The sequence below is a fragment of the Silene latifolia genome, chromosome 1 (genome assembly GCF_048544455.1).
Source record: "Silene latifolia isolate original U9 population chromosome 1, ASM4854445v1, whole genome shotgun sequence".
NCBI classification, from domain to species: Eukaryota; Viridiplantae; Streptophyta; class Magnoliopsida; order Caryophyllales; family Caryophyllaceae; genus Silene; species Silene latifolia.
The window spans coordinates 200,176,777-200,237,724 of NC_133526.1; the positions used below are offsets into that span (position 1 = coordinate 200,176,777).

Below are 60,948 nucleotides of genomic sequence, written 5' to 3' on the forward strand. Positions count from 1 at the left end.
TCTAGCTGTGAAACCGTCTCAAAATTCGCTCAAGGGCTCAAAACTTGATGAAAATTCGAAGTAAATACATGGTTATGTTCCTAACATTGCCTACTACTCATTTCTAGTATCAATTTGGCACGACAAATCCATTTGGGGGAAAAGCCCCAAATTTTCGATCATTTGGGTCGAAAACCCTAATGTTCGCGGCTCAAAATTCGACAAAAATGAATGATTAATGCAAGATTAAAGCACATACCTCGATTAGTCATATTCCAAGCAAGCTTTTGAATCCAACCTTGATAGAAATGGTGAAGATTTGAGAGAGAAATTGAAGGATTTATGTTTCGAAATAATGAAATGAAAACCTTCTGATTTCGCGTTTTTACGCGGAATTGCTGAATTGGGGAACAGACGCAGCGGGCGCTGCGCCTCTTCCAAGAGACGCAGCTCTTGCTGCGCCTCTTCCTTTGTTTCCCTCCTGTTGGATTTTCAAAAATCCGTTATGAGTTCGTTATTCGTGGGCCCATCTTTGGTGCGCCTCTTCTTTGATGACATTTTATCACTTTGGTCCGTTTCGATGATTTCCTCTCGTTTTGGTCCGCATTTTATCCAGTGCGACAATATTTCGCAGTATTGTCCAAATTCGTTTTATCCCGCGCAGCAGTATTTCGCAGTATTGCTCAACCATTCTGGCGCAGTAGTATTTTGCAGTACTGCTCACTCGAGACTTTCTTTCGTGACGATTCAGATGTTCCTAGTCGTCAAATCATTTTATCCAGCGCAGTAGTATTTTGCAGTACTGCTCGCTCAAGACTTTCCCCCGACGATCAAGATGTTCCTAGTCGTCGACATATTCCCCAACAAGAGTTCGCTTGAGACCGACGCAAGCAGATTCAACTTCCAAATTTCACCAGAATTCGCTCGAGACCGACGCAAGCGGATTCCCCCAGCAGTTTCTACCAACGTCCTGCTGCTTTCAATGTTTCTTGTTTCCCCGCGGAGTTCGACAGGGTGTCGTTCTCCAGAAGTTCCTATACCCAAACCTTAGTTACCTTTAGGTCAGAACTCATATTTGGCCTCCTTCCTGTCAATGCTTTCCTTTAGGGTCCCACACCCTAGCACGTTCATATATTACCTTTAGGTCTTAACCTTAGCTCCTATGCACCTCCGAAAGCATCTCGAGGAAGAAGTCTCAGGTATGGTTCTTTCTTATGGCTGGCGAGCCTCCTTACGTAGTCTAATGGACTTTAAACGACCCTCCCCGATAGTCGACAGACTCTAAAATGTTCCCGACGACAGGTCCTTGGCTCAGACCCCTTGAGCCGCCTCGCGTCGCCATAGTCGTCAGGTTGTAATCTTCGATTGACCTGATGGCTATACTTTGACTTTCGCCTTGTCCAAGCCTCAGTCAAAGTGGGGGCTCTGAGACACCTCGTTCGCACCCCTCGCAAACCACCCGGTGATGATTGGGCCGCATGTTTGATTCGCGGAACGATTAGTGACAGTTCGTAAGATTATCGTCAAGTGATTGCTCAAATATAAATGTCAACCTCTTAGTTGTCATCTACGTGCCGATACGGTCGTTTTGGCAGTAATTAGAGTACATTCGGAGTCCGGGTCAAAAACCGTCTCCATTTTCTCGATAGTTAAATCCCGAGTCGAATGTTGGAATGTTCCGGATATTTCTATTCCATATTTTATCAAATTTTATCTTTTGGCAAATAATATCCCGTAATATTCAAAAGATAATCAAATTAAATCCGTCCTACCATAACTAAAACGCGGAAATCTTTCTTAGCGGAGGAAACCTCCCGGGAACAGCGGCTGCACTGCGCCTCTTCCAAGAGACGATGGCTGCTGCGCCTCTTCCCAGGCCCTTCTTCTTTGCATGATTTACGTATCTTTTTTATATCTTTCCGAGATTCACTTCCAAAGAGTCTCCGAAACCCTATTCCTTCACGTGATTAGTATAAATAGGAGCTTTCGTTCCTCATATTTCTCACGCGAGTGTCCGCCCTTCTCTTCTCCCTTTGCATTCTAGACTTTGTTCTTACTAATTGGCGCCTACGTGCTTGGACTTCCGACCACGTAAGCTCGGATCTTTCCGGGTACCAGCCTCTCCGTTGCATGACCGACCAATTTGACCACTACACTCAATCAATCTAATTAATCAACTTGTTAAATCGTTTTCCTCTTAAGAGGGCACTCTTTCCTTGCATTCGCGTCGAGCATCACTAATCGATCTTCTTAGTTCTTCTCGTTCCGTCAACATGTAAGTCTGAGGGTGTATAATCCTTATTTATTTATTGTATTTTATTTATCGTATCACAATTGTAAGGTTTGTGTCGAAAGTATCTCATTAAAACCGATTTCTAAAACCGTCTTTAAAACCTGTTTTGCGGATTTCCATGAGAGACAGACGATCGAGAAAAGACGCAGAATCGCGCGCCTCTTCAAAGGAGCGCAGCACTGCTGCGCCTCTTTGTGAGGCCGCCGATTCTCGCTTCTTTTCTTCTTCCTCCGTCCTCTGTAATTCGTACCAAAAATTGTTCCTTTCGTTTTGTTCTTTAATTCTTCATCACGGTAATTTATAATTCATATGTATAACGTATATAATTCATCATTCATGCTTAATCAGTCGTCAAGTCCGGCTTAAATCCCTTATAATTCATATTTGCGGGTTTTCGTCATTAATTCAATTCGGGTTTTAGAGATTCAATCTGTTCATATTGAATTTCTGGAATTCGTTATTGATAAATTTGCATCTGTTTATTTATTGTTCATCACTAATTCGTCATCGTTCATCGTGTTTAATCTAATTCGTTTGTTAGTTTAATCATTCGTTCATTAACATCGACCCTTCACATGTTTAATCCGTCTTATTTCCGTCTCATCCATGTTTTACTGTTTTATGACATCAATCATATGTAAATAACATGCTAATCACTTTCATCCGAGTAAGTAATTGAATCGATTCATTAAATTCATCAACTGACATTAACAATTGCAGTTCCGGCTTCACAGCCAGAATTCGTCCTTGGAACAGACGCAAAGAATCGCCGCGCCTCTTCCAAAGGGCGCGATGTCTTGCTGCTGTTCGGGGACGACTTCTGTCCCTGAACTCCTTTTCTGCCTTGACCTAGTTTAATTAGTTCGTATTAATTAACTAATATTCGTAATATCGCTAATTCCTGTTCGTTAACTTGTTGTTTTATTCTTTTGTTCCTTTTTTATCAAATTATCCGTTTTAAAGGTATTTTCGACATAAATCGTCTAATCCAATGTAATTAATGTAATTTCCATTATTGTAATTTATTTAATTTATTTCATTGTTTTGTATGCTTCCACATGTAATTGAACATTAAATCCTACTTTGACCCAATTGTTTGCCTAATTAATTGTTCACCGACTTAATCTAATTCTCACATGTTAGGATTAATCTATTGGATGTTGCATTCATGCATATAGCCGACGATATATCAAGTACGAATAACTCCCTAATCATTAGTAGAGGCCGCTATCGAGGCGGGCGGGATTAGGTGTTCGATCAAAAGAGCTTCCTAATACGTACCCTCACCCCTTACTCCAGATCTCCGTGAGCACCCGTGTTCATTGGCATCCACGAGAGTCATTCTAGACATAGAATGCTAAGGGTAACGATTGCTTAGTGTTCATGTCACTACTTTGTGTCTTGACATGACACGAGGTATTCGAACGGTTCCAATTTCCCATAAAAATTGGTGGCGACTCCATACAAAATGCAAACGCTTGTTTTCGAGCCCCTTCACTCCCAAGCGCCCCCGTGGGCGGCCCGCTGTCCACATTAAGCAAGCCTTCCCTTCCAATCTTTCGATCCAGGTCGGGGGTAACTAATTAATCGGTCTCCTGCACGCATTCATTCAACCTAATCACAATTATATTGCTTAATACAATTCTTGTCGCAAAACTAATCTAATCATGTCGATCCTAACATATTGCTACCACGGTTTCCCTAGTCCTAACATATTAAAGGAATTAGCTACGCATGGCTCGGGATACTACACTAGCAATGGCTAATCTAATAACATAAGACATGATAACTAAATAGAGAAATAATAAAAGCAATAAAGGAACAAGAATAAATTAAAAGGGAAAGAGGGAGAAGAAGAGTTACAGTAATAAATCCGGGAATAAGAGAGAAACAAAGTAACAGAAACAGTGTATTGGAATAATAAGAGAGGAGAAGCCCCCTTAACCTAATTATGAAAGCTTAAATAGGAAAACAAAAGTCTATCCCGAAATTAAGCCCAACACGGATTAATTAATCCCGCGTAACATCAAAACCACTCGATCGAGTAAAATTAAGCTTAAACCACTCGATCGAGTAGAAAATATACTCGATCGAGTAAACCTTAAATTGAATCTACTCGATCGAGTAGAAAAAGGACTCGATCGAACATAAATCTACTCGATCGAGTACTTTCCCGCGCACAATTTCCTGCTTTGCGCACTGAACTTCAAACGGCTGCCATTTCTTCGTTTCTTGGGCAAACAGGGCGATTCCGGTGGCGTTGGAAAGCTAAGAGGACAAGATTTCATCTCCAATTGGAATCACCTGAATATCAGTTGTAGAACTTGATATATGGCTCTTAAAATTAGGCACTAGCAATTTGAAGTTCTTCCTTTGCTCGCCTAGCTATCTTTCTTCTTTGCGCATCTCAAAATAGCTACATTACCGCTCCAAATTCACTCTTCCTCCAAATGCATGCTAAAAGAACGGTAAAAGGCTTGATTTCACTACTTTCTGGTTCATTCCTGCAAATAAGACAAAACAAACCAAAGTAGCATATTCGGAGCATTTCGTAGCATAAACTACGATAATAGCATAGAAATACGTGCATAAAAAGGCCTAAAAAGACTATATAAAATGCACGTATCAGACGCGTGATTGAAAAACAGGGAGAAAAAGAAACAGGGTCCGGTACGATCTCCCGAACGTCTCAAATTGAAGTGTATTATAATACACGGTTTTTCGGGATTCCAGGGTCCCGGAACAAAATTTTCCGGAAGTTACATAGAAAGTTCTTGGGTCAGATAAAGTAGCCACGCAAAATTTGAGTACCATAGGAAGACATTTGGGGGTACCGGTATGCCATAAACCAGCATTCGTGGAACATCGGATAATCGTGAAAACTCTATTAATACTCATTATTTGAGGCTGAAATCGAATAGGTTAACTCATGAAATGAGTTCGGACGCGTGATTGAATCACAGGGAGAAAAAGAAGCAGGGTCCGGTACGACCTCCCGAACGGCTCAAATTGAAGTGTATTATAATACACGGTTTTTCGAGATTGCAGGGTCCCGGAACAAAATTTTCCGGAAATCACATAGAAAGTTCATCAGGTCAGATAAAGTGGCCACGGAAAATTTAAGTACCAAAGGAAGACATTTGGGGGTGCCGGTATGCCATAAACCAGCATTCGTCGAACCTCGGATAATCGTGAAAAATCTATTAATGCTCGTTATTTGAGGCTGCAATCGAATAGGTTAACTCCTGAAATGAGCTCGAACGCGTGATTGAAAAACAGGGAGAAAAAGAAATAGGGTCGAAGACGACCTCCGAACGGCTCAAATGAAGTGTATAATACATGGTTTTCGGGATTACGTGGTCCCGGAACAAAATTTTCCGGAAATCACATAGAAATTTCCTCGAGTCAGATAAATCAGGCACGCTTTGAGTTCCAAAGGAAGAGATTTGGGGGTGCCGGTATGCCATAAACCAAAGATTCGTCGAACCTCGGATGATCGTGAAAAATCTATTAATGCTCGCTATTTGAGGCTGAAATCGAATAGGTTAACTCATGAAATGAGCCCGGGAGCGTGATTGAAAAACAGGGAGAAAAAGAAACAAGGTCCGTTACGAACTCCCGAACGGCTCAAATTGAAGTGTATAATACACGGTTTTCGGGATTACGGTGTCCCGGAACAAAAATTTTCGGTAATCACATAGAAAGTTCCTCGAGTCAGATAAAGCGGCCATGCAAAATTTGAGTACCAAAGGAAGACATTTGGGGATGCCGGTATGCCATAAACCAAAGATTCGTCGAATCTCGGATAATCGTGAAAAATCTATTAATGCTCGTTATTTCAAATTTGAAATCGAATAGGTTAACTCATGAAATGAGCTCGGGACGTGATTGAAAAACGGGGAGAAAAAGAAACAGTGGTCCGGTACGACCCCGAACGGCTCAAATTGAAGTGTATAATAATACACGGTTTTCGAGATTACAGGTCCGGAACAAAATTTTCCGGAAAACACATAGAAAGTTCCTTGGGTCAGATAAAGTGGCCACACAAAATTTTAGTACCAACGGAAGACATTTGGGGGTGCCGATATGCCATAAACCAACAAATCGCCGAACCTCGAATAATTGTGAAAAATATATTCATGCTCGTTATTTGAGGCCGAAATCGAATAGGTTAACTCATGTTATGAGCACGAACGCGTGATTGAAAAACAAGGAGAAAAAGAAACAGTGGTCCCAGACGACCTCCCGAACGGCTCAAATTGAAGTGTATAACACACGGTTTTTCGGGATTACGGGGTCCCGGAACAAAATTTTCCGGAAATCACATAGAAAGTTCCTCGGGTCGGATAAAGCGGCCACGCAAAATTTGAGTACCAAAGGAAGACATTTTGGGGTGCCGGTATGCCATAAACCAGCATTCGTAGAACCTCGGATAATCGTGAAAAATCTATTAATGCTCGTTATTTGAGGCCGAAATCGAATAGGTTAACTCATGAAATGAGCTCGGACGCGTGATTGAATCACAGGGAGAAAAAGAAGCGTGGTCCGCACGACCTCCCGAACGGCTCAAATTGAAGTGTATTATAATACACGGTTTTCGGGATTGCGGTCCCGGAACAAAATTTTCCGGAAATCACATAGAAAGTTCATCGGTCGATAAAGTGGCCACGCAAAATTTAAGTACCAAAGGAAGACATTTGGGGGTGCCGGTATGCCATAAACCAGCATTCGTCGAACCTCGGATAATCATGAAAAATCTATTAATGCTCGTTATTTGAGGCTGAAATCGAATAGGTTAACTCCTGAAATGAGCTCGGACGCGTGATTGAAAAACAGGGAGAAAAAGAAATAGGGTCTTAAGACGACCTCCGAACGGCTCAAATTGAAGTGTATAATACATGGTTTTCCGGGATTATCGGGTCCGGAACAAAATTTTCCGGAAATCACATAGAAAGTTCCTCGAGTCGATAAATCGGCCACACTTTGAGTACCAAAGGAAGACATTTGGGGGTGCCGGTATGCCATAAACCAGCATTCGTCGAACCTCGGATAATCGTGAAAAATCTATTAATGCTCGTTATTTGAGGCTGAAATCGAATAGGTTAACTCCTGAAATGAGCTCGAACGCGTGATTGAAAAACAGGGAGAAAAAGAAATAGGGTCCAGTACGACCTCCTGAACGGCTCAAATTGAAGTGTATAATACATGGTTTTCCGGGATTACAGGGTCCCGGAACAAAATTTTCCGGAAATCACATAGAAATTTCCTCGAGTCAGATAAATCGGGCACGCTTTGAGTTCCAAAGGAAGAGATTTGGGGGTGCTTAGGTATGCCATAAACCAAACATTCGTCGAACCTCGGATGATCGTGAAAAATCTATTAATGCTCGCTATTTGAGGCTGAAATCGAATAGGTTAACTCATGAAATGAGCCCGGGAGCGTGATTGAAAAACAGGGAGAAAAAGAAACAAGGTCCGTTACGAACTCCCGAACGGCTCAAATTGAAGTGTATAATACACGGTTTTTCGGGATTACAGGGTCCCGGAACAAAAATTTTCGGTAATCACATAGAAAGTTCCTCGAGTCAGATAAAGCGGCCATGCAAAATTTGAGTACCAAAGGAAGACATTTGGGGATGCCGGTATGCCATAAACCAGCATTCGTCGAATCTCGGATAATCGTGAAAAATCTATTAATGCTCGTTATTTCAGGCTGAAATCGAATAGGTTAACTCATGAAATGAGCTCGGGGACGTGATTGAAAAACAGGGAGAAAAAGAAACAGGGTCCGGTACGACCCCCCGAACGGCTCAAATTGAAGTGTATAATAATACACGGTTTTTCGAGATTACAGGGTCCCGGAACAAAATTTTCCGGAAAACACATAGAAAGTTCCTTGGGTCAGATAAAGTGGCCACACAAAATTTTAGTACCAACGGAAGACATTTGGGGGTGCCGATATGCCATAAACCAACAGTCGCCGAACCTCGAATAATTGTGAAAAATATATTCATGCTCGTTATTTGAGGCCGAAATCGAATAGGTTAACTCATGTTATGAGCACGAACGCGTGATTGAAAAACAAGGAGAAAAAGAAACAGGGTCCGGTACGACCTCCCGAACGGCTCAAATTGAAGTGTATAACACACGGTTTTTCGGGATTACAGGGTCCCGGAACAAAATTTTTCGGATATCACATAGAAAGTTCCTCGGGTCAGATAAAGCGGCTACGCAAAATTTGAGTACCAAAGGAAGACATTTTGGGGTGCCGGTATGCCATAAACCAGCATTCGTAGAACCTCGGATAATCGTGAAAAATCTATTAATGCTCGTTATTTGAGGCCGAAATCGAATAGGTTAACTCATGAAATGAGCTCGGACGCGTGATTGAATCACAGGGAGAAAAAGAAGCAGGGTCCGGTACGACTTCCCGAACGGCTCAAATTGAAGTGTATTATAATACACGGTTTTTCGGGATTGCAGGGTCCCGGAACAAAATTTTCCGGAAATCACATAGAAAGTTCATCGGGTCAGATAAAGTGGCCACGCAAAATTTGAGTACCAACGGAAGACATTTGGGGGTGCCGGTATGCCATAAACCAAAATTCGTCGAACCTCGGATAATCATGAAAAATCTATTAATGCTCGTTATTTGAGGCTGAAATCGAATAGGTTAACTCCTGAAATGAGCTCGGACGCGTGATTGAAAAACAGGGAGAAAAAGAAATAGGGTCCGGTACGACGTCCTGAACGGCTCAAATTGAAGTGTATAATACATGGTTTTCCGGGATTACTGGGTCCCGGAACAAAATTTTCCGGAAATCACATAGAAAGTTCCTCGAGTCAGATAAATCGGCCACACTTTGAGTACCAAAGGAAGACATTTGGGGGTGCCGGTATGCCATAAACCAGCATTCGTCGAACCTCGGATAATCGTGAAAAATCTATTAATGCTCGTTATTTGAGGCTGAAATCGAATAGGTTAACTCCTGAAATGAGCTCGAACGCGTGATTGAAAAACAGGGAGAAAAAGAAATAGGGTCCAGTACGACCTCCTGAACGGCTCAAATTGAAGTGTATAATACATGGTTTTCCGGGATTACAGGGTCCCGGAACAAAATTTTCCGGAAATCACATAGAAATTTCCTCGAGTCAGATAAATCGGGCACGCTTTGAGTTCCAAAGGAAGAGATTTGGGGGTGCCGGTATGCCATAAACCAGCATTCGTCGAACCTCGGATGATCGTGAAAAATCTATTAATGCTCGCTATTTGAGGCTGAAATCGAATAGGTTAACTCATGAAATGAGCCCGGGAGCGTGATTGAAAAACAGGGAGAAAAAGAAACAAGGTCCGTTACGAACTCCCGAACGGCTCAAATTGAAGTGTATAATACACGGTTTTCCGCCCGGAACAAAAATTTTCGGTAATCACATAGAAAGTTCCTCGAGTCAGATAAAGCGGCCATGCAAAATTTGAGTACCAAAGGAAGACATTTGGGGATGCCGGTATGCCATAAACCAGCATTCGTCGAATCTCGGATAATCGTGAAAAATCTATTAATGCTCGTTATTTCAGGCTGAAATCGAATAGGTTAACTCATGAAATGAGCTCGGGGACGTGATTGAAAAACAGGGAGAAAAAGAAACAGGGTCCGGTACGACCCCCCGAACGGCTCAAATTGAAGTGTATAATAATACACGGTTTTTCGAGATTACAGGGTCCCGGAACAAAATTTTCCGGAAAACACATAGAAAGTTCCTTGGGTCAGATAAAGTGGCCACACAAAATTTTAGTACCAACGGAAGACATTTGGGGGTGCCGATATGCCATAAACCAACAGTCGCCGAACCTCGAATAATTGTGAAAAATATATTCATGCTCGTTATTTGAGGCCGAAATCGAATAGGTTAACTCATGTTATGAGCACGAACGCGTGATTGAAAAACAAGGAGAAAAAGAAACAGGGTCCGGTACGACCTCCCGAACGGCTCAAATTGAAGTGTATAACACACGGTTTTTCGGGATTACAGGGTCCCGGAACAAAATTTTTCGGATATCACATAGAAAGTTCCTCGGGTCAGATAAAGCGGCTACGCAAAATTTGAGTACCAAAGGAAGACATTTTGGGGTGCCGGTATGCCATAAACCAGCATTCGTAGAACCTCGGATAATCGTGAAAAATCTATTAATGCTCGTTATTTGAGGCCGAAATCGAATAGGTTAACTCATGAAATGAGCTCGGACGCGTGATTGAATCACAGGGAGAAAAAGAAGCAGGGTCCGGTACGACCTCCCGAACGGCTCAAATTGAAGTGTATTATAATACACGGTTTTTCGGGGATTGCGAGGTCCCGGAACAAAATTTTCCGGAAATCACATAGAAAGTTCATCAGGTCAGATAAAGTGGCCACGCAAAATTTAAGTACCAAAGGAAGACATTTGGGGGTGCCGGTATGCCATAAACCAGCATTCGTCGAACCTCGGATAATCATGAAAAATCTATTAATGCTCGTTATTTGAGGCTGAAATCGAATAGGTTAACTCCTGAAATGAGCTCGGACGCGTGATTGAAAAACAGGGAGAAAAAGAAATAGGGTCCGGTACGACCTCCTGAACGGCTCAAATTGAAGTGTATAATACATGGTTTTCCGGGATTACTGGGTCCCGGAACAAAATTTTCCGGAAATCACATAGAAAGTTCCTCGAGTCAGATAAATCGGCCACACTTTGAGTACCAAAGGAAGACATTTGGGGGTGCCGGTATGCCATAAACCAGCATTCGTCGAACCTCGGATAATCGTGAAAAATCTATTAATGCTCGTTATTTGAGGCTGAAATCGAATAGGTTAACTCCTGAAATGAGCTCGAACGCGTGATTGAAAAACAGGGAGAAAAAGAAATAGGGTCCAGACGACCTCCGAACGGCTCAAATGAAGTGTATAATACATGGTTTTCGGGATTACAGGGTCCCGGAACAAAATTTTCCGGAAATCACATAGAAATTTCCTCGAGTCAGATAAATCGGGCACGCTTTGAGTTCCAAAGGAAGAGATTTGGGGGTGCCGGTATGCCATAAACCAGCATTCGTCGAATCTCGGATGATCGTGAAAAATCTATTAATGCTCGCTATTTGAGGCTGAAATCGAATAGGTTAACTCATGAAATGAGCCCGGGAGCGTGATTGAAAAACAGGGAGAAAAAGAAACAAGGTCCGTTACGAACTCCCGAACGGCTCAAATTGAAGTGTATAATACACGGTTTTTCGGGATTACAGGGTCCCGGAACAAAAATTTTCGGTAATCACATAGAAAGTTCCTCGAGTCAGATAAAGCGGCCATGCAAAATTTGAGTACCAAAGGAAGACATTTGGGGATGCCGGTATGCCATAAACCAGCATTCGTCGAATCTCGGATAATCGTGAAAAATCTATTAATGCTCGTTATTTCAAATTTGAAATCGAATAGGTTAACTCATGAAATGAGCTCGGGGACGTGATTGAAAAACAGGGAGAAAAAGAAACAGGGTCCGGTACGACCCCCCGAACGGCTCAAATTGAAGTGTATAATAATACACGGTTTTCGAGATTACAGGTCCGGAACAAAATTTTCCGGAAAACACATAGAAAGTTCCTTGGGTCAGATAAAGTGGCCACACAAAATTTTAGTACCAACGGAAGACATTTGGGGGTGCCGATATGCCATAAACCAACAAATAGAACCTCGAATAATTGTGAAAAATATATTCATGCTCGTTATTTGAGGCCGAAATCGAATAGGTTAACTCATGTTATGAGCACGAACGCGTGATTGAAAAACAAGGAGAAAAAGAAACAGGGTCCGGTACGACCTCCCGAACGGCTCAAATTGAAGTGTATAACACACGGTTTTTCGGGATTACAGGGTCCCGGAACAAAATTTTTCGGATATCACATAGAAAGTTCCTCGGGTCAGATAAAGCGGCTACGCAAAATTTGAGTACCAAAGGAAGACATTTTGGGGTGCCGGTATGCCATAAACCAGCATTCGTAGAACCTCGGATAATCGTGAAAAATCTATTAATGCTCGTTATTTGAGGCCGAAATCGAATAGGTTAACTCATGAAATGAGCTCGGACGCGTGATTGAATCACAGGGAGAAAAAGAAGCAGGGTCCGGTACGACTTCCCGAACGGCTCAAATTGAAGTGTATTATAATACACGGTTTTTCGGGATTGCAGGGTCCCGGAACAAAATTTTCCGGAAATCACATAGAAAGTTCATCAGGTCAGATAAAGTGGCCACGCAAAATTTGAGTACCAAAGGAAGACATTTGGGGGTGCCGGTATGCCATAAACCAGCATTCGTCGAACCTCGGATAATCATGAAAAATCTATTAATGCTCGTTATTTGAGGCTGAAATCGAATAGGTTAACTCCTGAAATGAGCTCGGACGCGTGATTGAAAAACAGGGAGAAAAAGAAATAGGGTCCGGTACGACGTCCTGAACGGCTCAAATTGAAGTGTATAATACATGGTTTTCCGGGATTACTGGGTCCCGGAACAAAATTTTCCGGAAATCACATAGAAAGTTCCTCGAGTCAGATAAATCGGCCACACTTTGAGTACCAAAGGAAGACATTTGGGGGTGCCGGTATGCCATAAACCAGCATTCGTCGAACCTCGGATAATCGTGAAAAATCTATTAATGCTCGTTATTTGAGGCTGAAATCGAATAGGTTAACTCCTGAAATGAGCTCGGACGCGTGATTGAAAAACAGGGAGAAAAAGAAATAGGGTCCGAGTACGACCTCTGAACGGCTCAAATTGAAGTGTATAATACATGGTTTTCCGGGATTACAGGGTCCCGGAACAAAATTTTCCGGAAATCACATAGAAATTTCCTCGAGTCAGATAAATCGGGCACGCTTTGAGTTCCAAAGGAAGAGATTTGGGGGTGCCGGTATGCCATAAACCAGCATTCGTCGAACCTCGGATGATCGTGAAAAATCTATTAATGCTCGCTATTTGAGGCTGAAATCGAATAGGTTAACTCATGAAATGAGCCCGGGAGCGTGATTGAAAAACAGGGAGAAAAAGAAACAAGGTCCGTTACGAACTCCCGAACGGCTCAAATTGAAGTGTATAATACACGGTTTTTCGGGATTACAGGGTCCCGGAACAAAAATTTTCGGTAATCACATTCAAAGTTCCTCGGGTCAGATAAAGCGGCCACGGAAAGTTTGAGTACCAAAGGAAGACATTTGGGGATGCCGGTATGCCATAAACCAGCATTCGTCGAATCTCGGATAATCGTGAAAAATCTATTAATGCTCGTTATTTCAGGCTGAAATCGAATAGGTTAACTCATGAAATGAGCACGGGGACGTGATTGAAAAACAGGGAGAAAAAGAAACAGGGTCCGGTACGACCCCCCGAACGGCTCAAATTGAAGTGTATAATAATACACGGTTTTTGAAATTACGGTGGTCCGGAACAAAATTTTCCGGAAAACACATAGAAAGTTCCTTGGGTCAGATAAAGTGGCCACACAAAATTTTAGTACCAACGGAAGACATTTGGGGGTGCCGATATGCCATAAACCAACAGTCGCCGAACCTCGAATAATTGTGAAAAATATATTCATGCTCGTTATTTGAGGCCGAAATCGAATAGGTTAACTCATGTTATTAGCACGAACGCGTGATTGAAAAACAAGGAGAAAAAGAAACAGGGTCCGGTACGACCTCCCGAACGGCTCAAATTGAAGTGTATAACACACGGTTTTTCGGGATTACAGGGTCCCGGAACAAAATTTTTCGGATATCACATAGAAAGTTCCTCGGGTCAGATAAAGCGGCTACGCAAAATTTGAGTACCAAAGGAAGACATTTTGGGGTGCCGGTATGCCATAAACCAGCATTCGTAGAACCTCGGATAATCGTGAAAAATCTATTAATGCTCGTTATTTGAGGCCGAAATCGAATAGGTTAACTCATGAAATGAGCTCGGACGCGTGATTGAATCACAGGGAGAAAAAGAAGCAGGGTCCGGTACGACCTCCCGAACGGCTCAAATTGAAGTGTATTATAATACACGGTTTTTCGGGATTGCAGGGTCCCGGAACAAAATTTTCCGGAAATCACATAGAAAGTTCATCAGGTCAGATAAAGTGGCCACGCAAAATTTGAGTACCAAAGGAAGACATTTGGGGGTGCCGGTATGCCATATACCAGCATTCGTCGAACCTCGGATAATCATGAAAAATCTATTAATGCTCGTTATTTGAGGCTGAAATCGAATAGGTTAACTCCTGAAATGAGCTCGGACGCGTGATTGAAAAACAGGGAGAAAAAGAAATAGGGTCCGGTACGACCTCCTGAACGGCTCAAATTGAAGTGTATAATACATGGTTTTCCGGGATTACTGGGTCCCGGAACAAAATTTTCCGGAAATCACATAGAAAGTTCCTCGAGTCAGATAAATCGGCCACACTTTGAGTACCAAAGGAAGACATTTAGGGGTGCCGGTATGCCATAAACCAGCATTCGTCGAACCTCGGATAATCGTGAAAAATCAATTAATGCTCGTTATTTGAGGCTGAAATCGAATAGGTTAACTCATGAAATGAGCCAGGGAGCGTGATTGAAAAACAGGGAGAAAAAGAAACAAGGTCCGTTACGAACTCCCGAACGGCTCAAATTGAAGTGTATAATACACGGTTTTTCGGGATTACAGGGTCCCGGAACAAAAATTTTCGGTAATCACATAGAAAGTTCCTCGAGTCAGATAAAGCGGCCACGCAAAATTTGAGTACCAAAAGAAGACATTTGGGGATGCCGGTATGCCATAAACCAGCATTCGTCGAATCTCGGATAATCGTGAAAAATCTATTAATGCTCGTTATTTCAGGCTGAAATCGAATAGGTTAACTCATGATATGAGCTCGGGGGCGTGATTGAAAAACAGGGAGAAAAAGAAACAGGGTTCGGTACGACCCCCCGAACGGCTCAAATTGAAGTGTATAATATAATACACGGTTTTTCGAGATTACAGGGTCCCGGAACAAAATTTTCCGGAAATCACATAGAAAGTTCCTTGGGTCAGATAAAGTGGCCACAAAAAATTTTAGTACCAACGAAAGACATTTGGGGGTGCCGATATGCCATACACCAACAGTCGCCGAACCTCGATTAATCGTGAAAAATATATTCATGCTCGTTATTTGAGGCTCAAATCGAATAGGTTAACTCATGTTATGAGCTCAAACGCGTGATTGAAAAACAGGGAGAAAAAGAAACAGGGTCCGGTACGACCTCCCGAACGGCTCAAATTGAAGGGTATAATATAATACACGGTTTTTCGGGATTCCAGGGTCCCGGAAAAAAATTCTCTGAAAATCACATAGAAAGTTCCACGGGTCAGATAAAGCGGCCACGCAAAATTTGAATACCAACGGAAGACATTTGGGGGTGGGGCAGCGGCCGAGCAAGCAACGGCAGCAGGTCCTGTATGGCATAAACCAGCATTCGTCGAAACTCGAATAATCGTGAAAAAACTAATAATGCTCGTTATTTGAGGCTGAAATCGAATAGGTTAACTTCTGAAATGAGCTCGGACGCGTGATTGAAAAACAGGGAGAAAACGAAACAGGGTCCGGTACGACCTCCCGAACGGCTAAAATTGAAGTGTATAATACACGGTTTTTCGGGATTACAGGGTCCCGGAACAAAATTTTCCGGAAATCACATAGGAAGTTCCTCGGGTCAGATAAAGCGGCCACGGAAAATTTGAGTGCCAAAGGAAGACATTTGGGGATGCCGGTATGCCATAAACCAGCATTCGTCGAACCTCGGATAATCGTGAAAAATCTATCAATGCTCGTTATTTGAGGCTGAAATCGAATAGCTTAACTCATGAAATGAGCTCGGGAGCGTGATTACAAAACAGGGAGAAAAAGAAGCAGGGTCCGGTACGACCTCCCGAACGACTCAAATTGAAGTGTATAATACACGGTTTTTCGGGATTACAGGGTCCCGGAACAAAAGTTTCCGGAAATCACATAGAAAGTTCCTCGGGTCAGATAAAGCGGCCACGGAAAATTTCAGTACCAAAGGAAGACATTTGGGGATGCCGGTATGCCATAAACCAGCATTCGTCGAACCTCGGATAATCGTGAAATATCTATTAATGCTCGTTATTTTAGGCTGAAATCGAATAGGTTAACTCATAAAATGAGCTCGGGAGCGTGTTTGAAAAATAGGGAGAAAAAGTAACAGGGTCCGGTACGACCCCCGAACGGCTCAAATTGAAGTGTATAATAATACACGGTTTTTCGGGATTACAGGGTCCCGGAACAAAATTTTTCGGAAATCACATAGAAAGTTCCTTGGGTCAGATAAAGTGGCCACACAAAATTTGAGAACCAACGGAAGACATTTGGGGGTGCCGGTATGCCGTAAACCAGCAGTCGTCGAAACTCGGATAATCGTGAAAAATCTATTAATGCTCGTTATTTGAGGCTGAAATCGAATAGGTTAACTTCTGTTATGAGCTCAAACGAGTAATTGAAAAATAGGGAGAAAAAGAAACAGGGTCCGGTACGACCTCCCGAACGGCTCAAATTGAATTGTATAATATAATACACGGTTTTTCGGGATTCCAGGGTCCCGGAACAAAATTCTCTGGAAATCACATAGAAAGTTCCACGGGTCAGATAAAGCGGCCACGCAAAATTTGGGAACCAACGGAAGACATTTGGGGGTGGGGCACCGCGCCAGCGGCCGAGCAAGCAATGGCAGCAGGTCCGGTATGCCATAAACCAGCATTCGTCGAACCTCGGATAATCGTGAAAAATCTATTAATGCTTGTTATTTGAAGCTGAAATCGAATAGGTTAACTCCTGAAATGAGCTCGGACGCGTGATTGAAAAACAGGGAGAAATAGAAACAGGGTCCGGTACGACCTCCCGAACGGCTCAAATTGAAGTGTATAATACACGGTTTTTCGGGTTACAGGGTCCCGGAATTTTTTTTTCCGGATATCACATTGAAAGTTCCTTGGGTCTGATAAAGCGGCCACGCAAAATTTGAGTACCAAAGGAAGACATTTGGGGGTGGGGCAGCGGCCGAGCAAGCAACGGCAGCAGGTCCTGTATGCCATAAACCAGCATTCGTCGAAACTCGGATAATCGTGAAAAAACTATTAATGCTCGTTATTTGAGTCTGAAATCGAATAGGTTAACTCCTGAAATGAGCTCGGACGCGTGATTGAAAAACAGGGAGAAAACGAAACAGGTTCCTGTACGACCTCCCGAACGGCTCAAATTGAAGTGTATAATACACGGTTTTTCGGGATTACAGGGTCCCGGAACAAAATTTTCCGGAAATCACATAGGAAGTTCCTCAGGTCAGATAAAGCGGCCACGGAAAATTTGAGTGCCAAAGGAAGACATTTGGGGATGCCGGTATGCCATAAACCAGCATTCGTCGAACCTCGGATAATCGTGAAAAATCTATCAATGCTCGTTATTTGAGGCTGAAATCGAATAGGTTAACTCATGAAATGAGCTCGGGAGCGTGATTGCAAAACAGGGAGAAAAAGAAGCAGGGTCCGGTACGACATCCCGAACGGCTCAAATTGAAGTGTATAATACACGGTTTTTCGGGATTACAGGGTCCCGGAACAAAATTTTCCGGAAATCACATAGAAAGTTCCTCGGGTCAGATAAAGCGGCCACGGAAAATTTGAGTACCAAAGGAAGACATTTGGGGATGCCGGTATGCCATAAATTAGCATTCGTCGAACCTCGGATAATCGTGAAAAATCTATTAATGCTCGTTATTTTAGGCTGAAATCGAATAGGTTAACTCATGAAATGAGCTTGGGAGCGTGTTTGAAAAACAGGGAGAAAAAGAAACAGGGTCCGGTACGACCCCCGAACGACTCAAATTGAAGTGTGTAATAATACACGGTTTTTCGGGATTACAGGGTCCCGGAACAAAATTTTCCGGAAATCACATAGAAAGTTCCTTGGGTCAGATAAAGTGGCCACACAAAATTTGAGAACCAACGGAAGACATTTGGGGGTGTCGGTATGCCGTAAACCAGCAGTCGTCGAAACTCGGATAAACGTGAAAAATCTATTAATGCTCGTTATTTGAGGCTGAAATCGAATAGGTTAACTTCTGTTATGAGCTCAAACGAGTGATTGAAAAATAGGGAGAAAAAGAAACAGGGTCCGGTACGACCTCCCGAACGGCTCAAATTGAAGTGTATAATATAATACACGGTTTTTCGGGATTCCAGGGTCCCGGAACAAAATTCTCTGGAAATCACATAGAAAGTTCCACGGGTCAGATAAAGCGGCCACGCAAAATTTGGGAACCAACGGAAGACATTTGGGGGTGGGGCAGCGGGCCAGCGGCCGAGCAAGCAACGGCAGCAGGTCCTGTATGCCATAAACCAGCATTCGTCGAAACTCGGATAATCGTGAAAAAACTATTAATGCTCGTTATTTGAGGCTGAAATCGAATAGGTTAACTCCTGAAATGAGCTCGGACGCGTGATTGAAAAACAGGGAGAAAACGAAACAGGGTCCTGTACGACCTCCCGAACGGCTCAATATGAAGTGTATAATACACGGTTTTTCGGGATTACAGGGTCCCGGAACAAAATTTTCCGGAAATCACATAGGAAGTTCCTCATGTCAGATAAAGCGGCCACGGAAAATTTGAGTGCCAAAGGAAGACATTTGGGGATGCCGGTATGCCATAAACCAGCATTCGTCGAACCTCGGATAATCGTGAAAAATCTATCAATGCTCGTTATTTGAGGCTGAAATCGAATAGGTTAACTCATGAAATGAGCTCGGGAGCGTGATTGCAAAACAGGGAGAAAAAGAAACAGGGTCCGGTATGACCTCCCGAACGGCTCAAATTGAAGTGTATAATACACGGTTTTTCGGGATTACAGGGTCCCGGAACAAAATTTTCCGGAAATCACATAGAAAGTTCCTCGGGTCAGATAAAGCGGCCACGGAAAATTTGAGTACCGAAGGAAGACATTTGGGGATGCCGGTATACCATAAACCAGCATTCGTCGAACCTCGGATAATAGTGAAAAATCTATTAATGCTCGTTATTTCATGCTGAAATCGAATAGGTTAACTCATGAAATGAGCTCGGGAGCGTGTTAAAAAACAGGGAGAAAAAGAAACAGGGTCCGGTACGACCCCCGAACGGCTCAAATTGAAGTGTATAATAATACACGGTTTTTCGGGATTACAGGGTCCCGGAACAAAATTTTCCGTAAATCACATAGAAAGTTCCTTGGGTCAGATTAAGTGGCCACACAAAATTTGAGAACCAACGGAAGACATTTGGGGTGCCGGTATGCCGTAAACCAGCAGTCGTCGAAACTCGGATAATCGTGAAAAATCTATTAATGCTCGTTATTTGAGGCTGAAATCGAATAGGTTAACTTCTGTTATGAGCTCAAACGAGTGATTGAAAAATAGGGAGAAAAAGAAACAGGGTCCGGTACGACCTCCCGAACGGCTCAAATTGAAGTGTATAATATAATACACGGTTTTTCGGGATTCCAGGGTCCCGGAACAAAATTCTCTGGAAATCACATAGAAAGTTCCATGGGTCAGATAAAGCGGCCACGCAAAATTTGGGTACCAACGGAAGACATTTGGGGGTGGGGCAGCGGCCGAGCAAGCAACGGCAGCAGGTCCGGTATGCCATAAACCAGCATTCGTCGAACCTCGGATAATCGTGAAAAATTTATTAATGCTTGTTATTTGAAGCTGAAATCGAATAGGTTAACTCCTGAAATGAGCTCGGATGCGTGATTGAAAAACAGGGAGAAATAGAAACAGGGTCCGGTACGACCTCCCGAACGGCTAAAATTGAAGTGTATAATACACGGTTTTTCGGGTTACAGGGTCCCGGAAATTTTTTTTCCGAAAATCACATTGAAAGTTCCTTGGGTCCGATAAAGCGGCCACGCAAAAATTGAGTACCAAAGGAAGACATTTGGGGGTGCCGGTATGCCATAAACCAGCATTCGTCGAACCTCGGATAATCGTGAAAAATCTATCAATGCTCGTTATTTGAGACTGAAATCGAATAGGTTAACTCATGAAATGAGCTCGGGAGCGTGATTGCAAAACGGGGAGAAAAAGAAACAAGATCCGGTACGACCTCCCGAACGACTCAAATTGAAGTGTATAATACACTGTTTTTCGGGATTACAGGGTCCCGGAACAAAATTTTCCGGAAATCACATACAAAGTTCCTCGGGTTAGATAAGGCGACCACGAAAAATTTGAGTACCAAAGGAAGACATTTGGGGATGCCGGTATGCCATAAACCAGCATTCGTCGAACCTCGGATAATCGTGAAAAATCTATTAATGCACGTTATTTGAGGCTGAAATCGAATAGGTTAACTCATGAAATGAGCTCGGGAGCGTGATTGCAAAACAGGGAGAAAAAGAAACAGGGTCCGGTACGACCTCCCGAACGGCTCAAATTGAAGTGTATAATACACGGTTTTTCGGGATTACAGGGTCCCGGAACAAAATTTTCCGGAAATCACATTCAAAGTTCCTCGGGTCAGATAAAGCGGCCACGGAAAGTTTGAGTACCAAAGGAAGACATTTGGGGATGCCGGTATGCCATAAACCAGCATTCGTCGAACCTCGGATAATCGTGAAAAATCTGTTAATGCTCGTTATTTCAGGCTGAAATCGAATAGGTTAACTCATGAAATGAGCTTGGGAGCGTGATTGAAAAATAGGGAGAAAAAGAAACAGGGTCCGGTACGACCTCCCGAACGGCTCAAATTGAAGTGTATTATAATACACGGTTTTTCGGGATTACAGGGTCACGGAACAAATATTTCCGGAAATCACATAGAAAGTTCCTCGGGTCAGATAATGTGGCCACGCAAAATTTAAGTACCAAAGGAAGACATTTGGGAGTGCCGGTATGCCATAAACCAGCATTCGTCGAACCTCGGATAATCGTGAAAAATCTATTAATGCTCGTTATTTGAGGCTGAAATCGAATAGGTTAACTCATGAAATGAGCTAGGGAGCGTGATTGAAAAATAGGAAAAAAAAGAAACAGGGTCCGGTACGACCTCCCGAACGGCTCAAATTTAAGTGTATTATAATACACGGTTTTTCGAGATTACAGGGTCCCGGAACAAATTTCTCTGGAAATTACATAGAAAGTTCCTCGGGTCAGATACACCAGCCACGTAAAATTTGAGTACCAACGGAATACATTTGGGGGTGCCGGTATGCCATAAACCAGCATTCGTCGAACCTCGGATAATCGTGAAAAATCTATTAATGCTCGTTATTTGAGGCGAAAGTCGAATAGGTTAACTCCTGAACTGAGCTCGGATGCGTGATTGAAAATCGGGAGAAAAAAAACAGGTCCGATACGACCTCCCGAACGGCTCAAATTGAAGTGTATAATACATGGTTTTCCGGGATTACAGGGTCCCGGAACAAAATTTTCCGGAAATCACATAGAAAGTTCCTCGGGTCAATAAAGCGGCCACGCAAAATTTGAGTACCAAAGGAAGACATTTGGGGGTGCCGGTATGCCATAAACCAGCATTCGTCGAACCTCGGATAATCGTGAAAAATCTATTAATGCTCGTTATTTGAGGGTGAACTCGAATAGGTTAACTCAGAAATGAGCTAGGGAGCGTGATTGAAAAACAGGGAGAAAAAGAAACAGGGTCCGGGACGACCTCCCGAACGGCTCAAATTGAAGTGTATTATAATACACGGTTTATCGGGATTACAGGGTCCCGGAACAAAATTCTCCGGAAATTACATAGAAAGTTCCTCGGGTCAGATACAGCAGCCACGCAAAATTTGAGTACCAACGGAAGACATTTTGGGGTGCCGGTATGCCATAAACCAGCATTCGTCGAACCTCGGATAATCGTGAAAAATCTATTAATGCTCGTTATTTGAGGCTGAAATCGAATAGGTTAACTCCTGAAATGAGCTCGGGCGCGTGATTGAAAAACAGGGAGAAAAAGAAACATGGTCCGGTACGACCTCCCGAACGGCTCAAATTGAAGAGTATAATACATGGTTTTCCGAGATTACAGGGTCCCGGAACAAAATTTTCCGGAAATCACATAGAAAGTTTCTCGGGTCAATAAAGCGGCCACGCAAAATTTGAGTACCAAAGGAAGACATTTGGGGGTGCCGATATACCATAAACCAGCATTCGTTGAACCTCGGATAATCGTGAAAAATCTATTAATGCTCGTTATTTGAGGCTGAAATCGAATAGGTTAACTCATGAAATGAGCTAGGGAGCGTGATTGAAAAACAAGGAGAAAAAGAAACAAGGTCTGGTACGACCTCCCGAACGGCTCAAATTGAAGTGTTATAATACACGGTTTTTCGGGATTACAGGGTCCCGGAACAAAATTCTCCGGAAATTACATAGAAAGTTCCTCGGGTCAGATACAGCAGCCACGCAAAATTTGAGTACCAACGGAATACATTTGGGGGTGCCGGTATGCCATAAACCAGCATTCGTCGAACCTCGGATAATCGTGAAAAATCTATTAATGCTCGTTATTTGAGGCAGAAATCGAATAGGTTAACTCCTGAAATGAGCTCGGACGCGTGATTGAAAATCAGGGAGAAAAAGAAACAGGGTCCGATACGACCTCCCGAACGGCTCAAATTGAAGTGTATAATACATGGTTTTCCGGGATTACAGGGTCCCGGAACAAAATTTTCCGGAAATCACATAGAAAGTTCCTCGGGTCAGATAAAGCGGCCACGCAAAATTTGAGTACCAAAGGAAGACATTTGGGGGTGCCGATATACCATAAACCAGCATTCGTTGAACCTCGGATAATCGTGAAAAATCTATTAATGCTCGTTATTTGAGGCTGAAATCGAATAGGTTAACTCATGAAATGAGCTAGGGAGCGTGATTGAAAAACAAGGAGAAAAAGAAACAAGGTCCGGTACGACCTCCCGAACGGCTCAAATTGAAGTGTATTATAATACACGGTTTTTCGGGATTACAGGGTCCCGGAACAAAATTCTCCGGAAATTACATAGAAAGTTCCTCGGGTCAGATACAGCAGCCACGCAAAATTTGAGTACCAACGGAATACATTTGGGGGTGCCGGTATGCCATAAACCAGCATTCGTCGAACCTCGGATAATCGTGAAAAATCTATTACTACTCGTTATTTGAGGCTGAAATCAAATAGGTTAACTCCTGAAATGAGCTCGAACGCGTGATTGAAAAACAGGGAGAAAAAGAAACATTGTCCGTTACGACCACCCGAACGGCTCAAATTGAATTGTATAATAAATACACGGTTTTTCGGAATTCCAGGGTCACGGAACAAAATTTTCCGGAAATCACATAGAAGTCAGATAAAGCGGCCACACAAAATTTGAGTACCAACGGAAGACATTTGGCGGTACCGGTATGCCATAAACCAGCATTCGTCGAACCTCGGATAATCGTGAAAAATCTATTAATGCTTGTTTTTTGAGGCTGAAATCGAATAGGTTAACTCATGAAATGAGCTCTAACGCGTGATTGAAAAACTGGGAGAAAAAAAACAGGGTCTGATACGACCTCCCGAACTCCTCAAATTAAAGTGTATAATACACGGTTTTCGGGATTACAGGTTCCCGGAAAAAATTCTCCGGAAATGACATAGAAAGTTCCTCGGGTCAGATAAAGCGGCCACGCAAAATTTGAGTACCAACGGAAGAAATTTGGGGGTGCCGGTATGCCATAAACTAACATTCGTCGAACCTCGGATAATCGTGAAAAATTTATTAATACTCGTTATTTAAGGCTGAAATCGAATAGGTTAACTCAGCTCGGACGAGTGATTGAAAAACAGGGAGAAAAAGAAACAGGGTCCGGTACGACCTCACGAACGGCTCAAATTGAAGTGTATAATACACGGTTTTTCTGGATTCCAGAGTCCCGGAACAAAATTCTCCGGAAATCACATAGAAAGTTCCTCGGGTCAGATAAAGCGACCACGCAAAATTTGAGTACCAACGGAAGACATTTGGGGATTCCGGTATGCCATAAACCAGCATTCGTCGAACCTCGGATAATCGTAAAAAATCTATTAGTGCTCGTTATTTGAGGCTGAAATCGAATAGGTTAACTCCTGAAATGAGCTCGGACGTGTGATTGAAAAACAGGGAGAAAAAACAAAAGGGTCCGGTACGACCGCCCGAACGGCTCAAATTGAAATACACGATTTTTCGGGATTACAGGGTCTCGGAAAAAAATTCTCCGGAAATCACATAGAAAGTTCCTCGGGTCAGATAAAGCGGCCACGCAAAATTTGAGTACCAACAGAAGACATTTGGTGGTGTCGGTATGCCATAAACCAACATTTGTCGAACCTCGGATAATCGTGAAAAATCTATTAATGCTCGTTATTTGAGGCTGAAATCGAATAGGTTAACTCCGAAATGAGCTCGAACGCGTGATTGAAAAACAGGGAGAAAAAGAATCAGGGTCCGGTACGACCTCCCGAACGGCTCAAATTGAAGTGTTTAATAATACACGGCTTTTCGGGATTCTAGGGTCCCGGAAGAAATTTTTCCGGAAATCGCATAGAAAGTTTCTCGGGTCAGATTAAGCGGCAACGCAAAATTTGAGTACCAACAGAAGACTTTTGGGGGTACCGGTATCCCATAAACCAGCATTCGTCAAACCTCGGATAATCGTGAAAAATCTATTAATGCTCGCTATTTCAGGCTGAAATCGAATAGGTTAATTCCTTAAATGATCTCGGACGCGTGATTGAAAAATAGGGAGAAAAAGAAACAGGGTCCGGTACGACCTCCCGAACGGCTCAAATTGAAGTGTATAATACACAGTTTTTCGGGATTCCAGGGTCCCGGAACAAAATTCTCCGGAAATCACATAGGAAGTTCCTCGGGTCAGATAAAGCGGTCACGCAAAATTTGAGTACCAACGGAAGACATTTGGGGGTGCCGGTATGTGATAAACCAGCATTCGTCGAACCTCGGATTATCGTGAAAAATCTATTAATGCTCGTTATTTGAGGCAGAAATCGAATAGGTTAACTCCTGAAATGAGCTCGGACGCGTGATTGAAAAACAGGGAGAAAAAGAAACAGGGTCCGGTACGTCCTCCTGAACGGCTCAAATTGAAGTGTATAATACACGGTTTTTCGGGATTCCAGGGTCCCGGAACAAAATTTTCTGGAAATCACATAGAAAGTTCCTCGGGTCAGATAAAGCGGCCACGCAAAATTTGAGTACCAACGGAAGACATTTGGGAGTGTCGGTATGCCATAAACCAGAATTCGTCGAATCTCGGATAATCGTGAAAAATCTATTAATGCTCGCTATTTGAGGCTGAAATCGAATAGGTTAACTCCTGAAATGAGCTCGAACGCGTGATTGAAAAACAGGGTGAAAAAGAAACAGGATCCGGTACGACCTCCCGAACGGCTCAAATTGAAGTGTAATACACGGGTTTTCGGGATTCCAGGGTCCCGGAACAAAATTCTCCGAAAATCACATAGAAAGATTCTCGGGGCAGATAAAGCGGCTACGCAAAATTTGAGTACCAACGGAAGACATTTCTGGGTGTCGGTATGCCATAAACCAGCATTCGTCGAACCTCGGATAATCGTGAAAAATCTATTACTACTCGTTATTTGAGACTGAAATCAAATAGGTTAACTCCTGAAATGATCTCGAACGCGTGATTGAAGAAGAGGGAGAAAAAGAAACATGGTCCGGTACGACCTCTCGAACGGCTCAAATTGAAGTGTATAATAATACACGGTTTTTCGGAATTCCAGGGTCCCGGAACAAAATTTTCCGGAAATCACATAGAAAGTTCCTCGGGTAAGATAAAGCGGTCACACAAAATTTGAGTACCAACGGAAGACATTTGGCGGTACCGGTATGCCATAAACCAGCATTCGTCGAACCTCGGATAATCGTGAAAAATCTATTAATGCTCGTTATTTGAGGCTGAAATCGAATAGGTTAACTCCTGAAATGAGCTCGGACGCGTGATTGAAAAACAGGGAGAAAAAAAAAACAGGGTCCGGTACGTCCTCCTGAACGGCTCAAATTGAAGTGTATAATAATACACGGTTTTTCGGGATTACAGGGTCCCGGAACAAAATTCTCCGGAAATCACATAGAAAGTTCCTCGGGTCAGATAAAGCGGTCACGCAAAATTTGAGTACCAACGAAAGAAATTTTGGGGTGCCGGTATGCCATAAACCAGCATTCGTCGAACCTCGGATAATCGTGAAAAATCTATTAATGTTCGTTATTTGAGGCTGAAATTGAATAGGTTAACTTCTGAAATGAGCTCGGAGCGTGATTGAAAAACAGCGAGAAAGAGAAATAGGGTCCGGTACGACCTCCCGAACAGCTCAAATTGAAGTGTATAATACACTATTACTATAGACGGATATATCCGTCTAAAGTGAAAGACGGGTCAAATATGCTTAAAGTGGTGATATTTTTGGGCCTTACTATGCAACTTGTTGCTTATCTTATTTTTAAAGTGGGTGGATATTTAGTCCGTCTATAACTATAGACGGATATCACCTGTCTATAATGAGAATTTGTGTAAGGGGAGTATCTTAAGCTTGCAAGACATTCATACGATATATAACTGTCGAGTAAGTCTTGCTTAAAACGGGTTGGATTTTAAGACGGGTCGTTGTGTGAGAGGAAATGGGTAGAGGGGACAAAGGTGGGACCTCCCATGTGCTCTCCACTCACCCTAAATGGGTATTTTGTGAGAGAATATGGTATCCGTCTTATTAATAAGACGGATACCTTGGTCTGAAATAAGAATTGGTGATAACTGTCTCATAAGACCTTCTACACATCATCTAATTATAAGGTTGTTTGCAACTAGGTAGCACGGAGACGGACACGTGATATGACATTCCCTGAAATTTAGGACACGGGACACGCTATTTAAATTTAATAAAATATATATTTTATGGTTATAAATAACGTATTTTTTTATATTTACTTGTATTTGATATTAAATTTAAATAAGTGAAGGTAAAATTTGACTTGACTATAACTAATTTTCATTTCCCACCCAAACCAATCTTCTAATCAATCTCTTTTGATATTTTATTTTTCGTTTAAACTATGACATATTTAGTCGTGTGTCCGACGAGTGTCTGGTATCCGACACGGCGTCGGACACGGGACGACTAATTAGAAAAAGTGTGTGTGCTACCCAAGTTTGTCATATTTCTGTCAGAAGAATCAACATTCGGCACGGCTACAGCTGCTTCATCTCTAGTTCAATATCTGGGATCGGTTCTCTGCTTACACTTAGAGCTCCATCGTTTTGGGCGGCATCTTTTCGAACACTTTTAATGGCTATGCATACCGCCCGCTCCATGGCATACAACTTAGTTTGCCAGAACGGAAGATATTTTACAACAAAGAACCAAGAAAGAAACCGAGTTGTATCCCAATACCGATGCGAAAATTCGTTCGGGAAATTCGTAACTTGTTCTTTTTTCTCACTGGTCTATTAGCTTGGCTACAGGCTAGGACCCTTATGTAACTGTTTACTTTGTTAGTTTAATATAATCGATTTATTGTTGTAATAAAAAAAAAATAAAAAAAAATAAAAAAAAAAAAAAAGCTGCTAATCGTATTTATACTTGGTGTAACAATAAACAAATTAAAATAGGAGTATATGGTTTTAGTAGAGTCGAGTTGCCGACTGGCTAACATCACACGATTAATGATGGATTCTTTGGACATTTTTCCATTTACAATTTTCTATCACCTTCCCATGTTGCCCATTTTCTTTTGCTAATAGTAGCAACTTAAATCTAGCAACCTATATAGTCTACCAACTTTTCTTTGTTTATTTTCTTCCTGACTGAATATTTGTCAACAAACAATTCATTTCTTCCCTCTTTGAATTTGTTGCCATGTATCTCATTCTATCCCAACTAAATCAAATGATCAAACCACAAATACTATCCTACAACGCCTCCAAGTTGTTGAGCTATTACACAAAGTTGTTGAGCTATTTTACAAGTTATTAAGCTATTTTATGAAGTTATTGAGCTTAATAATTATTCTGTTAAGCTCAATAACTTTGTATCGTAACTCGATAATTTTGTTAGTAGAGATCGATAACTTTATAACAAAGCTCAACTACATTAAATAAGTTGTATATACAACCAGTTGTATAATACATTTACAGCTCTAGTTCATCATCATCGTCTCTCGTAAACATAAATATAACACCTATACACAGTTATAGTTACCGTCTCGCATAACATTCACTTCTTATCCTATATAAGGAGTAGAAGATTTAACAACACTTACAAGTGTTAACTAATTGCATTATTTTATAAATTGACTTAATAGTGGCGGTAACTAAATTAACTTCTAAATTCGTTAGGGGCAAACTTTCCATTTTGGTGCCCTGAGGCTTAAACTAATTCCACTTTAGTGTTCTTAACTGGTAAGATTATCCAATTGAAATACTCATATATTTCTACGGACTTCTTAAAATGTACGGAGTATATTTGTTTTCACTAAAATTTACAACAAATGACGGAAAGAGCATACGCAGGCGCGGATTTCTTATATCTTATCTTATAAAAAAAGAGGATAGGGGTGTGACATGCTTTTCTGCGTGCTTCTACCCTTTGCTTATGTCACAATTTACTGAGTTGCCATTTAAGTGTTGCTTCCATCTTCTATATTCACCGCTTACTCATTTTTCCACGTTTTTACTGCTCCCTCTCTCTTGCGCCATTACCAACCAACATACTTGATTAGTCCTTTCCTTTAATCATTAGTGGATTCCTTCGACAATCTCGCCCTGATTTTCAGTGGTATCATCATTATGTCGCTAACTTTTGTCACCGCCAACCATTGTAGGTACCAACTTATACTACCGATTCTCTTTATTATTAATTAATGGTAATATTTACTCTGCCTTCCGATCTATTTCTCTCCACATTTCTCTATTATTATGTATTTTCAAGTTTACTGAAATTTTTCCCCATATTACGATATTAACATAATGAATCAGTTAATTTATCTACTTACGCCAAACGATTTTCCCTTCGATGAGATTTGGTTTTGTTTGCTTGCTGTCACTACATAGATTGCGTGAAAGATCATGAAATTATGGTGAAGTTAATTACTAAGCAAAATTGTTGTCACAACTCACAAGTCACAACTATTGACTACCAGGTGTTTGATGAATTACCCCAACTAAAACTCTACTCCTTTCCTTTCGTATATGTCAATCGTGTTTTGATTTTTTAAAGCTTGTCTGTAATGAGCCCGTCTTCTGCTTACAAAGGTGGTAGTATGGTACTACGTATCACTGTACACTAAATATGCAACTATTATTTTATTAATGCTATGTGTGACGAGAGTGATACAAAGTTTTTATATTGATCACTTAGCATGTTTTTGATATAATCTTTAAGAAGGAAAGTATACAAGTTCGTGTTACTGGATTAGGTATTGGTGAAGACGGTCTTTCAGAGAGTCTGACAAGTACTATGGTATTATATTAGCATCAACAATATTTGGTAGTGTACACACACCACCTTTGTTCTTTAAATTTGGTCACTCAATCATTTTACGAACCAGAAAATAAAAGTTACGGAGTACATGTGAAGATAAATGTCTCGTACATGATCAATACAAGTTGAGAGTAATTTGTTGTGTATTGGTGTTATATAAGTGACTTGGAATTTACAAGTATACATACATGAGAAGTTATTGATATTTAGAGTAGGTACTCAATTTTTTTTTTTTTATTACAGTAGATAATTGTGGAGGTTCATTGTTAAAAGTTTGACAAACATGGACGGAGAAGAAGAAATGGCCTTAGAGAATGATTAGCTCTCGTACTAAATCTTACTGGTTTTTTTTTTTCTTTTTCTTTTTTTCATATTATAGGGTATGTACTGGTTTGACGTTTCATCGGAGAATTTTTTTTTTCCTTTGCGTTATCTTACTTTACTACATATTTCTTCAGTTCGCTATATTAGAGACATAAATCGACTACTTGGTTTACTCACTTCCGCCATCCACTGATTATCCCTTAGAATTGCAAATGCAGTTAAGCTTTTGCCGTTTGAGATTGGGTTAGTCTGCCTCCTTGCCTGTTAGCTGGGAATATGTGTAAAACATGTAGCGTCTGATTTCGAGTAATTGTCTGTTTAATACGAAACGTAACACTGTATTTTGAAAGTTTCATAGAGATAATTGTTGGCAATGGATTATTTACACTCACAAAGTATTTAAGGAATTGCCTCCACAATATTACAAATTTTTCTGAGAAAGATTTCGTTTTGATTTTGCTTATGTTATTGAGTTATCCCAACTAAAACTTCTCTTGAAGACAAACATGAAATAGTCAAACTAATAATTGTGACCTTTTTATTTTTGAATGATTATGATGAAGCAGAAGGAATCATGGACGCATATTAAAGCTTGGGAGTAGTATATGGTAATTTAAGTACATCTCCATTACAAGAATGATGTGATTATTCTCCAACAAACAGCTCTTGGTGCAGGCTATGATCAACTCATCTTATAATATGGATAATCAAAAATTGATTATTTACTTTGTCGATTTTGTTGGCCACTGGCCATTGCTTTAATTTTTTGCTTCAGTGTCTTTGACGAACCATCTCGCATGCACTTCTCCTACAACTATTTCACAAATGGATATCAATTTGACGCTATCACAAACTAAGTTTTGGAAGGATGCATAACAGTCATTATTGTCGATGGTTTTATATGTGGATTTTTTTTTTTTTTTTTTTTGCATTTTCAGATGCTATGCTCCTGAGTTTTTGTTGTGGTTAAACATGCTTAGGTAGAAATTAAGATTGAAAAATGTTAAATGTTTGAATTTTAAAATCAACTACAATTAGCGCAGCAAATGAAAAAAGTTGGATATCGCGCGTGTAGCGCATGCGCAGTTCCAACTAGTCTTAAAAATGAATCAGCATCCTCGTTTTACATAGCGTAGTCGGCAGGGGTAAGTCCCCATTTATATCTACTACCGTCTACCAGTAATAATCCAGAAAAAAGAAGAAAACAAACGTTTGTAGTAAATATGTAAAACTCCGTGCCTATTAGAGCATCTCCAATGGACAGCTACAACACGTTGTAGCTTGATTTGTCAATACGGTTTTTTAAGCTATTTTGCTCTTCGACTACATACCGCTCCAATGGTTGGCTACAACACTTTCTAGCTTTATGGGTCCTACAATCGAATTTTCCTCCAATTATAAATTTTACTTTTTATTTTATTTTTATTTTTAAAAACCAAGCTACATGCTTGGTAGAGCTACAATGCTCATAAGCTACATTAATCTTTCCTCACTCCAATGATAAGCTACTTGCTTGCTATTTTATAAAAATTGCAAGCAAGTCCCTAGAGCAAACCATTGGAGATGCTCTTATCCCGCCGTTGATTAATGTTCAACACAACGTACTTATACGTGTATATGTCAAGTTATGTATATTACTATTAGTAATTAGTAATTATTATTATTATTGATAAAATATTAGTCAGTATTTCGTATAATACATGTAAATATGTAAAGATTATACTTGATGAGTAATAATTGATTAACTAAATTAAAATAGCCGCAAACATACACATACAGTGGGACTTCTAAATAATGCAACCATCCTTGTTAGTTGTTACCCACATATATCTGTGCATTCTTATCTAGCTCAATATGTGAATGCTCGCTTTTATTTCTTCAATCAATCTCTTCATATATATTCTCATCTCTTCATTCATTCATTCATATCTCAATGCTTGCTTTTATTTCATTTTCTAATTTCTATATTTTTTTATATAAAGTACGTATGCAAGGAATCTGTAAAGCTCGGGAGGGATAGCGCCATGGATTGTTAATTGTATGTCACCATCTACATACTATAACACGAATTATATACTCGTATCACTCACCATGATATTTAAGCTTAGTAGAAATCGAATATTTATCTTAATAATCATTAGCAAGTAGTATTGTCACCTTGTATATATATATGTCATCTCATCTCTCTGGTGCATCCTAATAATCATTTTATCTAATTAACACAACCCTGTTTGTTTTGGTATGTTTACAGTTTACTCACTTGGTGATGACTGATGATGGTATCGAAAGAATGATTAGTGTTTATTAACTTGACTACATACATAATATAGTGATATAGATGTCGAAATATACAGTCACAATTCTATCTTGGAGACCACAACAAAGCAAATGTGAAGAAATAAATAAATAAATAAAAATAGAGGGAGTATGGTAGATCTTGCATCAACCGTATAAAAGGCGCACAAAGAGGTTGTTTTTGGGTATGATCATGATTTATTCAAATAGTATTCCAGAATGGAATACTATTTGAATAAATTTTATGATGGTTTTTTCATCATTTTGTTTCCCAGTTTCAACTTGAACAGATGAACCCATTTACCCATGTCCTTAAAGTTTCCTATTTGCCCCATAAGCAATGAACAACAACAACAACAACTACTACTGCTACATTACTACAACAACAAAGCCTTAATCCCAAGATAGTATTTGGGTCGGCTAACATGTATAGATTTGAATCCGCCAATACGGTCAAAGATAAATAAACAAAGGAAGATAAAATAGATAAATGCTAAACAAAACAAGTGTGTTTGTAAAAACTAAAATAAATATAAGAAAAGCATGAAAACCAAGTTTAAAGGGTAAAGCGGCAAAAATGATTTGCGAAACAAAAAAAGAGTATAAGCCGTTTATCGGTTTTATAAATAGGGAAATGAACATGGTAAGAGCTACCAACTAGGAGTACTAAGCAAAAATAGTACACAAAATGCTGCAACATTCATACTAGAAGTGAAAGTAGCAATGACAAACAGATGTGAGGGAGGAGAAACCTACTTTTGCTTGCTTCTTTATCATCTTTCTTTCACTCAATTGAGTTCATTTCAGTAGATTTTGCATCTTCATCAACCCGGAATATCAGTTTTGCCTGGACTTTCATCTGAATCTCTCATCAATTTTATGCATATTGTTTCCAAGTTTTTTCTATAATCTTGTTGTGCAGTTCAGAAGATCAAAATCATACTCAACAACAGGAATACTACATAGAATCAGAGACAACTTATACCGGGGGTGTCCAATATGATGACGAAGTACTTCAAATGATCGTCCAAGAAGAAAACATTTATTTAATCTTGAGAAATGTTATTTATTCCTCCTTTTACATTCATTGAAAGACTTATTGTTGTATTAGTCTATATTCAAAATATAGTAGGGGATTAAAATCATCAATATGCATACCCAATACAGAGTACTATAGAAATCAAAACATTTAAGATTCATAGTATTAAGGACAATAAGCAACAAATAGGAATTTAGGATAACAAACCCTAGCCCACCAATTCACGGCTCTAAATGCAACAAACTTTTATGCTGCTCAAGATATAGGGACAATTTTACGCTGCAGAGATCAGATAGTAGAACACAAACCTCATAAACTCTGCACTAGACACCTAGCTAAAGTGACCCTCAACTAAACCCTGAACTTAGACAGAAAAGCCCATGATTGGGGGATCCATAATGACAATATTTTAGGTTAGGGCTCGGTGTTGCTATTGAATGGAAATTACCGGAAAGCATTGCAAGGGGCAATGATGAAGACTCATGACCCTCCAATATCAAACAAAAGTGGTGTGGGGCTAGAGCATCTTGATATTAGTCATGTAAATCGACATGTGCGTTAAAATACTGCTAGACAGAAACAAGGAACCCATATAGCACAAAGTAGCCATATAATGACCGAGACTCCGAGACTCAAAACCAGTTTCACACAGCCGCCAATATTGGTTCCGAAAGGCCAAAAATAAATGCTACAAGTCATGTCATATAGACCTTCCCGGGATACCATTGTAGAATCACTTGAAAATTGTTTCGTAGCTTGCTAAGGGCATACATTGAAGTTATGCAACATATTTGAGCAATGATGAGAAACGTGCCAAAAGAAATGCAACATAACAACTAATGATGAGGTTAATCGTCCAAATAGTGCTAGGGTGCATCATAGTAGTGCCTTGGCCTGCAACATGGTGCATGTTTGGAGGGTCATGGTGCATAAATGGATCAAAGACAAGTCATGGCCGGGGAATAGTCACCGCCATAGTATCTAAGGATGGAACCGACCTTGGCATGATCACAAGATAGTTGTAGGGTGGTGGTCGTAGGTTGACTACTTGTTTGTGCCGAAAATTTCCGCATAGAAACATCACTACCACATAGGATAGTTGTAGGGTGGTGGTCGTAGTGTTAGAATCTATAGAAACTAGGTGTGAAGCATCCTAACGGGTGCACATCCTAAGTAGTCCTTGGGTGATTATGACTGAGTGGTGAAGAGTCTGAAGACCATAACCCATTTTGACAGTCTCACATATATGGGTTCCAGGAGGGGGAAATTGTGCTTTGCATACCTTCACGGATCACCATAGCTTTGTTGGATATTTTACTACTAGTTTATGCTACTAAAGAGAAAAACATGCAAAGAAGAGTTCTTTAACACTTCATTCGAAGGCGAAAGTAATAAGAATTACCTCTAATAAGAAGCTTGGTTAATGCCAATTAGCAGCTGAATTTGCCCGAAGACTTGTAGTTTGGCCCAGAGTTCTGGTTGGTACTATTAGCATGGATGTTCTTAAGCTTTTCTAGCAACTCCACTTTCTCATCAGCAGTCAAATTTATCACGACACACTTCGATATCAGAACAGGAGGAAGCTAATTAGCCAACTCTGCAGATGATAAATGCAACCACAACGGATAAATTAGGTTTGTAAACAGGTGGTATTACACTTTTGCCGATAAATGACGTAACTTTTACCCTGCAGACAGGAAATATGTAGAGTGCATAGAGAAAAATGAAATTATTCCAGACTTTCTGAAAACTGTCTTAACTGCATTGATTACTTTTGCTTTTACATTCAGATAGAAGATAAAGCATTCTCATTTATGTTCCTGGAGATCATTCGCTTGAAATGATCGCAAGGATAAGGCACTCATTTCAACTCTGGTTCAAATGAGTGATTCTACGCAAAAGTTGCTTGTAACTTTGCTAAAATGACCCCAGACCATTCACTTGCGACAGATCAACTCGAGGACACAATCCAAGAAATAAATCGGAATTCACACAAGGGCACAGTTAGTAGTAGAGATACGAAATTACAGTCCCGTAGAATAAACCACAACAAATGCAAAAAGGTTTTGAAATAGACCTCCAGCTACCGTCTTAACATCATTCATAGATACACATAGATATAGCGATCTACAACAACATAGACAAGATCAACCACTTTTCACTCATCCAGGAAGCAGTGGTTTGCTTGTTATCTTCTCCCAACACCATTTCCTAGAAACAGCTCACTGTTAATCCGAGCTTCAACATCCTCGACACTGTACTTGATGTGCTTCTCAGGGTTCCTCCCCGCTTCAGGAGAGTTCTGAAACCTCCCAATGAAGTTCCTGTAAGCCGGCAACAAAGTACCGGTGACAGAATTCTTCAACTCATCCCTCAAATGATCATCAAACACGACCCACGCGGACTGCACTTTGAGTACCTCCTCAAAATGAGAATTGAAGAGCTTCAACCTCTCCTTGAACGGCCTAGCATTGGGTCCCCCAAGACTAGCAGCACCCGTTTCGACCTTCAAAATCCCAACAACCTTGTTCCAAGTGCTCCTCTGATAACTGACATGAAATTGCCTGACTTTGACGTTGTATTTCCTAATCCAATCCTCCCCTAACAACATCCCTAGCTCACAATCCTCGACCTTCTGAACAATGTACCTTCCATTATTCATCATAAACACAGAACTAAGGGCGATATCCCTATAAATCTTGGACTTGGCTTCCAAATTGCTCTCCAACAGCTGCATAATCCAGCCTAACTGCGCAGAGAGGGAGCTGGTTCCAGACATTAACATTCCGCGATCCCTCTCCCTATCCTCCTCAAACACCTGCTCTAACGTCTGCTGAGCCTTACACGCTGCTCTTAGATAGTTCATTACATATCGGGTAATAGGATGAAGTCCGCCACCAGGGACAGGTACTTTGACGGGATCACGCTGAATCAAATTCTCTAACTCCATAAAAATCCTGCGAATTGCCTCACCAACCCTCTTCCAGATGGTGATGGCTTCATTCCTCAGAAAAACACAGTATTTATCAGAAAACAAGAGCTCGAAGTCAGGCATCAAATCTCGCAAAGTCTCATACACATCAAGCACCTTAAACAATCGCTCAGGCGATCTGCTGGAAATGGCGACCGCATCAGCGAAATTCAAGAGCTGAATGGCGGATCCGCGACAGACCTCCATAAAAGAGAAGTCAGCAGTAGCCGAAAATCCAAAGAAGACGCGATCACACAATCGTCTTTCGGAAGGAAAAAGAATCCTACAGGAAAGAAGAGCCGACTTACACCATCGATCAATCTCGTCCTCAAGCTCTGGCCATGGAAGCTTCTGGACTTCCTCGGTGCTGAACTTGTGTAAGCCTAATCTGGAGAGAGACTCCTCGAGAAAATCCCTCCGGCAAGCGCTGTAGACGTGTGAACACTCGCGACCGTAATCGACGGCGACCATACGCTTGACGATCTCGTGAAGATCGTTGATGGTGGATGAAGGAAGGGAATCGATGATAATATTGAAATCGGTAACAGGATGGGCGACGGGAATGGAATAGTCTTGGTCATCGTCGTTGTCGTCGGAAGAGGAATCGTCGTCGTCTTCAAGAGATTTATGATTAGAATTGGCGGTGGTCAAGTCAAGGGATTGGGCGCCACGGAGGATGAGACCGCGGAACTCCTCCTGAAGACGAAAGAGAGCGTTCTGAAGGAGATCATCAGCGCGGTCAAGCATGGCGGAGACAGACTTGTTTTCATGGGCGAGAGGTGTGTAGTATCTGATGGTGGCGATGAGTTCGTCAACGGAGTCAATAAAGGAAGAGGAGTCGGTGGAGTCAAACCAGATAGGGCGGTCAAAGGAGAGACAAAGAGAGATCTGATGGTCAAGGGAAGAGAGGCGGTCTTCAAGAGTAGCTGCGTGGGGGTTGGTAGAGGAGTCAGACATAATGTTAATATCGGAAGTGAGTTTTTCGCGGGAAAAGCGATTGTCGAAAGTGGAGAAAATGTTGAGGATGTCGTCGGTCATAGTATCGGAATGACCCAAAGTTTTGGCTATATGACGAGCTACTGCAATCAGCTTCTCTTCTCCGTTGCTGTTGCTGTCTCCCATTTTTTTAATTAACAACAAATTGAAAGATTCAATAAGATAGAAAAGTATTGTATTAGAAAATAGAGAGAGTGTGACGATGATGATGATGATGAAAAGTATGGATTGAATTAGTAATAATAATGATATATTGATACACTAGTAGTGGTGTATTAGTGTGTGTAACCACAAAAGCGCGTTGAAAGTGAAAGATGAAGAAGAGAAGAACCAAGGATGAGGGGACTGGGGAGTGGGGACTCTTCTTTGATGTAGTTAGTACTCCGTATTACGTGAAGAGGAGATAGGATGATGATACTTTTCCACTTTTTATTATTATTATTTTATTACTCCCTCTTATTCTGAATAACTGTCTCATTTGTTATTTCTGTCTATTCACATAATTCTCTCATTTACCATATTTGCACATGATTAATGACGTTTCTACCCTTTGCTATTTTCTTTATTTACAACCCATACCACCCCTAAACCATCATATACAATACTTTTCATTATTTTAACTTCATTCCTTAATTTTCGTGACATTGTCCAAATGGGACAGTTATTCGGAATAGGAGGGAGTATTTTTTTTATAAGATATGAAAATTTGATTGATTAGGAACAACCTATTTCATCTTTCGGATGAGCGGGGTAAATTATGGCCAACGACTTTCAAATGAAAGGGTTAGACAAGAATGCCCAACAAAGCCGATAAAGTCAGATATTTTGTTGGCCTCCTGAAAGCAATGTATAAGAGTAATAAGACTAAGTTACAGATGTACTCAATGTTTTGTGATTTTATAATTTTATTTTAATATTCTCTAGTAAAAAAAAGGAACTTTATTGAAAATCGGATATCCGGTTTCAAATTTTGCAGGTGCGGTTTTTGATAAACCGTATCGTATATATGGAAATCCGTATTGTTCCGGGTGTAATTTCGGAGCAGTTATTGTGACCACGTGAGCTTGTAGAATGATGTCATTGCTCGTCTCTTCCTTTCACTCTTTCCTGTAAAAGATTAACAAACTGAAGACTCGGCTTGAGGCCAAGTGTACTCACTCCGACGCTCAAGTCAGTAAACTTAGAGAGATAAGTTGTATGTTACTTGGCAAAGTATATTGTAGAGAGATAAAGGAGTTTATACCAGATTATTGGATTGTGAGATTATTAGATGATTTTCGGTTCCTTTTCTCAATGAGAGAAGTGGAGTATTTATAGACTTTCACCTTTTGTCACGTAGTGACCAAGTGGCCAAGTGGCAGAGCAGGTGGAAAGATTATCTTACCCTCGGCCGAGGGACCCATGGCAGGCCGGCAGGTCTGGTTGACTCCATGCCGAGGGGACTGGATGTGAGTACACGGATGTGCCTCTCGGCCGGCTAGTTGCTTGGCCGAGACCCAAGTGACAGGCCAACAGGCTTCGTCGGCTAGGCTGTTTTTCCTGTTGACTTGTTGTCTTTTAGCTTTGACCTTGGTCAATATGTTGACTCGGTCAGCGGGTGCAGAATATGCCCCATCAATTTGTCCCCAGCGTAGTCTATGCCGTGGTATGGACTCCGATGCGTGTTGAGCGTATTCTGCGCATGTCGAACTTCTTCCTCGGCTTGGTTCTGTTTAGGCCGTACCATATCCCCCCTCCACATGGTTGTGTAATGAACATCCGATGTGGAAAAGGAAACGGCGTTGGCCGAGACCAAGGTTGAGAGTGCCGTGTGCTTTTGATTGCCCCCGGCCGGTGCTGCCAAGCTTGGGGCGTCAGCTGGCCGTTGGAAAGTAGATACCAAGGAGCTTCCGGGTGTAATTTCGGAGCAGTTATTGTGACCACGTGAGCTTGTAGAATGATGTCGTTGCTCGTCTCTTCCTTTCACTCTTTCCTGTAAAAGATTAACAAACTGAGGACTCGGCTTGGGGCCAAGTGTACTCACTCCGACGCTCAAGTCAGTAAACTTAGAGAGATAAGTTGTATGTTACTTGGCAAAGTATATTGTAGAGAGATAAGGGAGTTTATACCAGATTATTGGATTGTGAGATTATTAGATGATTTTCGGATCCTTTTCTCAATGAGAGAAGTGGAGTATTTATAGACTTTCACCTTTTGTCACGTAGTGGCCAAGTGGCAGAGCAGGTGGAAAGACTATCTTACCCTCGGCCGAGGGACCCATGGCAGGCCGGCAGGCCTGGTTGACTCCATGCCGAGGGGACTGGATGTGAGTACACGGATGTGCCTGTAACACCCCCATAATCCAAGTGCCTTACCAGGACCACTCAGGTATGAAGACATTACCATCTCGGTTGCCCGAGGTATGATAATCAAATAAACAATGAAGAAACAACGTTTAATTATAAATACTTAGCGAAGAGTTACAATTCTCAAAACCAAACCGAAAGTACAATACATGTTCTCAAACCGATCGTTCTAAATCGAAATGTAAATAACTAATAAGCTACAAATGGAAGACTCCTATCATCATGTCGTGGCAATCCCAGCTATCCCAAGTACTCATCTCAATACCGCTCAATATCTGCTCACCATCCCCGAATGGATCACCGCAGGTTTACAAAACAACACCGGGGTCAGTACTAATCACACAATTCAATATATATTAACAATAAGACAAACAGTCAGCTTAACTGTCACACACACGCAATCACGCCAAATCCAATCATCTCAATCACTGACTGTCCACTGGACCAGCCCTGCAAGTGGGGGACCGCAGCCGTACCCACCAAATCCCCGCTCCACATAGTGAGCGATAACCCTGTCCATTAATGTGCACATCCCTTCTGTGGCGGGTTCCACAGAAGGCGAAACTAGGGCGTGAAGCCACTCCCGCAAGTGACCCCACTCAGCCGAGGACACGCCTCAAGAACCACAGACAGCAGTTACAATCACAATCACAATCACAACCGTCACAATACAATTATTACATCAACAATTAATCTCAACACATCAACCAATATCCCATTATGGGACTAATACTGAGTAGGAAATCCCCGGAAAGCACACAATCGACGGTCTCTCTTCTTTGAATCAAAAAGCTTCCTCTATGAACCCTCCTCCTATCATACAACACATAAAGGCTACCAAATCACATACTACACATAAACCCCCAAATCTCTAAATTAGGGTTTAACCAAATCAAAGGAAAGACAATAAAAAGGGTACACAGATCTTACCCTCGACGTAAGGAACTCAACGGTATAATCAACGCTAAGAACTGACCTTCCAAACTCCGGGGATTGCTAATTATGCGATTAGGATGAAGAACTTGCTTGCTTTCTCTCTTAAACAGTAATTTAGGTTTTGCAAAAGTGATTTAGAATAATGACGACAAAGCTTATATACCTTAATCGCATATTTAACAAAACCCGAGAAAATCCCCCGTAAAACCGGCTACTCGATCGAGTACCCAAGGATACTCGATCGAGTACCCCCCTACTCGATCGAGTACCCCAGCTACTCGATCGAGTACCCAACAGGTCAGAAACTTTTCTAAAACGCAACTCACCCTTACTCGACAGAGTAAGGCCTACTCGATAGAGTATCCCAAGACTTATAAATACGGAGTATTACAGTCTTCCCTCCTTAAAAGGAACTTCGTCCCCGAAGTTCAAACCACTACTAAACAAAGGTACTCCCATAACATTCCCGACTCATCAACCAAAACAAAATTCAGCATGAAACATGTTACTAACCCAACTCATCCCGACAAACATACCGACACAATATACAAAAAGGGGTATAAAAACTCTTAAAAACTGCTCGCGATCATCTCCTACCCCCCTAAAAGAAACAAGGTTACGTCCCCGTAACCATACATACCTGATCAAAAAGGAAAGGGTAACGCTCTTTCATAGCTTCCTCTGGCTCCCATGTAGCTTCCTCGGTCTCATGGTTAGACCAAAGGATCTTAAGCAAAACTGTCTCACCACTCCTAGTCTTTCTAACCTTTCGGTCAAGAATCTGCTTAGGTACCTCAAGATATGATAAGGACTCATCTAGCTCTAAGCTCTCTGCCTCTAACACATGTGACGGGTCACTCACATACTTCCGCAGCTGCGATACATGAAACACATTATGCACTCTCTCTAATGCAGCAGGTAAAGCCAGACGATAAGCAACCTCTCCAACTCGCTCTAAGATCTCATAAGGACCGATGAACTTCTGACTCAGCTTGCCCTTTTTCCCAAATCTCATAACCCCACGCATAGGAGACACTTTCAGAAGAACCTTATCCCCAACCTGAAACTCTATATCCCGGCGATGTAGATCTGCATAACTCTTTTTACTGTCCGAGCCGCTCTCATTCGTTCCGGATCATCTTAATCTGTTCCACCATCTCATGCACCATCTCTGGTCCTAAAACCACTTTGCCAAAGACTATCGTCCCAACAGATTGGACTCCTACATCTCCTCCCATACAAAGCCTCAAACGGTGCCATACCAATACTGGTGTGATAGCTGTTGTTGTAAGAAAACTCTATCAAATCCAACCTCTGTTCCCAGCTACCACCAAAATCCATCACACAAGCTCGCAACATATCCTCAAGAGTTTTGATTGTTCTCTCAGTCTGCCCGTCTGTCGCAGGATGAAATGCTGTACTCATCTTCAAAGTTGTTCCCAACGATTCCTGCAACTCTTTCCAAAACCTCGATATAAACCTCGCATCTCTGTCAGACACTATGTCCTTAGGGACTCCATGTAACTTAAGCACGTTCTTTCGATAGGCCATAGCCAATTGTGCCTTAGTCCATGTATCTTTCATTGGAACAAAGTGAGCTGACTTGGTCAGTCGATCCACTATTACCCAAATCATGTTGTTACCTTGTTGACTCTTTGGCAAACCCACGATAAAATCCATGGAAATGGATTCCCACTTCCACTCAGGTACCTCTAAAGACTGAATCTTACCTTGTGGTCGTCGTTGTTCCCCTTTAACTCTCTGGCATGTCAAACAACGGGACACAAACTCAGCTGTCTCTTTCTTCATCCCAGGCCACCAAAACGTTTTCTTCAAATCCTTGTATAGCTTGTCACCACCCGGATGTACTGAATATGGTGTACAATGTGCCTCTGTCATGATAGTCTTTTTCAACACCTCATCATTAGGGACACACCACCTACCATCAAACCTCAAACTACCATCTGTATGAATGGAAAAGCGGGACACTGTCCCTTTCTCTACTCCGGCTCTCCACTCAACTATCTTAGGATCCAAAGCCTGCTTACCTCGAATGTCATCATAAAACTCAAGCTGTACTGTCATATCACCCATGGCATCACCTTTCTGCATCATATGTATCCCAAACCTTGCTACCTCATCTCTCAGCCTCATCAAAGATAGAGCTGTACACAGGGAATGTACACTCTTCCTACTCAAAGCATCAGCAACAACATTGGCCTTCCCTTCATGGTAGATGATTTCCATGTCATAATCGCCAATCAGCTCCATCCACCTCCTCTGTCTCATGTTCAACTCCTTCTGCGTGAAGATGTACTTGAGACTCTTGTGATCAGAAAATACCTTAAAGATTGCTCCATAAAGGTAATGTCTCCAAATCTTGAGAGCAAACACCACCGCACCCAACTCCAGATCATGAGTAGGGTAGTTCTCCTCATAAGGCTTCAATTGCCTAGAAGCATAGGCAATCACTTTACCATTCTGCATCAACACACATCCTAACCCATTCTTCGAGGCATCTGTATAAACCTCAAAGTTCTCGTTTCCTTCAGCAATGCTAAGACAGAGTGTGGTCAAACGCTCCTTTAATGTTTGGAACGCCGTCTCACAACTCTCATCCCAACGGAACTTGTTCTCTTTTCTCATCAATGCTGTCATAGGTCTAGCTATCTTGGAGAAATCTTTCACGAACCGCTTTGTAGTATCCGGCTAAACCCAGAAAACTCCGATCTCAAAGCAACATTCTTTGGTGCTTCCCACTTTGTCACTGCCTCAATCTTCGCCGGATCCACAGCCACTCCCTCCTTAGAGATCACATGTCCCAGAAAAGCAACTTTCTCTAACCAGAACTCACACTTGGACAGCTTAGCATACAACTCATGCTCCCTCAACGTTTGCAACACGATCCTCAGATGCTCCTCATGCTCCTCTTTAGTCTTAGAGTAGACTAAGATATCATCGATAAATACCACTACAAACTGATCCAAGAACTGTCTGAAGATTCTATTCATCAAATCCATAAACACTGCCGGTGCATTAGACAATCCAAATGGCATCACCACATACTCATAATGGTCATACCTCGACGTGAAAGCTGTCTTTGGTATGTCCACCTCTCTAATCTTCACCTGATGGTACCCCGACCTCAAATCAATCTTAGAAAAGACTAATGCACCACTCAACTGATCAAACAGGTCATCTATCCTTGGCAAAGGATACTTGTTCTTTATCGTCACTCGGTTCAGCTCCCTGTAATCTATGCACAACCTCAAACTCCCATCTTTCTTCTTCACAAAAAGAACTGGTGCTCCCCACGGCGATACACTTGGTCTAATGTATCCCTTCTCTATCAAATCATCCAACTGCTTCCTAAGCTCCTCCATCTCCTTAGGACCCATACAACACGGTGCCTTAGAGATTGGCCCCGTCCCTGGTTTCAACTCAACGGTGAAATCTATCTCCCTCTTCGGTGGCAACCCCGGAATCTCATCAGGAAAAACGTCAGCAAACTCTCCCACCACTGGTATCTCGTCAACTGTCGGACTCTCTATCCGGTCATCTCTCACATGGCACAAGATCAAAGGACATCCTTTCCTCAGATAAGACTTCAGGGTGACAGCTGCAATCAACTTAACTTTGTGTTTGACTAAAAACCCACGATAAGACACACTAACGCCCTTAGGACCTCTCAAAGACACTTTCTTTTGATGACAGTCTATCTTAGCTTTATACTTTCCCAGCCAATCCATCCCAACTATCATCTCAAAACCGTCAAAAGGAAACTCTAGCAAGTCGACAGGTAGGTCAACTTGCCCAACTATCATAGGTACATCCTTATATAACCTCTCACAAGATACAGACTTACCCGAAGGTATGAAAACTTGCTCACTAACAGACTCATACGCCCTCAAACCCAACCGTTTAACATGACTCGAAGATACAAACGACTGAGAAGCCCCCGAATCAAACAAAACAAAGGTATGAATACCATTAACAAGAAAAGTACCGGTGATAACGTGTGCATCTTCCTCAGCTGCTTTCTTCTCCATCATGAATAACTTTCCACTGGTCTTCTGTCTACCTCCCTGGACAGTACTAGCTGAAGTGGTCGGCTTAGCACCCGACCCTTGATTGTTGTTGTTGTTCGTTGGTGGTTTCTGATAAGAATTACCGCCGTTGCGGTTGCCTCCACTCTGGTAACTCTGACTTCCCCGGTTTGGCCATGACCCAGCCGGTCTGTTGCTCGCATAGCTCTGCGCTGGTCTCTGGAAAGATCCCGGTGCACTTGTGCACTCATGTCTCTTGTGGCCTACACCACCACAACCATAACAGGTCACTCCCCAACTACCACTAACACTCCCACGGCCGCGCCCAAAGGAAGTCCCAGCACTGAACCCTGACCCAGAAGAAAACCCCTTAGACTGATTGTGGTTGCCTTTCTTGTGATTAGATTGGCCACCACCGTCGCTCTCAGACTTCCTCTTCTCCCCACCTGACCTCTCCTGAGCCATCTCCACCAACCTCTCAGCTCTCCCAGCCCTCTCATAAGCTTCCTTAACATCAGTAAGGATTCCCACGGGTAACTTATCCATAATCTTGGTGGTCAACCCCCTCTCAAACCTCAATGCCAGATTCTCCTCACTCAAACCCATATCCTCAGCATACCTAGACTTCTCATTGAACTGTCTGTAGTACTCGGCCACAGACATCTCAGCGGTCATCTTAAAACTGTCAAACTCTTCCCTCAACTTACTCCTCACATGCTCCGGCACGAACTCCTTCCTCACAGCCCTACGAAACTCCTCCCAAGGTATAGCAGGTAAACCTTGGTTTGTATAAATCTCCTTAGCACTCACTTTCACTGTATCCCACCACTTGCCAGCTGCCTCCCTCAGATAGAACGCAGCTTGTTCCACTCTCATCTCATCAGGACAGTGAACCAAATCCAATATGTTCTCCATCTCTCTCAGCCAACTATCAAGAAGGTTAGGCTCCCCAACTCCCTTGTACTCTTTCGGGTTAAACCTCGCTATGTAGAGGCTGATTTTAGAATGATCAACCTCCTTCTCCTTATCTTTATCCTTATCCTCATTCACTTTCTTTAGGGTCTCTGTAAGAGCATCTTGGTGCTCCAGCATCTTAACGATATCATCCATATTCATGGTCTCAGCTCTCGCATAGTAAGCGTTTTTCTTGGGCGGCATCTTGAAACTATATAAGAAAGGGTAGATATAAACACACGTACTAAACCTCAAAACACGAAAACACGCTGCCCAGAACCTACTCGATCGAGTGCCCAAACATACTCGATCGAGTAACGGGCTACTCGATCGAGTGCCCTCCATACTCGATCGAGTGCCCCAACATCAGACCCCAAACAGACCTTCTGATTCCTAACATACTCGACCGAGTAGCTAGGCTACTCGGTCGAGTGACCCCCTACTCGATCGAGTACCCCTAGTTACTCGATCGAGTACCCCAAAACTCGATTCTGGACTCAAAATCACCAAAAACCCACCCGATCAAGTCAGTCCCACTCGATCGAGTCATGCTAACTCAGAGACGCTACCCGCATGCTATATCATATGCTAACATGCTAAAACTTTATAAAACCACATTTTATATCATAACTAAACGTATACTGCTACGCATCTTTTCATACGATCTACGAGATCATTATATCATGTTATTAAACGCCACCTTGTAAACATCCAACATGTTATCATTCCAACTACCAATTTCCATATATCACCAATCTTTCTTTCACATTCTCAAATTTCTACTTCAAACATCCAACAATTACACACACTTCATCACATTCACACACAAGTTAACCAAACAACACATGTGACCTTGACATACACCCCCCCATGTGACCGGTTCAAAATTGTAGGGCGAGTTCGCGGCTTCAGGACGTCTCCCAAGCCTTTGCATTAGCTCCTACAACCTTTACCCCGGGTTCATTTTAATTGACTCGCTATGTTCATTAAGTTCATTGGTTACAGGTTTCAGGATCGTCGCTCTGATACCATTTGTAACACCCCCATAATCCAAGTGCCTTACCAGGACCACACAGGTATGAAGACATTACCATCTCGGTTGCCCGAGGTATGATAATCAAATAAACAATGAAGAAACAATGTTAATTATAAATACTTAGCGAAGAGTTACAATTCTCAAAACCAAACCGAAAGTACAATACATGTTCTCAAACTGACTGTTCTAACTGAAATGTAAATAACTAATAAGCTACAGCGGAAGACTCCTATCATCATGTCGTGGCAATCCCAGCTATCCCAGTACTCATCGCAATACCGCTCAATATCCGCTCACCATCCCCGAATGGATCACCGCAGTTTACAAAACAACACCGGTCAAGACTAATCACACAATTCAATATATATTAACAATAAGACAAACAATCGACTTTAATCGTCACACACACGCAATCACGCCAAATCCAATCATCTCAATCACCGATCGTCCCTTTGGACCGACCCCGCCGATGGGGGACCGCAGCCGTACCCACCAAATTCCCGCTCCACATAGTGAGCGATAACTCTGTCCATTAATGTGCACATCCCTTCTGTGGCGGGTTCCACAGAAGGCGAAACTAGGGCGTGAAGCCACTCCCGCAAGTGACCCCACTCAGCCGAGGACACGCCTCAAGAACCACAGACAGCAGTTAAAATCACAATCACAATCACAACCGTCACAATACAATTATTACATCAACAATTAATCTCAACACATCAACCAATATCCCATTATGGGACTAATACTGAGTAGGAAATCCTACCTGGAAAGCACACAATCAGACGGTCTCTACTGCTGAATCAAAAAGCTTCCTCTATGAACCCTCCTCCTATCATACAACACATAAAGGCTACCAAATCACATACTACACATAAACCCCCAAATCTCTAAATTAGGGTTTAACCAAATCAAAGGAAAGACAATAAAAAGGGTACACAGATCTTACCTTCGACGTAAGGAACTCAACGGTATAATCAACGCTAAGAACTGACCTTCCAAACTCCGGGGATTGCTAATTATGCGATTAGGATGAAGAACTTGCTTGCTTTCTCTCTTAAACAGTAATTTAGGTTTTGCAAAAGTGATTTAGAATAATGACGACAAAGCTTATATACCTTAATCGCATATTTAACAAAACCCGAGAAAATCCCCCGTAAAACCGGCTACTCGATCGAGTACCCAAGGATACTCGATCGAGTACCCCCCTACTCGATCGAGTACCCCAGCTACTCGATCGAGTACCCAACAGGTCAGAAACTTTTCTAAAACGCAACTCACCCTTACTCGACAGAGTAAGGCCTACTCGATAGAGTACCCCAAGACTTATAAATACGGAGTATTACAGTGCCTCTTGGCCGGCTAGTTGCCTGGCCGAGACCCAAGTGACAGGCCAACAGGCTTCGTCGGCTAGGCTGTTTTTCATGTTGACTTGTTGTCTTTTAGCTTTGACCTTGGTCAATATGTTGACTCGGTCAGCGGGTGCAGAATATGCCCCATCACGTATCAGATATACGTAAATCCGTATAGTTGAAATTGTATACTGTGTCGTATATGTATAACAAAACATATCGTATATTTTTTATCAGCACTAGATTTAGCAGCTAAAATGTCTTTTTTTAATGCGAGAGCTTCTGCAAACAGAATTTCATTAGTTCTACACGTTTTAGCTCCTAACAAAATAATTTTACCATTATGATCTCCTATAAAGTAATCCCAATAGAGCTTTATTCCCAACTACGTTTGATCTGTCAAAATTTCAATTAAGAAAACTATTTAAAAGTTTCTCCCATCTAATTTATTTTACACTAATAACATTGTTTTTAACTAAGTCGCCTCTATCGGGATTGTCCATATCCTTAAATTTAGTCTCGTTCTTACTTTAATGCCATTACGGCAGACAATAGTGATCTTGTTGATGTTGATGTGAGCATTATTAAAGAGAGCCATTTCTAAAAAAACCACAAATTACACCAAATAAACACAATGTTAATATGAAATCAGGTTTTGAGATTAAGTCTCTAAGAGACTTAAGTTTAGTTATAAAACTTTGTTTTAAATCACTATTATTTGTTGCCAAAAAAAGTACTAAAGCTAACAAGGCCCATATCATGGATAATTGAACCGATCAAGGGACACTTAGAAAAATAAATGATCTTTATCCTCTATATGATATTGCACAAAACACAATAAGCTGGGACATCAATATGATTTCTAATTAGTCTAGCTTTTGTGTGTAAGTCATAGATACAAGTTTTCCAAAGAAAAAATCTAACTTTTGGGAAATATTCAGATTATAGATCTAGTAGAAGTCACATTTATTAAGGCTTTGATCAAACAAGCCTTGTGTCAACCATGTTGTTGTTTTGGTAAAAAAAAAAATTCCAATTACTGACAGTCAAGAGATCACTCCGAGAGGAGATATCCCTTCCAATTTCACCCAAAGACCCACTCCCTATTTACACAAATTTCAACAAATCTGGCTCGGTAAGTAGACCATACAACCAATTGTATTACAACTGATTGTATAGAACCTGAACTTTATAATGCATTATCTTAGATTAGATGAACACTTTAAGAGCTTTATTTGAAAGAATCCAAGCTCTGTTATAAAAATATTGAACTTAAAAAATTATAATGAAACTCAAAAATAATATATATAAACTCAATTAGATTTTAATTTTGACATAAAAAATTTAAAATATAACTCAAAAATTATAAAAGCTCGAAAGGAATACACATAGCTCAATTAGAATTGTTATGGTTGTACATTACTTTTATACAACTGGATGTATAATAGTATATGTCGGTCTTTCTTAGAGATAGGCCTTCTCCATTTGAACTTAATACATAGGAAATGTGTCACTTTTACAATAAAATATTATTCCGTACCATATTTTGATAAAAAGATTTATCAGAATAAATTTCTAATAATATGGGACAAATATTAATTGTAATTTTAATGGTAACATTTTATCATTAATTAGTCACTTTTTATTATAAAATGACGACATATTTCCCGCCTTAATTTTAGACGAAAAATGTCCGTCTGAAATGAGAATTTGTCAACTTCTTCTAACTGGAGTAAATTGTCAATAGGTCTCGGTCTCACTTGTGACGGGTCAAGTATCACCCACATGGTAGACAAGACAAAAGGTAAGATGCATAGGGAATCACAAATGATTTGTCTTTATCCTCCCATGTGGGTTTTATTTGACCTGTCACTAGGGGTGAACAAAAAGTGGTCCGGACCGGCAAACCGGATCGACCCGGACCGGCCGGTCCGGTCCGGTCCAGACCGGATACATACCGGTCCGGTCTCCGGGTCCCAAAAAATATGGTGACGGTCTCGGTCCGGTCCGGTCCGGTCCACATTAAAAAATAAAACTAAATTTGCCTTATAAATTAGTACTGGTCCGGTCCAAACCCGGAAAAAACCAGACCTAAAGGGTTCCGGTCCGTCAGTCCGGTCCCCTTCTAACCGGTCCGGTCCGCGGTCTTGGGATATGTGGTTATCCGGTCCGCGGGTTCATCCGGTCCGGTCCGGTCCGGTCCGGTCCGGTCCGGTTTTGGACCGGTGAACACCCCTACCTGTCACAAGCTTGTGACGGATATCGTGTTAGATTCATATACCTCTTATTAGACTCTTCTAATAATGAACTAATTAACTTCTTAATGTTTGTTCTTTAGATCTAGTGCATGCATAACAAAATAAGAGATTAATAAGGAAAAAACAATGTCCCTTACATTGTTGAGTGGCTCGAAATTAAGGGCACAAATAAGGTCACCTTCCTTATTTGTTCTTGAGCTATAATATGTTGGATGATCCTCCAAAATCTCAATGTAGAGATCCTCCTTTGATTGCACCCAAGACTAATCCCTTAAACTAGTATACTAATTAACTAGATTAATATAATAGTACCCTTAAAACTAATTCTAATAATATACTTATTACTACACTAGTAATTTTGTATTGTGTTTTAGAATTTTGATGAACAATTTCTAAGTTCTAAAACTTGTTTTGTGAGAGGTAGAGAGAATATGGAAATATTTGCATGTAGAGTGAATGGTAGTGTATAAAGAGAACAAAATTCTCTTAATAAAGAGAGGAGGAACCGGTTGGAGCATGGCAAATAGGCCAAAAATTGGCATCTTCCTTTTTGCTTTTGGCCTTCACAAGAAATATGTGTGTAAGGCATAGGTAGTGTATGTTTGATTAATCTATTCTTATCACATAAAATAACATAACCACAACCCACTACTACTCCCTCCATTTCGGTCCACCTCATAAAATGGGCTACCATTTTATTTTCTCAATTTGTCATTTGTCACACAATATGTCACATGTAGTATGTTACATGTTATTAATTAATTTAATGCATATTTATCAAATAAATATCATTTTATAATTTAATTAAATCACATACAATAAATTGACTAGTGATACTTGATCACATAAATAAAATGGGTCATATAATTATAATTCACAACATCTTGTAATTATAATTAACCATTCATTCTTATCTTTATTGTTTCACAAACAATAAACAATTTTAGTAATAAAGTATTTCAATTACTAAAATAAATCTTATTTAATCCCATTACAATAAGATATGAATATTCTCTCTTACAAATGAATTGTTCAATTTTAAGGAATTGATTAACTTGTATCGTCATACAATTAATCAATTTATCTATTAAGGGAATTGTCCTTTAGGTGTGACCTTAAGGGATCAACTGATCATCACCGTCAAACGACAGTAATGTCTAACTGTAGTTAGCTGATCATTACTGATAAATGTTGATCAGTTGACTATATAAATGAATCATCCCTCACGTATTCTTAATATGAGATTTAAACATGTGATCGCACTATTGTTGAGGACACATACTCTAACATATCGGCCGTCACAAATGAGAAATTGTGGTAAATTGTAGCTTATGTTGTAGCTCAAAAAAAATAATGGGGCAAAGTTGAGCTAATACTAACTAACTTCCATTGAGAATGCTCTTAAATTAGAGTGTTTGGCTAACTAGTGCAGTTAGAAAACACTTTAAAAACTAGGGTAAACAACACCTAAACTGTCCAGCTTAGTGAATAACGATATTGTTAATCAGATTACTAATATTCCACTGCCACATAATGATATTCCAGATACCCTCATTTGGGGGTTGTCCGTAGATGGAAATTTCTCTACCAAAACAGCAACTTGGTTAGCGCAAGGTTTATTCGATCAAGCTCTTGACAAATGTGAATTTCAGTGGATTTGGAAATTGAATATTCCTCCAAAATTGAATTTTTTTCTTTGGAAAATCTGTGTTGACGGCATTCCAACGAAAAGTAGACTTCTCAAGAGTCATATTGATGTCCCAACTCATTGTGTTTTGTGCAACAATCCTATTGAAAACAAAGATCATTTCTTTTACGAATGTTCCTTGATTGGGTCTCTCATCCAAGACCTGAACATTATTAGTTTCAACGAGTTTTTGTCAAAATATGATAACATTACAAGTCAAAGTTTTCTAACGAAACTAAATTATCTCAAAGATTTAATTCCAAAAGATGATTTCATTAAGATTATTTTTATTTGGTGAAATGCATGGTTTCATAGAAATGATATTATCTTTAATAATGTTATCTTAAGTATCAACAAACTTATTACTTTATGTAATAATAGCACTAAGACCGGAATGTGATTAGATTTAAGGATCTCAACAATCCCGATATAGAAGAGTCAGTTAGAAACAACTCGAGTAAAGAAGAAATTTGGTGGGAAAAACCTAGAAACGGTTTTCTAAAGCTAAATTTTGACGGATCGAAAATAGAAGGTAATAAAGCTGCTTTAGGATATTCTATAAGAGATCACAATGGTAAAGTCGTTTTGTTGAGAGCAAATAAGTGCGGATCCAATAGTATCCTTGTTGCGGAAGCTCTCGCCTTAAAAGAATGTATTTTAGCAGCTAAATACTTAGGAATCTCAAAGTTAATTGTGGAGGGTGATAACTTATGTGTTATTAACTCGATTCGAGGTACTTGACAAATCCCTTGGGAAATTTCTAATATTATCAAGGATGTGAAATTAGACCTTCATTTCTTCGATGAAGTGATAATTAAACATTGCTTTCGTGAAACCAACAAGGTAACTGACTTCATGGCTTCTATTGGACATTCATGTCCAACTCTTTCGGGGTGGTTTGATAGCCGGTGGCTTCAACTTAACTCCCTCATTCGAAAGGATGAGATAGGTTGGTTCCTCCCTAGAGGATCAACCTAGTTTTCTTACCTAAAAAAAAAAAAAAAAAAAAATTGACGGTCAAAGAATTGATAATTTAGTTAAAAAAAAAACAATAGGTCTTGTTATAGACGGGTGGGGCGAATAGACGGGTAAAGGCCTCTAATAAAATGGGTAGGGGGGACAAGGTGGGGCACCCCCCATGTGCTTACCACTTTATGGCAAATGGGTATTTTGTGAGGGGAAGTGGTATCCGTCTATACGTATAGACGGATAGTGTCCGTCTATAATGACAATTTGGGAAAAAAAAAGCCTAAACAAGGAGGTAAAAGGTGGAGGGCGTGACATAAAGTGGAAGAGACAGTGATTGCCTCATTTGTGGAGTGGTAGTGGTGCAGTGTGAATACCCAGATCCAGAACAACTTGAACTGAATCATCAATGGCGTCGTCTTCAAAGGAAGTATCAACCATGATTAAACAAGGGTTTATATCTAACCCATCAATCACATCTTCTTCTCTTCACAAAATATCACCTTCTTCATCGCCTTCAAACTCCAACCACCTCACTCTCTCGCCTCCTCCTTTTTCTCGACCTACCCTTTTCGAAATGATGTCTGAAGAACAACTCCGAGACTCCAAACATTCCTGCGACATTAATCGACGCCGATTGCATGATAAATTCGCTAGGGTTTTAGACGCCAATAATTGCAGCTCTCATACTTTAGGGGTTGGTTTAGGTGCGGGTGATGTTAAGCTAACTGTTAGTGGTCGAGATGGGTTTAAGATTTCTATGGATGTTCATAGGAGTGTTTTAGCTGGTAAAAGCAGGTTTTTTGCTGAGAAATTAAAGCCTAATGCTGGTCTTACTCTTTCTGTTGAAATTTGTGATTGTGATGATGTTGACATTTATGTTGAGACTTTGGTTTTGATGTATTCTGATGATCTCAGGCTTAAATTGATGTCTGAATCTGTCAACAAAGTTCTGGGTTTGCTTAAGGTCTCTTTCCTCCTTTCCCTTTTACTACTTTTCCCTTTCCCATTTTGTTTTAAGATTCAATGCTTTTGCTGTTTGCTACTATCTTCTTTTGTTATAATTGTATCTTTCATTGATTAAGCTACTGTGATCATCGATCATTGATGAATTACTATTAATATTGGCAATGCAAAATTCCATCTTCTGTTTAACTTGAATTACTACTGGCAAACCTGATACTGATCCTTTGCTTAGTTGCTCCCTTTGTCCTAAACAAAGATCTACAACTTTCAATCAAGGCTCATTTTAAAGATCTTTACCTTCCAAGCGACTATAGCTGTAAGGCAGGCCCTTCTCTTTTGTGGACTTGTGTATGTGGAGCTCAATTGTTGTAGTCAAATTTCTGACCTTGGCCTTCATTCTACAACAGTGGTTATGAAAATTGGAGCTTACAAGTTGTAATTAACATCCTTAAATACGTGGACTTTTTGATAAGTTGTACCCCTTGTGCTAAGGTCTGGACTTTGGTGATGTGTACTGATTTGTGCTAATGTTACAGGTATCTGCAGCCATTATGTTTGAAGCCGGAATCTTATCATGTTTGGAGCATTTGGAAGCTGTCCCTTGGTCAGAAGATGAGGAGCAAAAGGTTATTTCTTGTCTAAGTCAGCTTCAGCTTCATGACCCTTTGAGTGATGATGTTCTGCAGAGAGTATCTACGGAACCTTCTACATCTTCTAGAGCTGATGATATCTTCCTCAGAATGCTTAATGGTGTCCTCCAAGCTAAGGATGATAGAGCTCGCAAGGAAATGAAGTCTCTTGTTTCTCGGTTGCTTAAAGAAGATGTTCCAGAGAACAGCAATTACGGCCCCAAAATTGACGTTTCCAGGGATACACTTTACGGTCTCTGTCATAGGTGTCTTAGTGCGCTCATTCTATGCCTGTCTGAAGCTACTTGTATGGACGAAAGTAAACAAGATCGAGGTGCTATAATGGCCGAGATTGCTAGGGAGGCTGACAATATGCAGTGGATTGTTGATATCCTCGTTGACAAGAAGATGGGAGATGAGTTTGTAAAATTGTGGGCAGATCAGAAGGAGCTTGCTCTCCTTCACTCTAAGATCCCAACTATGTACAGGCATGAGATTAGTAGGGTTACCGCTCAACTGTGTATAGCCATAGGAAAAGGGCTTATTTTAGTTCCAAAGGAAACACGGCATGCACTTCTTTCCACGTGGTTGGAACCTTTATACGAAGATTTTGGATGGATGAAGAGAGCATGCCGATTTGTGGACAAAAAAGTGGTGGAAGATGGTCTTAGCCAGACTATTCTTACATTGCCTCTGCCCCAACAACAAAGCATCTTGATGAAGTGGTTTGATCGGTTTCTTAGCAAAGGAGATGATTGTCCAAACATACAAAGGGCATTTGAGATTTGGTGGAGAAGGGCTTTCATCAGGCACTATGTACCTGATCAAGATCCGTCTCAGTTGCAGATTACTGTGTGTGATTATATTGATTGATATTGGTTGTGTGACTCAGAGCAAGGTGTAAATATAAGGTAATTTTGGTAGCTTATTTATTTCTTATTCACAGCACAGTGTGTTTGAACTTAATGAATGTTGAAGCAAGTAATGTAGGGAATGGTGAGTAGCTGTGAGGTTGTTTGAGTTATCCATGGGTGATGCAATTGCTTTTTAAATGTAATATTCTGTGTGTATGAATTTGTGCTAGAGTTCTCTGGTTTCAAGTGACAAAATATCGTGTAGTTGGGCCAGTTCTTGTGTCTGATTCGTGTTTTAGTGTGGTAAATTTTGAACAAAAGCTATCGGCCAAATGATTCAGATAGATAAGAAGGGAAACTTGGACTTGGGATAAGTTTGCAAATATGGATTCCTAAAATCAGGGGCGGATTTAGGGGGGTCTGGGTGGCCACGTGCCCACCATGAAAGTTTAGAAATAAATTTTATTAGGATCATATATATGCATCAAGTCTATGTGGCTCGGTTGGGAAAGGTTCATTGTACTACACATGAGGTCCCAGGATGATTCTCGGTCGCCTAACTTTTTGTTAAATAATTTTTTGGTCATTTGGGCGAAGGCCCATCTCATTTCCTAGCTATAATTGGTCAGCAAAAATTGTTTGATATAAGATTCGAGCCTTGGATCTCAAGGTTAATGCACAAACAGGAGGTGGCAATTATTGATCCGACCCAAAAACCCGACACGAAGTTAGCGGGTTAGGGTTAAGACTTTGTGACCCATTTAAGTAATTGGGTTGACACGGACTCGACACGAAACTTAAATGGGTCGGGTTAGGGTTGAGCTCTTTTGACACGAACCCGACACGAATAACCCATTTATTTAAAACTGTCATAATATATTTGGATTAAATCAATAATCCGACCAAACAATATAAAAATAAACATTTCATTCATCATTTTTGTGATAACAGACTATAAAGCCTAGCTTATTTTATTAGTTTATTGGGTTAAACGGGTTAAATGGGTTAAAAATGACCTGCTAAAAAATAAATGGGTTAAACAGGTCGGGTTGGGTTATAGAAAAATTAAACGGGTTGGGTTAGGGTTGAAACAAATGACCCGTTTATGTAATTGGGTCGGGTTAGGGTTGAGGTAATGGTGACCCGTTTAAAGTTGACACGGACACGAACACGACCTGATCTGTTTGCCAGGTCTACACAAACTTCTTAACCATTGAATCACCCATGTTTATTGCTTATATTAGCACTAGAATGTACTATATCTTTTAATGAGAGATCTTATTTTTCATTAACTATAAAATACGTTTATTTTAAATTTAAAATAAAATATTATCAACCATATTAGAAAAATTATCCCGAATCAATTCTTTTTATATTTTTACATTATACTCCGTACAACATTAGTTTAAGCGAAAAAAAATTGAATATATACTCCCTCCTATTCACCATTTTCTTCCCTATTTCCTTTTAGAGATTATTCACGTTTTCTTCCCTATTTCCTTTTTTGGATTGAATCGTGTGGTCCAAATTCAATAGCATGTGGGGTAGTGTGTTTTATGTGGTCCAAATTCAATTCTTATTTCTTGTGCAAAAAGGAAAGGGGAAGAAAATGGTGAATAGGAGGGAGTATATTTTTTTAAAATTTTTTTGAAGATGAATTGAAAATTTTTGTTGGTGCCCCCCTTGTAAGAAATTTCTGCGTCCGCCCCTGCCTAAAATTGTAAACTGTTGCAAGTTACAGAGCGTCTTGTACGATATGTGGAGTGGTTCTGATAAGTCACAGTATTTGCGCTAATTCACAGCTGCAATCAGTGATCATTAAGGACTTGAATGTGTGTATCAAGCTTGTGGTCTCGTGGATGTAATTCTGGCCTATAGACTACAGTACTAGTTAATCCTAACCATTTGGATTATCGATGTGCCAAACTTGAAAGAGTTGAGTAATCCAAGAGTCGAGGCCATGGCGCTTTTAAGTTTAAGCTCTAGATGTATGCGACATACTGAGATTATCGTAAGATAGATACTTGGTGTGTTGAAACTATTTTTACTGATAAAAGGTGCCTTCTATATTCAGGAACCAAGTTTCAGATTATATTCGTTACCGTGTGCCTTCTTCACCTATACTTAGTAAGTGCAAATAACATATGATTATTACGGAGTAATATATAGCAATAAACCTTGTTTTAATAGGACCGAAGAGTATTTTGAAGAATTACAGACACACGCAGATACAGATACCCCGAAAATGGTGCGGAGTATAGTATACTACTTGGGTGGTAATTTATTGGTGAAACATATCTGATGAAATGCAATTGAATAGATTGATAGGTCTAAAAATGTAGGCTTAGATGAAAAATGAAGAGAATGAGCATGAGAAGGCAAAATAAGCAAGATCAGGGTCCATTGAAGTATTGGATACGGCCCATTATAATTGGGAGTATTTCTTGTTTAGTTAGGGGCCCGGCCCATTCTGCTCTGCTCACATATATCAAGATATATATACAAGAATTCTTCTGCTCTGCTCACAATTGACTTTTTTTTTGTTTAGGTAAGAAAACTAGGTTGATCCTCTAGGTTATGACCAACTTATCTCATCCTTTCGAATAAGGGAGGTAAGTTGAAGCCACCGGCTATGAGTTGGACATGAATGTCCAATAGAAGCCATGAAGTCAACAACCTTGTTGGCTTCACGAAAGCAATGCTTAATTATCACTTTATCGAAAAACTGAAGGTCTAATTTCACATCTTGGTAATACTAAAAATTTCCCAAGGAATTTGCCAGGTACCTCGAATCGAGTTAATAACACATAAATTATCACCCTCCACAATTAACTTTGAGATTTCCAAGTATTTAGCTGCTAAAATACCTTCTTTTAAAGCGAGAGCTTCCGCAACAAGGATACTATTGGATCCGCACTTTTTTGCTCCCAACAAAACGACTTTACCATTGTGATCTCTTATAGAATATCCTAAGGCAGCTTTATTACCTTCTATTCTCGATCCGTCAAAATTTAGCTTTGGGAAACCGTTTCTAGGTTTTTCCCACCAAATTTCTTCATTACTAGAATTGTTTCTAGCTGACTCTTCTATCTCGGGATTGTCGAGATCCTTAAATCTCGTCACATTCCAGGTCTTAATGCTATTTGATGGGGCATATTCTGCACCGCTGACCAAGTCAACATCTTGAGCAAGGTCAAAGATATCCACAGCAAAGTCAACAACTTAGACAGTCTAGCCGATGCATCCCATCGGCCTGTCACCTGGGCCCCGGCCAGACAACTAGCCAGCCGAGACCCAAATCCGCGTACTCATATCCAAGACCCTCGGCGAGCCTGCCACAGGTCCACCGGCCGAGGGTACAACGGTCTTTTCACCTGATAGCCACTTGGCCACCTGGCCACTACGCGACAAAAGGTGAATGCCTATAAATACTCCTCAACCTTCATTGAGGAAAGGATCCACAAATTGACCTAATAACCACTATTCATCTGGTAATATCTTCCTTATCTCTCTACAATACACTCTTAGCCAAGTAACAACAACTTACCTCTCTAAGTTTACTGACTTGAGCGTCGGAGTGAGTACGCTCGGCCAAAGCCGAGCCCTCAGTTTGTTCATCGTTTCAGGAGACCGCAAGGAGGATTCAAGCAAGGACATCATTCAACTAGCTACGAGTGGTATCAAACATCTGCTCTGGAACTATACCCGGAACAATTGGCGCCGTCTGTGGGGAATAGCATACTAAAAGCTAGTCACATTCATTCCCAAACAACAAAAACAAAAACACAAGAAAAACCCACCCCAAAAGCTAAGAGGATGTCAAAACAACATGTAGTCGTGACCGACGAAACCGAGCCACACCAGGATGATACATTTCACCATTCTGGGGTAGTGCAACCTTCCACCGGCGGAGTAGTCCAACCGGAATTCGGAATGCCGATAACACCGGACACACCGCCACCCGACAACCAGGTCACCATCATGGGACAGGTGGTTGACATAGCAAAGCTGAAGACACTCCTGGACCTAATTGGGAGTGCACCAACTCACACAGGCACCCCAACACGAGCGACGGAAGCCATCCAGGAGACCAGGTCCCAGGGCGTGACTCCAAGAAACTTGAACGAAGCACTGGGAGAAGAAGACCCGATCAAGACGCCGGAGGAGCCCGAGGTGGTCGTGGTAAACATAAGTCCTTCTCGCACTCGGGAGAGGACACCGCAACATCGACGAGGCACACCCCGGGAGAACCAGCGAAGCCCGACTCAGGAGAGTCGGAGAAGAAGCCCAAGCCGGAGAAGGAGCCCTTCCCGCTACGAGGAGAGAAGCCGGACCAGGAATGCGAGGAGTCGTTCGCCGCGTGTCATTCGACACGTGGTCAAACAACCCCTCAGTGACTATGTCCTAGACACCGCCGTGCCACCCAAGCTGAAGTTGCCGGCGCTCACATACAAGGGAGATAGTGACCCAACCGACCACGCCGAGACCTTTGAGTCTCACATGTCGGTATGGGAGCAGCCCGATGAGGTCTGGTGCCGGGTCTTCCCAACAACCCTGCATGGGATGGCTCAGAGTTGGTACAAGGGGCTTCCCGACGGCTCGATATATTGTTTCGCCGATCTAAAGGACGCCTTCTTGGCCCAGTACTCTTGTAACAAAAGGAGGGCCGTGGAGACATCAGACCTCCTAACTATCAAACAGGAGGAGGGCGAGTCCCTACGAGGCTATGTGAAGAGGTTCGAGGACAGGGTACAGCAGATTCGGGAGATCAACCCCGAACTAGCGGCGTTCGCGCTAATGAAGGGCCTCCCAAAGGGTAACTTAAAAGACGAGCTCATTAAGCACGGGGGCCTGGGCATGGACGCCGCACGAAAAATGGCCGACCAGGCCATCAAGGTGGAAGATTACCACAAGACCTGGGTAGGCCCCAGCGAGGCCGAGACCTCAGAGAAGAAAAGCCGCCGGGATGACAGCCCGGATGAGAGACGCCGCGACACTAACAGGTCGCGGTCTGATGAAAAACACCGTGACAATAACAGGTCACGGTCTGATAGATCTGCCAGGAAGCAGGACAAGACCGGCGCCGGGGGGAGTTCGGGAATGTTCTACCAAAGGCATTACCATGATAAAACCCCTCTGGTCACATCGGTCGCCGAGGTCTTCGCCCTGAGCAGAAACGAGGGCCAGAAGTGGGAGCGGCCTCCCAAGCCCAAGGGAGACGGTGACGCGAACCAGTACTGCGAGTACCATGGTTGCGCCGGCCACCTCACTGACAACTGCCGGCACCTGAAGAACGCCATTGAAGAACTAATCCGAAAGGGGTGCCTCGACAAGTATGTGGCCAAAGGCCAGAAGACTGACGCCAGCGGCTCAGATAAGAAATCCGTTTTTCAACGGATAGGAGTCATCCACGTGG

At 41.3% G+C, this 60,948-nt stretch overlaps 2 protein-coding genes across 2 annotated transcripts; one reads left to right on the forward strand and one right to left on the reverse strand.

The window, feature by feature from the left end:
- Window positions 1–35,276: 35,276 nt before the first annotated feature.
- On the reverse strand, window positions 35,277–37,902 carry LOC141617375 (exocyst complex component EXO70B1). The gene has a single exon (XM_074434563.1). It carries the CDS (start codon window positions 37,630–37,632, stop codon window positions 35,728–35,730), a length of 1,905 nt encoding a protein of 634 aa, XP_074290664.1. The 5' UTR covers window positions 37,633–37,902; the 3' UTR covers window positions 35,277–35,727.
- A 15,453-nt stretch (window positions 37,903–53,355) lies between these two features.
- LOC141617368 (BTB/POZ domain-containing protein At5g60050) lies at window positions 53,356–55,805 on the forward strand. The gene is made up of 2 exons (XM_074434559.1): window positions 53,356–54,050; window positions 54,586–55,805. The coding sequence occupies exons 1-2, from the start codon at window positions 53,493–53,495 to the stop codon at window positions 55,549–55,551; spliced, it is 1,524 nt and encodes a 507-aa protein (XP_074290660.1). The 5' UTR covers window positions 53,356–53,492; the 3' UTR covers window positions 55,552–55,805.
- Window positions 55,806–60,948: the final 5,143 nt, after the last annotated feature.

Coding starts and splice junctions, on each gene's coding strand:
- LOC141617375 (XM_074434563.1), bottom strand. CDS start 37,632: ATGGGAGACAGCAACAGCAACGGAGAAGAGAAGCTGATTGCAGTAGCT.
- LOC141617368 (XM_074434559.1), top strand. CDS start 53,493: ATGGCGTCGTCTTCAAAGGAAGTATCAACCATGATTAAACAAGGGTTT. Junction 54,051..54,585: donor AAGTTCTGGGTTTGCTTAAG/GTCTCTTTCCTC, acceptor CTAATGTTACAG/GTATCTGCAGCCATTATGTT.